Raw genomic sequence first — 72,089 nt, 5'->3', positions numbered from 1 at the left:
ATTCAAAGAGTGCTTCCTGCCAGGAATCTTCGTTGTATTTCTTCTTTACCTTCCATTGAGGTTTTGCAGTTGTGTGTGGCGGTCGTTTCAATAGGAACGCGAATTTAGAACCCAATCCTGCTTTGTTTCTACTAGGTTGTGAAGGAAGATCTATAGGTTCCGTGACTCCTTCCTTGCGCTTCCCAATAGGTCCTTTACCGTCATATCCCATTTGCTTCATGATTAAGTATTCTTTTCCATACAGGTGTGTTGGTAGAACAATGTCCAGAGCGGCTGCTCTATGATCTTCTTTCTCATCTTTGTATAACCAGCTAAGAACGTCTTTGTCTTCTGATTCATGTGCTAGAGTACCCAATTGGATGAAGGTACCATCAAATTTAGTGATGGGCTGAGTGGCCAGATGTGTTGATATAGTAGGCAAACCATGCGATCTAGGTGATGTTGGCAATTTGGCCAAACATAAAGGCTCCAAAGAGTATTCTCCCATGCCTTGGTCTTTGATTTGCATCTTCTGTTTGAAGTCTCCCCATAAGGAGTTGGATTTTGCTGTTGGTGGATCTGATGTTGAAGATTGTTGCTTTTCTCTATTATGAGGAACCAAACTATCTTGGGCTGCCCCCATTGCGTTGCAATGTTGAAATGGATTATGATCAGCTGAGATGGAGATTTCTTGTCCATCATAAGGAAATTTGACACACTGGTGATACGTAGAAGGTACTGTTTGCATTTCATGTATCCAGGGTCATCCTAACAAGATATTGTAGGTGAGATCAATATCTAAGACCTGACATATCGTATCCTTTTTCACTAGTCCCACTTGAATAGGTATTATCACAGTTCCTTTAGAGGACCTTTCCTCGTCATCATATGCTTTTATGGTAATCTTTTTACAAGGATCAATAGATTCTTCTGAGAAGCCTAGTGCACGAATAAGCTTTAAAGTACATATATTAAGTCTGGCTCCTCCATCTATTAAGACTCTTTTTACCCAGTGCTTGCAAACAATGACTTCAATATGGAGAGGAGTATTATGCGGATGACTCAATGAAGCATTATCATGCTCTGAGAAGGTGAGGTTATGAGGTCCTATCATATGGGCGACCATGGCTTGAAATCTGTCTGTATCCAGATTATGAGGTACATTTGTTTCCAATAGTGCTTGCTCCAATATGTCTTTGTGTTTTGGTGATAGTTTCAATAATTCCAGGATAGATATCTGAGCTGGAGTCTTGCGTAGTTGGCTAACCAAGTCATATTGGATTTTTGGTGTGGCAGTTAGAGGTGCCGTATGTCCCTTTAAGACATATTTATGAGTTCGGGTTGTTACATTGACAAATTCATGATCATGCCGATCTCGAATGGTGATGACATTGACTTGATGATCTTCAGCTGATATGTGGTTGATGGTGTTGTTGTAGATGTGATTAATACGAGCTCCATGTGTATCATCTGAAGTTGATGCTCCATCTTTGTTGTAATTTGGAAGAGGATTTTTGAAGGCTCCGTGATCACCATTTGTTTTGAGACCATCCACCGTTAAGTCACCTCGATCAATCATGTCCTGTACTATGTGTTTCAATCTCATGCATTCGTTTGTTCTATGACCCTTATTGCGATGAAAATCACAATAGTGTGAATCATTCCACCAAGGTGGTTTGATTGAGGGTTCATAGTTGGTTATTGGAGGCAAAGAAAGAATTTTATTTGCCAAAAGTTCTCGGAATGCGGATTCTAATGATTGTCCCAGTGGTGTAAAGATACGCTTTTGGAAATTGTTTGTGTTGTTGCGCAAATTGTTGTTAGGCCCTGGATTCATGTTTTTGCTTTGAGTATTGTTGGCGTTGCTTGTGTTGAGTTGTCCTTGATCAGTGTTTGGTGCATATGTGTTAGCACTGGGGGTAGTATTTTTAAGATTCTTCGGATTTTGAGGATTTCTGGATAATGCAAGCACTGGTTGTTTAGATTTGGGATCATATGATTCATTGTTGCCTTTGTTTTTGTTTTGGGTCCAAAATCGAGATTTGTCAAGGTTGGTGTTGTTCTGATTATTGTAGTTTGATGAGTTGGTTCCTTCCTTGTAGAACTTGAGTGTTCCCTTTTTGACACAAGCTTCCTCTACTTGAATGCCATTTTCAATCAATTTGGCGAAAGATGGTATGCATTGAAGTTTGAGTCTGTAACTCATTTCGCCATTCAAGTTATCGATGAAGATTTCCATTTTCTCCTTTTCAGGAATATCTCGAGGATATCGTGATACCATGCGTCACCAACGCTGAAGGAATATCATGAATGTTTCTGAAATGTTTTTGAAATTTCAAAATTTTTCTCGGTTTTGCTCTCTGTTTTTCTGTTTTTGATCACGCGCTAGAACAGGGTCTACATGCGCTACTGAAATTTCTCGATGCGCTAAAAGAATAATCACACGCGCTAAGCTGCCCCTAGACACGCGCTAAAGTTTGGACTTTCTGAAAATGGTGGTCTAACAGTTGAAAAGTTTATGTGCTATTCTGGGTCCGGAACGCGCTAACTGTTTGATTTTATGCGCTAATGTATTGTTCCTACGCGCTAAGCTGTTTCTTCCACGCGCTAAATTTTGGACCTTTGGAAAATTGATGTCTAACTGTTGAAAAAGCCATGCGCTACACTGGGCTTGTTAAGCACCAACTGTTGGACTTTATGCGCTAATGTTTTGTTTCTGAGCGCTAAGATGTTGCTTCTACGCGCTAAACTATTGTTGAGATGCGCTAAAGGACTTCACACTGTTTTGCTTTAAGATGAAAATGCTACTGTTTTGAATCAACGCGCTAATTAGAGGTTTGGATGCGCTAACAGAAGTATTCCACGCGCTAAGAGGTTGCTCTTATGCGCTAAACTGCCCTGATTGAATTTTTGTGTGAATTTTGAAACTTTGTTGTGAAATTTTTTAAGTGTGATGGATGATTTTTTGAAGTAATAAATGCAAGCACGACACAAAAAGTACAACCATTTTGCCTAATCTAACAAAAAGTGTATGTTCTGCGAGGATGTGTTCAAATCTCCAATGTTTTAACAGGTTTCGATACAAGTAATACACTTCAGAAAGACTCTTTAGTTAAGGGTCATAAATAACATCATAGCCCACTAGTCTCGATACTCCGTTAGCTCAAACAGCCGTGTCACCCCCTAGAGGGCGCCCGTTTTTTTTCCTTTTGCCAGAAATTAACCCAAAGTGAATTGCTTCACAGTTGAGTAGTTATCTTGGGAGATATATGGTGAGTAATCTTGGGGGCGGATTCTTCCCCACCCTTGCACTATGATGTTATAAATGTCTGGTTACTGACTCGGCTCAAAGTTTCTATTTCTAAGGTTCGTAATCAGGCTTCTCGTTCGGCCGTCAGTGATAAACTCCCTCAGGAGGCTTCCCAACCTTTAGAACAAAGGCTTTACGTATCTCAAGGATACTAGGGGAAGGCTAATCACTGCGCGCAACCGTTGAAAAGGACTTTCGTCGCTTTCCACATTTGATTATAGTGGGTTGGAATTCTTGGCGTCAAAGTCCTTCCCCACTTAGGTTGTTCCCTTCACACCGGCCATAAACGGCTTTAAGAGTTGATTGCAACTCCTCGGGAAGGCAGGCCTACTAAAGGATGTAAATGCTTGAATTTAAAGAAAGCTGTAAGAGTGGTCTGGATTTTTGATCACCCAGTTAAGAGGAGAGCATATTCCTTCCACTTTCGAGACAAAGCAATCAATTGGGTTTATTTTATCCTTTCAAATCAGTGATTTGCTAAAATCTATGCGGAGATGTTGCTCCACAAAAACATGGTGTTCATTTGACCTTAAAAGAATGATTTTCTGATCTATGAAAAGGAAATGGTCAACAAAGTAAATTTTTGATTTTGCGGTCAACAAAAGAAATCGGTTAAAAGAAAAAGGAGTCCGCTCCACCTATAAGAAATTTGTTAGAGTCCTGCAAGCAAACCAGAAAAGGAAAATGTTAGAGAATTTGGAGGACTTCCACAAGTCTAAAATTTCAATTCGGTTACAAAATCTTTTTTTTTTTTTTCTCTATCTGTGATGCGCTACAGAATGGACTGTACGCGCTACAATAAAAACCAGATGCGCTAAACTTGTGTTTCTTTGCGCTATACTGTTTCCTGGATGCGCTACTCTGTGCGTTGTAAGCGTTGCTCTGTTTTTTTTTCCGCGTTGAGACCTGCAAGAAAATTAAAAATTTGATGCGTTAACTTTTGAATTGCACGCGCTGGATGATGGACTATAAGCGCTGAACTGTGGATCTAATGCGTTATGCTATTTATTGTATGCGCTACTCTGTGTTTTGCCCGTGTCGAGACCTACAAGAAAATGTTAGAGAGAGTCACGCGCTGAGAAAAGTTCTTTACGCGCTAGAGTATAGCCCCCACGCGATAAACAGTAAGCGAGATGCACTAGACTGTTAATCAGATGCGCTAGGGAATGTTTCCCACGCGCTGATTCCTATTCCCGCGGACCTACAAAAGTGATTATTTTGAAAAACCGATTTGTTATTTGGGGTCGAGCCCCACGGTGGGCGCTAGAAATGTATGTGGGAAAAGTGGGCTTATAAAACTTAATATGTGAAAATATTATTATATACTAGTCCACACACACAGAGGACTTCTTGATGCAAGCTATGGAGTAATGAAGTGTTACTCAGCTTCCCAAGGTGGGTCCCATGGTTTTCTATCTCGCAATGTCCCTCAAACCAATGTTTTTACTTTCAGATCACTGAACAAAATGGTTTAGGGATGGCAAATGCAAGAACGAGGGATGCTTTGATAGATTTTAGTATGAGATGTATTTTAATCTATATATGATTCTAGAAATTAAATAAACTAGATGATAAGATGACAAGGTTAGTATGAATACTATCCTAACATACAATATTTAGTCTATGATTGAGTTAAATGATAACGAAAGTACTCTAAACATGCATATTTAGACTATTTTCTATTCTAAAAGAGGCTAAATGATAAACATAAAATGATATGAAAGTCTGAAAGTATTTGAGCATAAGTGTAATGCTTCAAATTTGGAGGATGATCTCTATGAAAATGGAGGGATGGGAGCTCTATTTATAGCAAAAATAGGGCAATGAATGGTTAAGATTGAATGATTTAACCAAGGGTTGAGTTTGAAAGTTGGGGATCCATGTTTGCAAATTGCACCAATGAAATGGTGACAAGTGTCAACATAAGATTGGGTTGAAAGAAGGGGTTGGAGACATTGAATGCCTGAGAAGACCTCATGGTTATCTAGAGGCTAAGGGTCAAGTCTAAGTTAGGATTACCCACTGGATTTAGGAGTTAATCCAAGGATAAACCTTTGTGCAAATGATTAAGAGATAATCATGGTCAAAGCATTAAAAGCCTGATGAGACCCTTGTGTTGGGTAGAGGTTGAGTCAAAACAAATGTTTTAACCATGTAGGAGGGTTTGGGTTAACCATTAATGGTTATTGGAGACTTTGTGGATTAAGTGGTTGAAGGTTGGAAGCTTTCAAAGGTTATCAAAGACTTTGAGACATTTAGTGGTTGAAGGTTGAAAGCCTTTAATGGTTATCAAAGACTTTGAGGCTTTGAGAAGTGACTTCCCTTTGCTTAGGGATGTGACAAAGTTTAAAGGAGGGGTTAGGTTAATTAGAAGTGATTAGAAGATTGTAGAAGGGATTAGAAAAGGGTTTGGGATTTTGCAAGTGGATGGGGGGATAATAGGATTTAATTGATTTAAATGATTTAATTCAATTTGGTTGCAATTTGGGGAAATTAAATAAATTAGATTTATTTAATTTAGGATAACCATTTAATTAAATTTGAATTTAATTAAAAGTGGATAGGGGGAATTTAATTGAATAAAATGATTTATTCATTAAATGGGTATAGTGAATTTTATTTAAATAAATTGAGTAATTTACTTAATAAAATAGAAGAATGTGGATAGTTTAATTAAATAGAGAAATGAACATAAAATATTCATTTAGGAATATGGTCACTTTTATACGTCTACAGATATATATCAGCCTTGAGATGAGAAAATGATGCCCTATAAGAGGATGGTTGATGATATCAAGCAATACTTTACTTTGTATCATTTCAGCAGATTCCTAGATCATCAAATAGAGCAGCAGATGTTATGGCCACCTTGGCGTCTATACCATAGCTACGAGAATCTAATTTTCTCTTTGAATTCCTGGTGGAAGAGTTACATTATCCTGCCTATGATTCTCCTGAGTCCCAGATGGTCTGTTCTATTATTGGACATGACTCGTCTCACCACAACCACATTTACTCTTACCTGCGAGACCAAATTATCCCTACTAATCTTACCCGTAATGAGAAAAGGAACCTAATCTGAAATGCTTCATGGTACGTCATCATCGCTAACGATCTATTTAGGCGAGATTTGGATAGTACTTTGCTTAGGTGTTTAGAAACTGAAGAGTCCTAGTGCGTAATATCTGAAGCCCATGAAGGTATTTGTGGATCTCATTCGAACGGTCTAACTTTAGCTCGGAAACTACTGAGGGCTACCTACTACTGGCCAGATATGGAGAAATATTCTATAAAACTTGTTCAGACTTGTGAGAAGTGTCAGCTACATGGGAATCTTATACACGCTCGAGCAAGGGATCTCATACACTTCATTACACATTGTCCTTTTCAACAATGGGTGTTTGATCTCATTGGCCAAATATATCCTTCATCATTTAACGAACACAAGTTTATTATAACTGCAACTGAGTACTTTACTAACTGGGTAGAAGCGGTTCCACTAATCAAAGCAACCGATAAACAAGTAGCTATGTTCATCCTTAACTATATCATCTGCAGATATGGGATACCTTATTCCATTGTGATTGATAATGGAGGACAGTTCAAAAACAAAGATTTAGATGAGCTCTGTGAAAAATTCAAAATCAAATAGCACTGGTCATCCATATACTACCCTCAAGGTAATGGACAAGTTGAAGCATCTAACAAAAATCTGGTGACTATCTTACATAGAATAGTAAATAAATCTGGAAAGGATTGGCATTTGCAACCCAATCCTGCACTATGGGCTTATAGAACAAATATCGGAACACCTATTGGGGCTACACCTATTGGGGCTACACCTTTTTCTTTGGTGCATGGGTCTAAAGTAGTCTTACCTATTAAGGTGGAAATATCGTCTTTGAGAGTTTCTTTGCAAGGTCTTGTTACTGATGAAGACTACAAAATATCTAGATCGCAAGAACTCGAGTTGCTGGATGAACGTCGGCAAGTGGTGTTTGATCATCTGAGAGCGTATCAAAAGAGAATGTCTAGAGATTATAACAAGAAAGCTCAACAACAAGAATTTCAGATTGGTGACCTTGTTCTGAGAAAAAATCCTAAAAATCAACAATTTTGCGAAAACAAAGGGAAGTTTGAACCCAACTGGCTGGGTCCCTACATCGTTACTGTAGTCTTTGGCTCTAGCGCCTATCAACTCTCAACATCAATAGGAGAACAAATCCATGAACCGATCAACACCATCCACTTGAATAAATTCTTCACTTAGTATTCTCTGCTTTAGCAACCTGTACAACTAAAATGTCCTGAAAAAAATCATAAAAATTATTAAATGTCTTGAAAACAAAAAAAAAAAAGAGAAAGGATCTTTGCCAAGCAGGTGAAAACCTGGTAAGCAGGTGCCTCTTGTACTCAAGCACTCCATCTATCAACGCAGATTTGGCATTTCCTATTCATTCTCGCTTTCCCGTATCTTTGCTTTCGCTTGTACATATCTTTTAGTCACTTTTGTGACATCCTAGTTCTTTTTAAACGCTCATGGCTTGAAACTAATCAATGTCCTAGTCTTAGGGTAATCGATTGATCGATTTACATGTCCTAAGCATTATCAACCAAGTCATCTCTCTGCCAGTGGTACCCGGTTATCCACTCAGAGTCAGTCACCTGTCTCTTAACTACTGAAGAGTTTTATCACTGAGTAAATGAGCAAAACAAGGCTATTGAAAACAATCACTAAACTGTTTGAGATATGCATGAATTTTTCTTTGTATGATGTATTTTATATTGGTCTTTGCTTATTATTCCTCCCGAGTAACTCAAGGAAGTCTATCTTGACTAAGAGGAGCAAGGATTGGGGGCATAATACTTTTCTTTGTTTTCTTCTTGTAGGAATGAATCTGATGATCTGGAAACATCTAATCAGCTGGGTGTCTGTGATAAGTGCCTCCACGTCAAGATGAAATCGCCACACATACCTCAACTCTGCTTATTTGTATACTACAGGGAGGTTGGAGTCATTTCTTTGTTTATTTGATGTAATTTCTTTAATGTGCAATCCAGATGCATGTGTAATTTGTCCAAAGATATGAACAAACAAAGGGGCATTGCGAACAAGATAATTAATATTGCATATGAAAAGAAAGGAACTCTATTTTGCCTATTATGTTTGTAAAATGCTCAATGATGAAAAGTAAGCACTTCAAATCCAATGACTAGGTTTAGGTTGCATTCATTCTAAATTTTATGAATTTTAAAGTGATTTCGGTGTGATAACAATGATCTCTTTATCTTTTGAATGGGAGTTTGAAGCATCGTCATTTCTCAGCTAAGTGGTCTCTTTTTCATCATTATTTCTTTGATCGAGTACTTGTGTATTGAGATGTTAGCTGCATACATAAGCATCTTATATAGATCCATACATTCCATTATTACTTATTTGCATTCATATTATTGCATAAAAAAATAAACATTTGCATTACTAGTTACTCATTTTCATCATTTATTGCATATAAAAAAGAAACAAAAATAAACATTCATATTCATTTGCATTACATACATCCATACTGAAAAGATATGCATACATATAGAATAAATCATATAGAAAGACATCTCATAATCAATAAACATAAGTACGATGAAATCAAATCAAGATCTCGTATATATCATCATAATCTCAATGTCTCAGAGTACAAATGTTGTCAACTAAAATGTCTCATCGGAGCAAGAATCGTATAGGCTACAAAAAAATGGGGTATATGACAAAATCTAAAAGAGACATGACAAAACTAACTCTCTACCTCTCCCTCATCGTCGGGTGGAGAAGGTGGTGCCTGTTGGTCGACGTCCTATCTAGGTGCCCTATCTCCCTCAGATGGAGCCATATACTGGGAATATGGAACAACCTGTTGCGCTATTGGAAACTCTACGCTATAAGTTGCAATGTAATAGGTTGCTCGACTCGTCTAATGTAGCACCTCTCGCTGGAGAGCATCATGCTCTGCTTTGACCTCAGCAAGTTGTCGATCTTGCTTTGCAAGTTATGTCTGCACCACTGTCAAGTGTGACTGCAAACCTGCCAACCTCGATCTCAGAGACCGTACTGCGTCTGGTGCCCCCTACTCTCTCCCAACAACCCCTCTGCCTCCCTCTTTGCCTCCCTCTCCACCTGCTCTCTGTTACCTAACCTGCCAAGGCGCTGCTCTCTCCTCCTCACCTCCACCCTTTGCTGCCTTGGCACCACCGGCCTCAACCCCAACAACCCCTAGAGATCCACCCTCCCCTCTTTGTCGTTGTCTGGCTGCAGCTGGTATCCTATTGCTACTAGCCCCGGGATCACCTCCTACCTGTCTAGGTGCATCTGCTCTTTGTCCCCGCACCTACCCTCTTCCCTGCACCTATCCTCGTCCCTGTACCTGACCAAGTACCTATGCCTGTGCTAGTGTCTCATCCTTGCCCTCCTCTATAAGCGATGCATGCTCATCGGGATTTGTAAACCTAAGAAACGGATGTCTCTGGAACCAATCTTTGTACTGGGGCAATACCCCTGTGTCTGCAACATCCTCCAAATAATCCCATCTTAGTCATTATAAACCGACTAACTCCTGCATTCTCAGCGCATGTGATAACCTTGAGGCCCATCCTCGTCTCTCCTCGTCTCCAAATCGGGCATAGGTCGTGAACTCCTGGGATATACCCTGTGGTCTCCCATATTGCCTCATCACCCTAGATACTACAAACCGCTCAATGATGGACACTAGTCTGTGAATGAGAGGACGAGTCATGAACATGTCCTTCCTTTGAGATCTCCAATCATCCCACAACTCCAGACCCCTATACGATCTCCATACTACCATGATCAAATCATCCAACTGTCTCCTCCAGTAATTTGTCTTGCCCAGATGGGGCTAAGTAAAATAACCTGAATAACAATAAACAATGGGCTGATGTGGCTCTCTTGAATCATCTACTACCGGCCTGCATACTGGGATGTGCTCCTAGGCCCATATCTGTAAAACTAAAACCCCTGTTGCCATGCTCTTCCCCTCCCGATACACAATCTCATGCATCTCATGATACATATGGGCAAGCAAACATGATCCCCACCCTAATCTCTTAGGACGAGTCAATAGCCTCTCAAGCATCCTAGCCCAACCACACAAAAAACCCTATTGTCCCCTATCCGACATAAAGAAACAACCAATGATACCTGCTAAAACGCAAGCCAGCAGATACTGCTCACTATACTTGTTCATCAGAACATCCCATGTGATGGCACGCTCAAGGATAGTCTCATCGTGGAATATCTGTCTCAATGCTAACACACCCGACCGCTAAGTAGAATCATAATTGACCTTGTCACCAACAAATGAAATCCTGAGAATCCGATATACATCCTCTAGGGTGATCGTCATCTCTCCTACGGTTAAATGCAATCAGCATCCCGTGATTCACACGGATATTCGACATCTGAAGAAGGTAGCCAAACCTGCACAAATCAATATGTGCCCTATTTCCATCTGATAATCCATGAACTAATCCCATCGTCGGTGGATAAACACTCTGAAACAGGATATCTAACGACCGAATTTGCAAAATCAAACATAAACACTATCAACACGTGATCCAAATGGCACTAAATTTATGCTAAACATGCTTGCAAATCCAAATATACAAAAATAAAAATAAAAAATTGACGCTAAGACCCTAAAAAATGCTTGTTGTTTTTCATACGAGTTTTCACAGATAGGCAACAACTCGTATGAATCAGGATTACACTCCGCACGATAAACTATCACCATACGATAAAAGATGATACATCGCACGATACAATGGTCTACCAAGCATACTTTCGTACGAGACATGGGAACACATCAGACAACAAACCCTACATGACCATACGACAAAACACTAAAGGGACAATTTATCGTACGAAAAACAATGTTCAACCACATGATAAACCAAGACACGCGACTTCAAATGAATTTAAAATGCAAAAAAATCAACCAAAATTTGAAATCTAAGAAATGAAACAGGTTTAAGTTTGATCACTTATTGTTGGGCCGTAGTTCCGTGGTCGATTATGTCGTCTTTGGCGCTCAAAATGATGCTCTTGGATCGGAATGGTCATTTTTCTTCGTAGAGGGCTTTTCAAATTTCAAACTTGGAGAGGTAAAAATGACTCGAAAATGACACATGGACCCCTTATATAGCCAAAACCCTAATTTTTCAACTTGCTTTGATGAACGTCAAAGTTGTACCCTAAGCTAAATCAACGGTCCTAAGTCCATTTTCGGGATTGAAATCGAAATCCGAGATCATCTTTCTAGTCAATTTTGCACAACTGTGACCACTTAGTGCTTTCATCAACTGCTCATTTTCTTCAATTTGCGCTCAATTTCTCATCAATCAATGCTAAATCTTCAAATGGCCCTCTGAATCATTCTTTGTGCTCAGATCATTAATCGCTTAATCTTTTTAATCAAATTGCTTAAAATCACTGCACAACCTACATATCTTTTGATTTCTCTCTCGAGGGGGCATGCTCATGACATCATCATCATCAGTGATTATCATCCTCAAAATTGAGAATTTCTTTCAAAATCTTCAAGTCGAGCATCTAATCTTTATCGAATATCAAACAACACCTCATCTCTAGAGGCATCTCAGCTTCATCGCTTCATATCAAGTTGAGATTTCTCGATCATTTGAATCAAATCAATCTCTAGGGACATATCAGTTTCGTCGCATCAAATCAAGCTGATATTGTCTTCATCTAAATTTTTCTCTTAACGTTAATCAATTTCATCGCTTTTCATCAAGCTGATTATTCATTTAAACCCAATCAAGGGTTTAAAGAGTATCTTTGATCGCACGCTCAATCTAAGAAGGTGTTCAGTTTCATCGCATCAAATCAAGCTGGACAGTTTATCTTCGCTCATTGTGTCTTGATCCATCAAGTTCAAGATCAGTTTTATCTTTGCTCACTGTGTCTAGTTCAATCAAGTTCTAGATCAGTAAGATCCACTTCTTGATCCATCAAGTTCAAGTTTGGTATCTTTTCTCTTCATCGGTCCTAGTTCAATCAAGTTCGGGATCGATATCGCTTTCAATCACTCTGTCCAGTTTCATCGCTTCAAATCAAACTGAAGACCTCGCTCTTCATCTGGTTCGTGATCAATCAAGTTCAGAACTGGTATCTCCTAGACATCATTTTTTCTTTGAACCAACGCGTTGCTCGCACATTAATTCAAAGAGGGGCAAATGTAATACCCTAAAAATTGTCATCTAAACCATGGGCCCCTAATCTCGACAACATCACCATGGTCCTAACCAAAGGCAATTAAATCAACCTTGAGCACCTAATTAATTAATTCTTCAATCATTAATGTCACATGGCAAATTAATCACTCAATATTAATTAAATATTTATTTAATTAATTGAATCATTTCAAGTAAATCATTTTAAAACAATTATCCCATTTATTTTATTAAATATCCTAGCATATTTAATTAAATAAATCAATTTGCCATTAAATCATCAGAAAAGGAATTAATTGAGGAAAAAATAATTAAAAATTCAGAAAAGGAATTAATTGAAAATCAAATTAAAAATTGAAGAAATATCTCAAAGAAAGCAATTAAAAAAATTAAATATCAAAATTGAATGAAATAGAGAATAAATCAGTTTTTTTTGATTTTATCTTAATTTTAGTTCAATTTCCTTTAAAATTGAGAAAAGCAATCAATCACATCAATTCACTTGGATTGTGCTTCTTCTTGGAAAATCTTGACCGCTCGTCAACATTTGATCTTGACCGTTGGTTTCTTTCTGAATTTTCTATAAATTCAGGCTCTCATCTCCTAATTAAGGATCCTGGAGAATATGTTGTTATCATGTTGTTTTTGCTCTAGGTTCATTGAGAGTTGTGCATTGAGATATTGCACATTAGTTATTGCATATTTGTTAAATTATCCAGCTTAATATTGCTTAAATCATGTTAGATTAATCTTGCATCCATCTAACATAATCTTGCATCCATTCAGCTCAATTTCATGCTCATTAGATTAAATCCTTCGTTTAGGTGTTGTCTAGTCACTGGTGTTGCATATGAAATCTGAGAGCAAGACTAAACTCACATCTACTAGGAGGCAATAAGTCGCTTTGTGATGGTTTATTGTTCATTGTTGATCGATTTACTAACCATGCATCTAATGATTGATTGAAGTGTTGGGTATTCCAGATACAGATACAGGTCCACTTTTCACACACACAAGAGTTATCATGTTGTGGCTAATAATTATTTATTTAATTATTAGTCTATTATACTCTACGCTTAAACTAATCTAGGGCATTTAATAATTTTGTATGTATTTAATAATTATTAAATACTCATTATCCCTTTAGGGTTTCTTTAGGGTTGCTAATCTCATTTTATAAGGATTGTATTGTATTTTTTAATTGATTCTCTCTCTGAATGATAATCTTTTTCTTCGGAGCCATTATTGCTTTTTTGCCTCCATTCTTCTTTTGTGACAAGTATTTTGCTTGCAGGTGTTCTTGGGATCTTTGCAGTTGTATTTCTCAACTTCTTCATTTATGATATAATATATAATGAATTCTATATAAAAATGTATTTGATATATACAATCATGATAATATTTATTTAATCTATTTAAAATATAGAAACATATTGATCTCAATAATTATTTTTTATATAATTTCTCTAATCTATTCATATAAGATTATATATAATAGAAAAAAATCTTCTATAGATTTTTAAAAATAATTACTTTGTTATTATATTTATATTTTTAAGTATAAAAATATATTTTTGATATAATCTTAATTTATTTTAAGTAATTAAATTATAGAAACATCATGAAATTGAGGATTCAATATAAAAAGATATTTAAAGAGAATAATTTTGTAATTATATTAAATTTTATAAATATGGAAAAATATTTTTGATATAATAATAATTTATTTGAAGTAGTTAAATTATAAAAACATCATGGAATTAAAAATTGAATTTAAAGACAACAAATAGATATTCCAAACATCTTTAATCTCATTAATTATTTTTTAATATTTTTTTTGGTTGGTAATTTTTTTTGCCCTGGTCCGAACAGGGGGACTACATCTAGGGAGCCACCTCCCCAAAAAAAGGACACACAAAGGTGTATGATTTGATAGAAATTCCTGACTTGATATCCTTCTCATGAGAGCGAAGGATCATACTTAATCCTTCATCCTTAACTCTCTTATCTTTCTTTTTTTCAACCTCTATCCATCCTCCCTCTTGCCCCATCTCTCCCTTCAATTTTAAACTGGGTTCACCCATCACATCCTTCCCCCTCACTACTACACTTGCCACACAAGATTTCCCATCAATTGTCTCCACTATGTTGTGGCACCCCATTTGAGACGAAGCCCTCAAATTTTGTGGGCTAATGTTGACAACTTGATCAACACAGAGGTCAGTATTAACACTGCTCTTCACCATAGCCTTTGGCCCATCATAATTACCTTTACAAACCTCCACACACTTATGAGGACCAGAGTTATCCATAGTCTTTTTCTCCTGTGTCTCCTCCTCACTATCTATGCCCTCTTCATTCCTTCTCTTCTCATCCCCTTTTTTCACTGATTTTAATAAAAATTTCAGATGAAAGACCGTTGGAAACATCCATTTCCACCAAAAGCCGAGCATAAGTAGTATGCAATAGATTTAAAGAGCCATCATCAACCATAAAAATATTACCTAACGAGTCCCAACAGATTCAAAACAAGAATCAAACTAGAATTGCATGGGGAGATTCGAGAGCCAATCCAATCAAAAGATTCAGAAAGGGGGTTGAAAGCCAGATGCCAAGGTTTCAGCATCAAGGGATGAATATCCTCCCAACACCATTGACTATCACAAAGAATCTTGCTTCTTTCCTGCACATTTTCGAAAACAACAACAAAGAAACCCTGGGTATGGGGGTAAATTTGAACACATCCAGCCAAAAAGGGTTCCCAATGAGTCGAGATCTACTTATGAAGGTCACTTAAGCTCGACCATAGCCCTCTGAAACACCCAATAAGCCCTAAACCTGAAAAAACCTCTTCATTATGAATCACTTCCTTTTCAATCTCCTTTACAGACACACCATGACGGGTTTAGCAATGGAGATCACATTGCAAACATATTCAACACCCATCGACCTAAGCCTCCTCGAAACCTGAGACCTTAAAGGCTGTGAGCCCACTTTTAGCCCATAATGACACCCCCTCCAATCCTACTTAAAACCCTTCTCATTCCTCTTGGAGCTCCCTTCACCAGCACTACCATTGTTTGAAGGAAAAAACTCCAAATTTTGTCGCCCTGCAATGCAGCCTCTATCCATAGCAAACCTCATCCGACTTCCCCAACACACAATAGAAGTCCATGAGTCGTGCCCACGAGGGGGAAGGCAAGTTGAGTGCCCCCCACCTTGCAAAACGCTATCTGCAAAAGCTTCATGCATCGACTTCATCCTCTTTTTCTTGTGCTCCTCAGAATCTCAAAAATTTGATGTTATCCCTGATTATTTTTCAATATTAAAGAAAGAAATCTTTTATAGATTTTTCAAAAAGAATAATTTTATTATTATATTGAAATTTGTAAATATAGAAGATATCTTGATTTATTTCAAGTATTTAAATTTATAGATTTTTCAAAAGGAATGATTTTGAATCCCTACATCGATTGTAACCATTGATCTAAGAAGTTAGGCATGATTATGCCTTCGATATTTTCAAAGATAAAATACAATTGTTTCTAATTTTTATAATATTTTTAATATGAAATTTTAGAATAGTTTCTAAAATGAATTTAGAAAGCTATGTTAATTTAATTTGTAAAACATTTTAAAGATTTTCTATATCATTTTATAATATTTATTATATACATGTATTTTCATAGTTTTAAAGATAATATAATTGTTCTAATTTTTATAATTTTTAAATATTAAGTTTTAGAATAGTTCTAAAATGAATTTAGAAAATTTAATTTTTTAAAGATTGTCTTAAATATTTTAAAATGTGAATTTAGGAACTTGTTGTAATGGATAAGATTATAGAAAGATTTATATTAGATTATTCTATTTTTTATTGATATTTAAAAAAATGAAAATTCCTATTACAAGATACTTAATTAATTATACATAATAATATTTTTAAAATAACCAATGAATTATTTAAATTATATTTTCTTTATGTGTAATTATTTTCATTGTTTTATTAAATAGAAGCCTGTATTTTTTTTTCATATTTAATATATGATTGATTAAAATTATTAAAAATATTTAAATATAAAAAAAATGATATAACTGTTTCATATTAAATGCTTTTTTGACGATTTATATTTTTCTTGTTTAAAATTTTGACGGTCAAATTCCAGGCCTGTTTGCATGCCCCTGCATCTGTCAAACATTGTGCGGAGTGATTGAATGTAAAAACTCTGTTCTACTACCTAATTTTGACACGGCTCCCTTCCGAAAGCCTCTAGAGGCTTCTGCTGTTTCTGGGTCTTTTCGGGCTTAGTCATTATATACCCTCCGAAGATCAGTTTTCTTTAATAAAAAGCCTCAGGAAGCAGGTTTTCTGTTCGGTTTTCTTTAATTTCTTGTAATCAATTTCCTGCCAAAAGGCTGCAACGATGAGTTCGCAGTATTGGTGCCATCAGTGCAACCAGACAATTGTGCCAATGCTTGGAGATGACATCTGTTGCCCGCGCTGTAATGGCGGATTTATTGAAGAATTGGAGGCTCCAGAACAGAGGCAGGCCGAGCAGCAGTCTCCGATTGGACAAATGGACCCGCGATTTTTGGCCCTTTTAAGCGGAGGAGGGCTTAGGGCACCAAGAATGGTGGTGATGGAGCAGCCGCCTGTAATGATGAGGGTGATGCATGCTTTAGGCTCTGCAATGGCGGAGCTGCATCTGAGCGAGGAGGCAGAGCAGGAAGAAAATGGCGGCGGCGGCGGCGGCGTGGTGGTGGTGGACCCCATGGGTGTTCCCCTGTTTATGCTTCAGGGGGCAAATACAGGGGCTTCAGTTTCACCGCTTGTTTCAGGGACCCTGGGGGACTATTTCTTAGGGCAGGGTATGGAGGCTCTGCTGCAGCGTTTGGCGGAGAATGACCCCAACCGTTACGGGACTCCCCCGGCGGCTAAAGAGGCTGTGGAAGCTCTGCCTGTGGTGAAAATTACAGAGGAGCATTTGAAGTGCGAGCTGTCTTCGGAGTGCGCGGTTTGTAAGGAGGAATTTACAGTTGGGGAAGAGACACGTCAGCTGCCATGTAAGCATTTGTATCATGGTGACTGTATCTTTCCCTGGTTGAAGATGCACAGTTCTTGCCCTGTGTGCAGGTTTCAGATGCCTTCAGAGGAGGGGTCAGGTAAGGCCCAATCTGAGGAGTCCACGTCGGAGGGAGAGAATGGGAACGGTGGAAGCAACGATGGGAATAACAGTAACAGATGGTTTAGAATATCTATGCCGTTTAATATCATTGGTAACCTTGTGTCTTATGTTCTCAGACATGGGAATGATAATAACAGCAACCAACAAGGTAACAATGGGAATAATTAGGCTTAGCAGGTGCAAGTCCTGGGGTGAAGGGTTTTCAGCGTTTTTTTTGGACTACCCAGTTGGGCTTTATTTGTAAATATCAGATATGGAATTGGAAAAAGAAAGGAAATTACAATTAATTGATTCAATTTGTTTAATGTAACATCTGTTGTGTACCTTTAGTAGATTAAATTTGTATTTGTGAATTCTCAATTCTCTGGTTTTCATATTCATTTTTCTTTCTGGTTTTCATATTTATTTATTTTGGATTTTGGCATTGAGATAATTGTGGTTCAGGGTCTGTTTTTATTTGCTCCATAAGCTGATGTTCCATTTGATTGTTCTGGAATACTCGATATGATTATTGAATATATGCATGGAAATCAAAGGCTGTAAAGGTTGACTGTAAAATTTCTCTTAAAAATATTTTGGCACCCATGTGAACTTCCCTTTTCAATTCACGTTCTTTTGCAGATTTCAAGGTGAAAGTGGAGTCGAGTTGAATGAAAAGCAAGTGTTAAACCCACACAATCTAATTTAATTCAGAAACATGCAAGATCAATAACTTCTATCTATTTTTTCCATCGTATCATGTTTTTCATTATATCAAATTTACAAAATCTATAATGTTTTCCATGATATTAAATCTACAAAATCTAAGCATATTGAATGTGAAGAATTCATGCTGTTAATATGGATCATAAAGAGTAAAATTTATTTTAATTTATTTAGTCAAATTTAAAAATTTATGAATGTCTGGATCTAGGATCTAAAATAAAGAGTAAATTTATTTAATTTATCTAAGATTTGTTGATTAGTTTGATAATTTTTCTATCTTTTTATGGTCAAGGTTATTACACTTACATTAATGTGTATGAAAAGTCCTCTCAATCAATTATGTCCATCTCCACGTTCAATCAGTTTTATACTTAAAATTCTATTAAAAAGTTAGGTAACAACTATGCAACTATTTTTTGATATTTTATTTTATTATTTTCTCTCACTTTGAATTCATTAGTTTAGAAATTTGTTCGCCTAATGATTCTATGTCATGGGAAACACAAATTAAGTACAATAATTTAATATAGATTTGCCAGCCTAGGCTAGATTTACATTTCCTATGAATCACTGATTAGTTGTAAAAGTGTCCAAAATTGATCTGGACAAATATTGATATTTATATATCCTAAGGCATTTGTTTATTGGTTTGGTTTTATTCAATTATTTCTTAAATAAATATGTATCTTTTATTTATTTAAATTTAATTTTTACATTGTATTAGTTTTTTTACTATTTAATTGAAGAGAATTGTTAAAATATTATTGTCTAATTATAGTATTCTTTTTCCTTGTAAAAGAAAATTCTCTTATATATTAGTAAGCTTGTTTTCACATTTTCATAAGTCTTGTATTTTAATACTTTTAATGTTGTTTATGAATTAATATATATTAAATTTAATGTTCACATATCTTATTAATAGACAATAAGTGTTGGGTGACATGATTTTAAAATCAAATTGACTAATTGATGAGATGAAATATTAAATAACAAGTGGGAAGTGTGTGATTTATATTTCCGTGTTACTCTCTATTTTTATTTCTTTAGGTTTTAGGGTTTGTTTAGGTCAAGAGTGCATTGAAACCCTCCTTTGCATTTTAGAAGTACTTGTTCAAATCTCCATGGCTTTCACTCAATTAATTAATAGATCAATAATAACAATCAAGAGCATTTGCATTTAATCATGATACTTATGTGAATAAGTAATATTTTTTTCTTAATTAGAAAAGTCGTTCTCAAGAGTTTGCTAATGCTACATCTTTATTTTACATTGTTGAAATTTTTCATAATGTATAGATTGATTAATGCACTATCTGATTTTAAAATTCTTCAAAGCTTTAGTGTTGAACTTAACCCTTCTAATTCTTTTTATAGTGCATCTTCTCCCCTTCTTTTCTCCTCTCCCATTGTTGTCACCCCTTCCCAAGAGCATCAAACTTCTACAAAAACTCCCCTTGCCTTATCCATCCATTTTAGCTTTTACATTTTTGTCATATTTTATTTTCTTATTAAGATTTTTTTTTAGTATAATTATATAATTTTTTACCACTTTGCTTACTTTTTTTTGTTTGTGCAAGTTTTGAATAGGTAACCATCAATTTTAGATCTCAAGTGATTTGAAAAACATTCCATCATATTAATAGCTTGGTCACATTCTATTGCAAGACCATCGATGTATCCATTATGACATTTTTGCACCCTAGGTGTAACCATCCTCACCCCTTTTGTTAGGGGACACCAATTGAAGTCTCCAGATTTATTTGGTAGTGCCTTAAAAAAATTAAAATATTTAATTCTTAGAGTTTCTATCTATTATTAGCATAGGCATTAGTTTTAGTCCTTCAAAATTTCTTCCTAGTTTAGTCCTTAATTGTGGTTTGATTTTGAAGTTTGTGTTTCCTAATTTTATCTTGTGCCTTATTATCAATAACAATTTTATAATTTAGTTTTAGACTAGGATTGTTCAATTAAATGTAGAAAGCTGTAATTTATTTTGCTGAAACATATACACTTTAAATGAAAGAATTTGTCTTTATTTTTTCTCTTTAAAGAAGAAAACACAAGATATAGGTCTTTGGAAGCTACTTTCCATTTTTTATTAGGGGTCCCATACCTAAATAAAGATAATGGCATCTTAAAACATTGTAAAAATGACTATTGACCAAAAATCAAATATTTTGGGACAACAATAATTGTGATACTACTACTAAAATGAAATGGACCAAGCTATGTAAGAATGCTTTCTCAATAAAACTTATAGGAGAGTGTTGAACAAATTTTAGATATTTACAATAACAAAAATGATAAGCACATATAAAATATAAATAAAAGTATACAACATCTAGGTGTACATGGGAAAAACATTTTTAGGAGAAGATTTTCACACTCCAAAATACAAAATATCAATAATAAAGGTTACAATATTGTCTTAGGGATGTTCTCTTATAAGAGTATCATCAACCAAATGTTTGATGTAAAGTTGGTAGCATAACAATATTTACTAAAATGCACTAGTAATGCCTTCATTTCAAACACTTCATATATAGGAGAAATAATATACAAAACCATCAAATAGTAATTACCAAATCATATGCTAAAACCACTTAAAAATGTAGTGCCTAAATGACTTGTTAGAAAACTAACATCCAAATTCCAAGATGAGTTCATAGGTTAAAAATAACATATTTCTTCCACCTATTGTAAGTGTAATATAATCCACTCATCAATATAGACATTTCATTTTGGATTCATTATTTACATTCAAGCATGCCTTATTTTGTGTCACACAATCACTTGGTTATAAGTTGGTCAAGAAGTGTAACTCCCTCTTTAAAAAAAAAAATGTGTATTTTAAATGTTTGACATTTTGAATGTAAGAGGTTCAACTTTTGGAGGTTGTAATTTTTATTTAAGAATTAGTTGGAACATTTTCTTTAAATTATAGAAATTGAAAATACATATCCCTAAAAATGATGTCAAACAACTTGAAATTTAATTTTGTCCAATAATAAAGTATAATCCAAAAATTATTGTTTTTTATTTTATAATTCAAAATGTATAAGATGAAACATAACACATCTAAATCCATCACATCATCATCTTAATAAAATATATTTATAAAATAAACATGATTTAATTAAATTGAATCCTTCGAAACTTTCAGTGAAGCAACTCCAAACCCTAGAAAAGTAGATGGTGAATCAAAGACGAGGGAAGTGAAACCTTTGAGTTCATAATAGGAGTACAATAAAGTGGGAGCCCCTCTTGTAATGGCATGTGGCCTAGAATGACCCTAACCATTGTAGGACTTGGTGGCAAAAGAGGTAATGGACACCATGTTGGTGGTGAAGATTACGGAAGAGCATCTTAAGTCTGAGTTGTCCTCTGAGTGTGCAATATGTAAGGAGGAATTTATAATTGTAGAGGAGACAATAGTTGCCATGTAAGCACTTGTATTATGTTGATTGTATCTTTCCCTGAGTAAAGATGCATAAATCTTGCCCTATATGCAGGTTCAAATGTCTTCAAAGGAGGCATCAAGTAAGACCCAATTTGAGGATTCGACCTTAGAGGGAGAGAGTGGAAGTGTGCAATATGTAAGGAGGAATTTATAATTGTAGAGGAGACATTAGTTGCCATGTAAGCACTTGTATTATGTTGATTGTATCTTTCCTTGAGTAAAGATGCATAAATCTTGCCCTGTATGCAGGTTCAAATGTCTTCAAAGGAGGCATCAAGTAAGACCCAATTTGAGGATTCGACCTTAGAGGGAGAGAGTGGAAGTGGTGGAAGCAATGATGGGACTAACAATAACAAATGGTTTAGAATATTTATGCCCTTTAATATCGTGGACAAGATAGTAAAAAAAATTAAATATTTTTAGAATAAATAACATCACGTCGATTACATAGTCTAGAAACAAAATTGATACAAAATTATAGTTATCTCATGGATTGTTTGCATGAGCTCCTGAATAACCTAAATGAATTTTTCCTTGAGATTGTGTCTATTCCAACATGGGTGCCCTTTTTGGTAAGTTTTGGAAAAAAAATTCGAAGCATGTGAAATAAGAGATATATGTGGGACAATTGCAAGCATCTACCATGGGCAATTTTATGCAAATATAGACCTATTGAAAAAGGCATTAAGGCACACCGATAGTCACATGTCAAGGAGATGGATGTATCTCTTCTTGAAACCACTACAAAATATTATATATCAACCAATGAATAGTTCAATACACCAAATATGAGAGAGGGGTTGATGGTGGTGTGGGCTTCTATCATGGAGACAAACTTGACAGTTTGAGTCCCACTTATTAACAAAATAAGATTTAATGTTAACTATAAAATAGCCCCAAGTTTTTTCAAATTTTGTTTATAATATGCTAACAAAAGTACTTAAGTTTTTTCAAATTTTGTTTATAGTATGCAAACAAAAGTACTTATTAATTCAAGTAGAGGTCCAATCAATATTGGCTAATTATTGTCCATTTTTCCAAATATAGGTGAACATGAATAGATATATTTCCACCAAAACCACTTTTATAAAAATAGTGATATGACATGCACAATTGGAGTTATTTGTCCACCTTACAAATAAATTTGGCAAGATTACAAATATAATTGTTCCACTTTTTGAGCTTGCTTGACCAACTTCTTGTTCCACCATGCCTAACTACTCCCTCATTTGCTCTATATAAACCTTGCAATCACTAATAAATTATTCTAGAATCACCATTAACTATTATTATATAAATAACAATGATAAAAAATATTTTAAACAATGAAATTGAATTCATAATGATACTTATTATTTATTTCACGACTTCTAAACAGTCAAATCCACCTCAATCTAAATATTCTTACACCACCTCTAGATGGTATGAGCTTTACACACTCTGTGAATTATTGCAAAGAGTGGATTAAAATGTGTGCATTTTTCAATCAATGTTTTGAATCACACTTAGATCCATCATTAGGAAGAGGAAAAATGAAATTGGAGTGCAAATAAACGTCCTTTCAAGATGTGAAGTTATTATGCAATTAATGCACATTTAGTGAGTACGGACTAGTGTAGCAAAAAACATGGAAGCAACGAACATACATCCATAGCCAATTTATGCTATGAAAATCAATATTAATGAGGTGTCTTCCAAAAGCATGCCACCGTGCAAAAAAATTGTGTGAAAGGGCCAATGGAGGAAGATTTATGGGTGGTTGACACCTAACAACAACATGGATATTTGTTTGATTTAGCTGCCACATCATCCAATAACATAAACAACCACTTCAAGAGAACCCACACCACTATTGACCCCTATCCCCTAATACATAAAGGACTTCGAGATGTTTGACCAACGTAAATATGTTTAACTATAGACCTTCAAACTATTTTTACTAATTTTAAAAATATTAAATCACAATTATCATCCATGCCTCCTTAAGGACACCAAAAGTGGCGCGGTCGGGTTAGTAATAATGTCTTTTGGGCAAGTGACCGTTGCAATCTCAATGCATTGTTCAATAAAAAACAATAATCGGGCTCATATCGAACACAACATTTGCGTGTAAAGTCATTTTCAACTTTAATTAATGAAAAATAATCCACAGAATAATTGCCACGTGGAAGTAGGTTGTTGCCACATTCACTAATTATCACTAATTATCAGAACTCCACCATCTGCGATAGGCTAATGAATGATAGAACTATTTAGGACTAAAAAGTAATTCTGCAGAATTCACGGGGCGGGTTAAAAGTAAAAATATGGTCATTTTTTCTTTATATATCTCTACTTTGCAACATAGATTAATTTATGGTATATAGATAAAGATTAGGTGTGAGCAATATTTTGTTAATTATTTTTTATGATATTGTTTAATATTTATTTATTATTATGATTTTATTTATTAGTTTATATAGTAATATTATAATATTTTAAATTTTTTTTTTAAAGGATTATGTTTGTATTATAAATTATTACTTTATTATATTGATGGATCATTAATATGATTTGAGGTATTTATATAAAAATATATAGTTAAATCTAAAAGCACTATGTATTATTAAAGTTATTATTTGTGTTCTTATTATTGCAGACAATGTTGGGACATCATATTGTTTTTTATTTTGTATTCACATGTTTATGGATGTTACTTGATATATCTATATGATTCTCACACAATATTATAATTATCATTTATTTAATATTTATAGTTTTATATAATATATTTCTTCTCTTTATGTCTAATTTTTTTTGTATATTTTGTATACAAATAATTGAAAAGGACATGCATCACTAGCATTTCTTGATTATATTTACATAATCAACACCCTTATCACTTTTTCTATAATTAAAATAATTTCCACATAAGAATCCTTTGACACATTTTCCACTAGATCATGATCCCTTCTAATGAGACTTCGCATTTCTCATTAGATAGAGTCCTTTCATATTTCCATTCAATCAAAGCCTTATTACTTTCTACAGGCATTATCTTAAATATTTAACTTTTGTGTTCCCCTTGATTTACTCCAACAAATATCCTCAAGATAGTTCACATGCTTTGGTCTTATTGGTTAGCTTTATGTATTGACTAATGTACAATTAATATATTTTTATATGAAAAATTAACAAATAATCTTATCTTAGCATGTTCCATCATCCCCATCTCCACAATCCAAATCTAATTTTAGCATGTTCCATTGTCCCCCATCTCTACAATCCAAATATAATTTTATATCTAGTTGCAATGGCCTAGTGTATAAATTGATGCATAATTAACTTGGCTTTTGTAAAAGTGGATCTAACCCCAAAACTTTTAAATTCAAATTTCTCGAATCAAGCCCATGTCTCTCTTACTAATCATAATTGAAGTGTGAATGTCCACACTAAAAATGATATATTTAAGAATCAGACTCATTCATTTGGACCATAACTTATTGATATCAAGATTGTATTAGTTGTTACCATAGACACTTTCAATGCATATGTCTAAAAAGGAGAGAGATACCATAAACAAATAATCCACCTTTAAATCATATTAAAAACAATTTCAACTTTAAATGACATATATATCTGAAAACAATATTTTATATATTAAAACATTTATCTAAAAAAGGTATCCAAAGTTATGGCTTTTGTAGCCCCAAACACACAATCCCAACCTTATTGTTTATGATGTCATCTTGCATTAAATAAGTCTTCCCATAATGAACTCATTCATAACCATTCAACTTCACTTGCCCACCAATAATATCTTTACTAAACCATTATTTTATTTTATTTATATTATTTGTTTTGAAGTTATTGACTACTCCGAATTATTTATTTATTTTCTTAATTAAATTATAGCTAGATAAACATATAATTTCCATGTAATATTTGCCAACCGCTCCCAAAATTCTGCTAGGGTTTCTATAGCTGTCTGCTTGGATCTCTCACCGAATGAAAACTCCTTGGAAGCAGCGGATTAGAATGGAATCAGAGCGTCGCAGAGATTTTCGGTTTTGCCCTAATTTCCATGGAATGTGTAATGAATCTTGCGGTGTTAATTATCCAAACATCACGACCTGATTTCACGATTTTTCAGAAATCGTCCCTTGATATGACCGCAAATGACTGTGGCTTTGATCTTGGAAGATCCGAACTTATGCCCTATTGCTGCGGATCCTCTGCTTCCTCCTCACAAATCATTTAGTGGTGTCTTATGCAAAAGAAGGGAATATTTTTATTGAGAATGATTATTGAAACGATAAAGCTCTTCAAGATGATCTGGATTTTTGGATGTTATCCCTTTAGCTATGGATTCCCACAGAAAGGGTTGCGAATCTCAAATATGCAGTGGAGGTATGGTTGCAAAAGAGACGAATCAAATTACTTATGTAGCTCTGGATTGTAATAAAGAAGTGGACTTTTGGAGAAAAAAACTTTACAACAAAATTCTTTAATGGGTTTTGACCACAAAATTAACAGCTTATGGGATAAGATCTGAGAGAAATAATTGAGATCTTTCACTGTGTTCGGGGATTCCTCAGTATGGAGTTTGTCTTTTGTTGAATGAATTGGAAAAGGAGATATCTGGGTTCCATTGAATGAATACGAAGGATTAGAAAAGTACAAAACCTTTCAGCAATAGGGTATCATAGTCTTAAGCAGTTTGTAGTCTGTTTCTGAGTTCTGTTTTTTGATGAAGAATTTTGATCAAGAAGTGTGTCAGTTTTCAAGATGTCCTCATAGCTGATGCAAATGTCATTATACACTGAGTGCTTTATGAGGAAATGTCATTCTATCTCTACCACTCTGGTGTTGTATAATAGGCATATTCTTTTCCCTCCCTCCTTTTTAGGTATCTTTCATCCCTTGTTTCATATCAACATTCTTATTGCTTTTATGTAAGTTTTTAATTCATGATCCCCTATGGAAAAATCTTTTTTTGCCCTTCTAAATTTTTCCCTCACAAACCTTTTTATTTCCTCATTATTAATTGGGTATTCTTTCATCTTAATGTCACATTTCTTGACCATTTGTTATTTTGTTTCATCCATGTGTTCTTCTTTCTAATTAACTCTTAATAATCATCTTAGGCCAACAATGTAATTCCATATTTTGAGTCTTCTTTAGATAACTTAGTAATCAAATCATTGTGGATGCTTCCAAAGGGAAAGTGTCTATTTCCACCAATAAGATCTCATACAGAACAACTATTTTAATTTTGAGGTTTCTTATGATTCAATGTTGTTAAATTCTTGCATAGGATCATTGAGGTGACCAACAAATCAAAAAGCATTTTCTTAGTTCTACATTCCTTCATCTATCTTTTAGAAAATATAATGCTTTCTATCGGTTGATAGAAAGACTAGAACAAACCTCAAACCGTGGATACTCAATGCTATTAGATTTCCACAATCCATGTGAAAATTGTTTGTAGTTTCTGGATTAGATTATGTAAGCAATTTTTTAACCATTAACGTTTCGGATCACACTTTGTGATCTATTATCAAGATGCAAGAGAATTCAAGAAAAGAAAGATAATGAGCTGCAAAGATAATTTGTTACTTCTTACTTCACTGTTGTCAAGTATTCATTGGGCAAATTCTTGGACATTGCTCAAGAAATTACATAGCATTCCAATATTATATATGCACAAATTTGTGTGGATATCGATTTAGAAAAGGGATTGTCTATGGAAAATATTTTAGAAGGAACAATTTTTTGGATGACATGAATATTCCTTTTTAATGTTGATTGATAATATAGTTTAAAAACTATTACATTAAATTAAATCGCTCTTCACTTGGGGTCGAGTACCAGATTCAACTATCCAAAAACTTAATATAATATTAAATTTAATATTATATTATATTAAATTTACTATTAAATCAAATCGCTCTTCCAATTTATTATATTATAATAAATTGGAATAGAAATATGTATCAGGTTCGACACTTAAAAATTAGAATTGGAGACCTCATTAAGCATGGAAAGGGAATGTGAAACCTCTCATTTTTAAAAAATAACAGGTGTAAAAATTTATTCAACATAAAGAGAATTACAAAGCAATAAGAGTCGGTAGCCTCGCAAAGAACAACACATTAAACAACACTGTCTGCAACAACAACCTACTCCAACATGTGAAACAATTTCAAAGTTAATTATCTCTTATACTCAATATGCCATCCATCCCTTAGATCAGAAGCCCATTTGGCTAGGCAGTCCGAGACTCCATTCTCCTCCCGAAGAATGTGAGTAAAAGTAACTAATTCCAAAGAACAAGACAATGATAAAATTTGTCCAACAACTTGGGCTAAGTGCCAATTAACATCAACAAATTGTTGCTCATTCAACAAAGTCACCACCACCTGTGAATTAGATTCACAAATAATCCTATTCCAGCCAAGAGCACAACCTCTCTCCATAACATACAAAATGGCGAGAGCCTCCATGTAATTATTTGTATAAAGGCCTCTTATAAATGAAAAAGATAAATTGGACAAGGGTAGAGCTATCACGCCCTACACCACCAATACTAGTGTTACCAAGGTTCCCCCTGCAAGAGCCACCAATATTTATCTTCAAAACTCCACAAGGAGGAAGGTGCCATCAACCCAAACAATTAATCTCATGCAAAGGTTGCCTTTCCCTGTTCCTCTGAGCCTATCGGTAGCTTGCTCCAAGAGAAGGATCAACTCGCTGAACAAGAAAATTGAGTCGATGATAAATATCAAACATCTCCAGGATCCACCTCTCCAACAAGATCACAATTTGTCGAGACAATCTAATCAAGAGTGTGAACAATTCTCCCCCACAAATTTTGGACCACCATTCTAGCAACTTGAAGAAAAGAAGTCTTGACTAGAAGCTTACCCAAAAATCCCAAAACTCAACCAAAGAGGAGACATGATAGCAAGCTTGTGGCCAAACTCCCCACCAAAGGTGCCAAATTGTCCTAGAGAAAGAGCAATAAAAGAAAAGATGAGATATACACTCTTCACTCCTACAAAACAACACATACATAAGACCATGGAATCCCCGCTTGCATAAGTTATTCCAAGTAAGACCACTATTCTGAACTACCAACCGCATTAAAAATTGCATTTGGACCAAAAAAAATTGTTCTACACCTATTTCAACCAGTCAACCCCTAAACTACCAAACAAATGCCTATCAAGCACCAAGTATCCCACAACTACAGAAAACTTACCAGTCCTCACCCCAAGCCAAGGTGTGAAACTTCTCTCATGGTAGCAAATGATAATGTCAATAAGAAAAAATGTGACTAGGGCTCTTCTCATGTTGTCGCAAGAACTCCCTCCACTCCTTTGTAAGTGTTAAGAAAGCATCTTTCAAGATCAATAGACCAAAGTTACTCAAAATAAGTCACATTCAAAAAAATGATGTGTTGGCTATAGAGGGGTCAATAGCTTAGTTGGTTGAGTACTCTTATAATAGATGGAAGGTTCTATGTTTGAACCTTAGATGGTCTAGATTAACAATAGATCAATAAAAAGTTCCATGTTTGAGTTTTAGATTCTCCATATGAACAATAGATCAATGGAAGGTTCTATGTTTAAGCCTTACATGGTCCAAATGAACAATAGATCAGCATGTGCTATTAGAGTCAATCTAGGAACCTCGAGCCCTTACAGTGTTGGAAATAAACCACAACCAAACCAACTATGGGTAGGCCATAGAAAGGGTTATGGGTTATATAGATCAGCATGTGCTATTAGAGTCAATCTAGGAACCTCTGCCCTTACAGTGTTGGAAATAAACCACAACCAAACCAACTATGGGTAGGCCATAGAAAGGGTTATGGGTTATAGTTTAATTGGCAGAGCAATCCAACAATCCAACAACAAACGTAGAAGTCCAAGGTTCCAATCCTAGCTTATTCTTATTAATTGTACATCAACAAAAATGAACAACAATGAAAAAAAAAAATTGTGAGAAAAAGATCAACCATCAAATGATTCTTACAACTACAACAAAATAATAATAATAATAATTGATTTTATCTCCCTTTTCTAAGAAGGATTGTTGGTATGTGCCCACGATGTTTGCATATGCCCAAGACATTTGTTAAACATTTCATTTCACGTATTTTTCATTACCTCTCAAAAGCCTATTATATCATACCCTTTTCCAACCCTTGGGCAATTCAAATTATCATTTTTTAATTTAATTAAAACTTACTATTTTAAAAAAAAACACTTGTTATTTATTATTTTCTAGGATTGTTAGTATGTGCCCAAGATGGTTGTTAAGCATCTTTTCAAACCCTGTGATGCATAATCCAATTTTTTTTAATTTACTTAAAACTTACTTTATTTTATTTATGATTATATTATTTATATATTTTTTTTAAAATGCTTTGTTTGTTATTATTTTTTTTTTGGTTGACTTCGAAATTTGACTGTCTTTACGTAATAATGCTTTCCTATTTGTTTAGATCCAAATGCTCTCTTTTGTTACCACTTTAAGTAACATTTTCTTGCAGGTGTAAGAGAGAAGACCCCATAATTGAGCACCATAATTTCATACTTATCAAAATCTTACATAAATATTTCAAATCACTCCCAATTATTTACAGCAGCTTTACATAGTAATACTTTCCTCTGTTGTTTAAATCGGAGAAAACTCCTCTGTTGTTTAAATCAGACAGTTTTCTCCTTTGTTGCCACTTTAAGTAATGTTTTCTTATAAGTATAGGGTAGAGAACCCAATAGTTGAACACCCTAAAATCATGCTTTCCATAATTTTACATGATTTTTTTAAATCAGTCTCAATGTCGCGCTTCCCAAAATCTTACATGAATTAAACATATGAATGAGATTAGATACTATGAATGCTATTGGTAAGTTATCTGCCTGAAAAAAGCATTGACTCAGATGTTAGACATATTATTATTTTCAAGTTCCTTTTATATATTACAATAAGCAGAGAGGAATTACAATAATCCTATTCTACGAGTGTATTATATAAACAATTTCCCAAAAATTGTCTTCATATACCAATATCGAAGCAGTAAAGCTATAACACAGGGAGATGAATAGACACGTTGAATAGACACGTTGACCATTGGCCAAACTCGTGCTTTGTACATCAACTGAAGACACTACATCCTTGGCCAGATTTATTGAATTCTTACTCTAAATATATTGGGAGACAGAAAGTAAGGATTTTATTAGTAGTAACTAAAAGATGATTTTTTTCTAATAGCTTCTTAACTCCAAAAGTAGTCCATGAACAGCATACAAGTTACTATGCATAAGTTTCAAACCGTCGGTAGCATTATCATACTAGACAAAAGGGGATATTTCTTAATAGTTTTTGAGAATTTCAGTTGCTTGTGACATATATAACAAAATTCACTCACCAATGAAAACCATGGAATCAAAAACTAACATAACGAAAAAATTTAAACATTCAAGTTTCTGGAAAACTTCTTCAAAAGTTATTATAGTTTTTTGTAGCTCCAAAATAGAAACTTCCCAATTGACAGACATAATTTCCATTGTTTAATCACATTGACAAAAAACAAACTGTTGCGCCGAACCAATGAAAGCTTCTTCCGAAAATTAATGAGCTATTTCTTCTTCTTGCTGGTTTTTGAAACAAACAATCGAATACTAGAAAATTCATATTGTCAGGAACATGCCTGACAAATGATAACTGCACCATGATCTAAAAGTACTATATCAAACAGCTTTTTTTTTCTTTTTGTCATAAAGTCCTTTGTGCCTTGATTTATTCAACTTGATTAACAAATACCGGCCCAAAACTAACCAATTTAAGAAAAACTCGATCTCAGACGTTGTACCATTGGCTAAATACAAGAAAGCACTTGTCTCAGTCATTAACCTACTTAATATACTGAGATACCCACTTAAAACCTTCACCATAGCCCATTTTTCTAACAATGCTGCACATGAAGACTTCAATAGGACGAACATTAGAGTCCGCCAAGTTTACCTTACCTTTACCAGTTGTGTAATTTGCTAACCCAAGATAGTAGCGTAGTTCTTCCTCTGATGCTGCATATGGTATGTCAATCTTATTTCCCAATATCAAGAAAGGCACAGTTGTTAATGAATCGTCTGAAAGTAGAGCATCAAGCTCCTTTTTGGATTCGGCAAACCTTTCTTTATCAGCCGCATCAACCAAGTAAACAACAGCATCAACCTGCAAGTAAATACATACCATCAAGAATGATGCCATTTAGTTATTTCTACTACAGTTCCCCATAATGAAACCTTTACAGGTCAATAAATGATAACATAGCTAAACCTGTTAAATCTTCTAGAACAATAATAAATTCAATAGCACACCTTCAGATACAAAAGAAAGTGAATCAAAGAAGAAATTCTGGAACACTAGCAATTGATAATAAGATTTATATACCCATAAAATCATTCCGGATAATAATAAGTCTACCAAAGACCTTGTCAGACAGTCAATCTCTATTCCTCTTTAAATAGTACCGTCTAATTGACTAGAAAGTGGGGTATGCATATAATCATAATCTCACATGATTGTAGCAAGGGTAGGTTTAAAAAAGGCAGCGCTACAAAAGAACAGTCCAGAAAACCTTTACAATGTAAGAAATGTGTACAAAAAAGCAGCAAAATCAAAATCATACCAGTGTTCTGCAGAGTTTCCTGACTGGGGGACGGGGGTGTGCGGGGATAGGAGACCAAGGGCCTAAATTTGAGGACAGTGAGGGGATGGTGGGAGGACAGAGGTAGAGAGGAGGTGGCCAGTTGCTGATATAAAAATAGAGGTGAATTGAAATCTTCAAGGCAAAATCTGTAATATAACATCTCTGCGAGCGCCTCATGAAAGGCCAACTAGTTTTCACGAATTGCAATCAGTATATAATGGTATGTGGCATATAGCAAGCAACTCAGTGCCGTCCCCGCCAAAGGTAGCGGAGGTGGTGCTGTGGGAGGATGTTTCCCCTAAATACCTAGTCTCGAAAATGTCCCCCTACAGGGGATGCGAGTTTTTTTAGGGGGGAAACGTCCACGTGGAACACTGAGATCATTACAAAAAACACTTACAATGTAAGAAATGCATAAAATTTGACCCGTTAATGGGTTTTTTTGGGTTAATCCTAGCAATTCTCAGGGAAATATATCTACTTGGCGTCCTCCAGATCCTGGTTGGATCAAACTCAACTTTGAGGGCGCAGCTCGAGGAAACCCAGACCCCTCTAGTGCGGGTTGTGTGGCTAAGGACTGTAACAGTGCAGTCATTGCTAGAGGCAAACAACGTTTACCCCCGGGAACAAACAATGAAGTTGAAGCAAAAGCAGCTTCGATGGCAGTCCAATTGGAAGAGGATTGGTGTAGCGAAAATTCATCTGGAAGGGGACTCTCAAATCATTACCCATGCCATTATCAGGGATGAAGCACAAACTGGAAGATAGAGAAATTCAAGACATTAAAGAGCTCCTAACGTCTTTTCAAAGCTTCAAAATCTCCCATGTTCTCAGAGATGGAAATAAGGAAGCTGTGTGCCAATCAGGCCTTCAATTTACAAGTAGGAGAAGTCAGAATTGGTGTACTATTTACCCGATACTTTGAGAGGTGTAATAAGGTGAAAAGGGACAAACTTGGGCTGTAAATGCATGTCAGACTGTGTACGGCGACACAGCTCATTGGTCGCACACTTCTAAGAAATCATTCCCCGTATCTTGGGCAAGCATGTGGAGGAAGGTGGAATGTTGCGTAGAGTGGAGAAGGTGGCAGCACCTTGCTAATGCATTGTACTTTGTGCATGTGAATTAATGGTTGGGCTATTAACTGCACATGTTGCCGTTTCTGTATGGTGAGGCTCATTTATGATTTAAGGCGAGCTGTCTCTTTGAGACTTGCCTTATAGCTTGCACTACAAGCTTAAAGCTCAAGGTGACCCGAGGCAGAGGGAGTGAATGGTGAGTCTAGAAATTGAGGAGCATGTCAACTCAGGCTACATTTGGAGCTTCATGACACCCATAGATCAACTTTTCGCTGCAAGCTTCCAGACCGATGGTGGCCTTTTGGGGCCAAATTTCTGACGAGAGGCTATGTAATGTGTTCAGGTTTGAGGAGATGGAATTTCTCACCCAGGTGAAGATAGTTCTGGGCGATGAATACCTACGAGCACAGTATAAGTATCGCACGAATGCTGATATAGCATCAATGTTTATGTTGGTGTTTTGAATTGGAGAGCAAGGAAAAGGTTCGGTGGATTGATATGAGTTGTGTTAGAGACGAATGGCGCACAGAATTTCAGAGTTTCATGAAGATGTCAGGAGATAGGATGGGCTTCATTTGCCGGGATGGTGCTTTGGCTCCACGTGAGCGAATTTCGCCCTCCCCTATGCCCTTATCTACTCTGGAGTGCGAATTGCAATAAGGAGGTGTGTTGTGTATCGGCTCAAGTGGGTATGCATGGGATAAAAGAATACCTAAAGGCATGGGAAAGGCAGGAGATCAGACGTGAACTGGAGGAATAAGGTTCCAGGGATCAGAAGTTCATAGACGCAGGCAATGCTTCCTCTTCCAAACGGAAGCAAGGTCGACCAAGGGGCTCAAAGAAGAGGCAGACAAAATGCACCCTGTTGATTGGCTTCCCTCCGGAGGACAATGATGACCTGTATGAGCCCAAGGAACTGCAGGATGGCAACTGGGATGATGATGGAAAAGGCAATGAACTCATAACCGCAAGTTGATTAGTAGTGGTTTTTTTATTAAATTTATTTCATGGATGCTCTCTTATTTTGTATTGAAATGCAAACTCTGTAAAGACACCTTTTCTTGTAGATGTTCAGGGGGTGGTTGGTATCTCGGCCATGTGCTCACTTTTATCTCTTTTTGGGGTTTTGGTGGCAGAGATTTTTCGATTACGAACTATGATATGATGGAGATGTAATGTTGCTTTTTATTAATAAAAATAGTACTATTAACCGATAAAAAAATTAAAAAAATGCATACAACTTTCTTTTGAATGATTAAAATTGCAGTGACAATCACATTCATATCTGTCTCAGACACCAACACTTAAATAACATGCAAGTTGAATGAAAAGAACTAGGACGTCTTACAATGTAAGATATGCATAAAACTTTCTTTCGAATGATTAAAAAATGCAGTGACTATCACATTCATGTCTATCTCAGGCACCAACACTTAAATAACACGCGAGTTGAATGAAAAGAACTAGGACGTCAATCCCCCAGTGAGTTACATGTCTATCATATTTCCACCACTTTTCAGTATGGCCAGGTTTTTGAGCTGCTATTTCCACCACATTTCAATGTGGCCAGTTTTTGAGGTGCTGCCCAATTGAGGTCAGATTGACTCGAACAACATTCTTCCTAGGACTAGTAATTTCCTCTCCTTTTCTTGGCTGGAGCTTTTGTTGCCATGCACATATATGATATATCTACACAATTTGTTATGTACTGCATACTTTTTATCCCCACTTTCTTGTAATTTTTTTACTTTGTCTGTGCAATTCACAGTTTATACCTACTTCCTATAGTGAAATAATAATTATATCGAATATTATATATATATATATATATATATATATATATTTGATTGAAATATAGAAATAATATATAAATATAATATGTATTCATAGTACTTAAACATTCCTATTCTAATTAAGCTTGTCTTAAATTGTTTTATTAAAATTATTAATAATCACAATTTTACTTGCCATGGTTAAACATTATAATATAGAGATATATAAATTAATAATATAATATATAAAGATTAAATATCAATAATATAAATCTTATCATCATATCATATTAAATAATACTATATATTAATATTACTATTAGACATCATATTTAAATATAAAATATTACAATTTAGATATGATTGTATTAAATAGAAAACATTACAGTTCAAAAATAAAAGGGCCGGATTGGGTACCAATAAGTGGTGAGACAGTCCCTGACGTTCGTGGACATACTCCAAACCAGCCCGTTTGGATTGAGCAGCAAGCAGAACCATTGACAAAGTCCCCACACTCAACAAAACATAACAAAAAAAGTTAAAAAATCCCCCAGGTCCATTGTAGTCTTGAGAAAAATGTTTCAAAATTCGTTCCAGGTTTGTCCAACTCGTTCCAGGTTTGTCCAACTCGTTCCAGGTTTGTCCGACCTCATTCAAGATGAACCCATGGTCGTTTTTTGGTGCCCTGGACGACCCATAGACGTACTGAGCCCAAATCCAAACCCAGTTCAAACTGCTGGACTCAAACGTGGGGCTTCCGGCCGCTGAGCTGGTACCATTGGTACAAAGTCATACAGTAAAAGAGTGAAAAGAAAAAATTTGTTTTATATATAGTCAAATCGATATGTGGCCAGGGTGTTTGTCCACACAGAAAGTTAACAAGAGGTATCATTTGCAACACAATCATACACGATGAAATTTGATGTCCAGGAGACAAATATCCTTTCATCCAAAAACTTTAATGGCATCTAGAAGTCTTTATTCTCTTGCTTGGCACTATTAATGCAGTGTGCTCAGAATGGGCAATGCCACCATTGACCGATTGGATAGAAGCCACATACATCGCATATACACTGATTAATACAGATCACCAACGGATATAATGGGCATTGAAGTCACATTTCCTGGTACAGGCACAGGGAAGAAAGGCTTCTTACATTGTACACAAAACAATTATCATTTCAATGCAGCGCTTTGTGGATTGTGGTATTTGACTAAGTTACCAAATCAGCAGAAAAACAAGACGTTCCCTAGTTTGATCCATCCCAAAATCAGAATCCAATTTGAACTGCATTCAATATCTTTGCATCAGAATAGTCTGGATTCAGCAAGGAACAAACCTGGGCAATTCCAGATCAGATTAGGCAATTGGAAGGTGTTTCCATCTCAATTCCAGCAGCAGGCAAAGAGTTGGACAAGTTTTCTTGACTTATTGACCACTAGAAAACCCTAAACGATATCATTCTACTCATTTCATGAGTTCAACAAGCCATGACAACAAGAAAAGAGCCATGAATGCTAGAGGAATAGCAGTGAAGAGCAAACAAAAAACAAACACCACCCCTTTGCTGCTAACACTTCCAAACAAAACCCACCCTCTGCTGTTCAGTTGAGTAAGCAATAAATTTCCACCCTCTAGCTGCTCGCACTAGCCTCAACAAGCAGTCTCAAATAGCATTTATCATTTTATGCTGCTCAGTTTGACTTTACTCAACCAAAGGTCCACAACCCAGACAAATAAGTCAAATTAGCCTGCATTGAAAAATTGTTGAAAATTTCCTCTGACTCAAATAAATATAGGATATTTATTCGATAGCACACAAGAATGTCATCATCTAAAACCTAGAAAACTGCCTGTTCTGCCAAATCAGTAACCTAAAACTGTAAATCAAGTATTTCATTAAAATTAAAAATATGACTCAGAAGTATTCCACTAATATATTAAAATATTTCATTTGGATATAAACAAATAATCGTATCATTTTACTATTGAACAATGAATATCTATCGTGACATTCAAGTATTGTATTGTAATAGATATTGAATTAATGTATTGTATTTCAAATTTGTAAATCTATGGTAAATTTATTTAGCATGTGCATGTTATTGGGTACTCTGAACTTAATTCATGCTTTTGGATTGCAAATATGTACATATTTATGATTTCTAAAATTTATATGTTTCATGTACAGTTCCCAGAACATAACCACCGGCCCATTCTGCACCCCAACCTTTCTCTCCAAGAAATCGACCATGCTGGCATACTGTACCCACATACCCATACCCATGCCCAATTCCATTTTGGCTACTTGAGCATGTCATCTCTAATTCTGTGAATTTGGTCTCTTTGTGGTCTTGTCTCATTTCAAGTCAAGGGCTGCTCTCATTGAGGTCTTGTCTCATTTCAAGTCAAGGGCTGTCATTAATATAAAGCTCTCAAATGCCCTTAACTATAAATATGGAATTATTGTTAACATTATTTAATAATTATTAATTAGTGATTTATTAGTTTGATGGGCTTGCTTGGTTGTAAATATCAGTCTGTAGGCTCTATTTGTGCTTACTTGGTCCATATGATGATGATTTCATATAGCTTGTACTACTGATGAACTCGCTACCAATTTTTATGTTTTTATTTTTCATTATATATATAATTTTTGCAGTCATCCTGATTATTAAAAATAATATAAGAATTCTCATTTCAAGTCAAGGGCTGCTCTCATTGAGGTCTTGTCTCATTTCAAGTCAAGGGCTGTCATTAATATAAAGCTCTCAAATGCCCTTAACTATAAATATGGAATTATTGTTAACATTATTTAATAATTAATAATTAGTGATTTATTAGTTTGATGGGCTTGCTTGGTTGTAAATATCAGTCTGTAGGCTCTATTTGTGCTTACTTGGTCCATATGATGATGATTTCATATAGCTTGTACTACTGATGAACTCGCTACCAATTTTTATGTTTTTATTTTTCATTATATATATAATTTTTGCAGTCATCCTGATTATTAAAAATAATATAAGAATTCTCATTTCAAGTCAAGGGCTGCTCTCATTGAGGTCTTGTCTCATTTCAAGTCAAGGGCTGTCATTAATATAAAGCTCTCAAATGCCCTTAACTATAAATATGGAATTATTGTTAACATTATTTAATAATTATTAATTAGTGATTTATTAGTTTGATGGGCTTGCTTGGTTGTAAATATCAGTCTGTAGGCTCTATTTGTGCTTACTTGGTCCATATGATGATGATTTCATATAGCTTGTACTACTGATGAACTCGTTACCCATTTTTATGTTTTAATTTTTCATTATATATATAATTTTTGCAGTCATCCTGATTATTAAAAATAATATAAGAATATTCAGTAAGCATGGGATGCTGAACCATTCACATGAAATAAACGTTGATAACTTGAAATTAACTTATTTTAGATTTTCCTTGAGGTTTGACCCTTCAGGCTCTGCTTGTTATGGCTTAAAGATGCTTGAAACAGAGTATCATGAAAACCTTACTAAGATACATTTCTGTCTCTAGATAGTTTTAGGCTGTCTGAAAGTTACTCAGTAGCACCAGAAATGTTGTGGACAGGCCCAAAAACCAGAAAGGAGACAGGAACTGCATGATAAAAAGAAAAACCTAAAATATTTAGATTAGACATGGATAATCACAAAAGTAGTTGCTAGCTGAACTTGCTCACACATCAAGAATAGTAGAGATTCAAACTAATGCGTTCTTATGTATTTACCAGTTTCCTACAATTCTTATGTAGTTTGTTTGTAAGTTTGTATCCAAACTAAAGAGGTTGTTGCACAGAACACTAACAAAGATTGAGTGCAGGGTCTCACAACTCCTAAAATGGCATAATATTGTGCTGACATGCCAAGCCAAATGCATATGCATCAACCTCTGCGTAATTGCCAGATTTGTAACAATGACAAGGTGGAGTCTATGCATTGACTGTAGGAATAGTTGCCAAAGGAACAAAAATCAGAAGTAATAAACCATCTCTGTAACAGTGCAAAGAACATAAACCAAGACCACTCTTACTTTAAGATGTTGCACAGGTCATGTGCATGACATATTGCTAGAGATTGAGTATCTAAAAGTTTGATCAAAAATGAGAAAAAGGAAAGGATGACACCATTCATTTACAAATACAACATTGAAAAAAAGAAATGTAAATCTAGTGGGTCGTGAAATGATTAGCTCTGACAAATTTCCACAGCAATGGAGAATACAACAGTGCAAAGAAGTTATATTTATAACCAAGAATGCAAATGACAAAACATTGATATAGACACAAAACATTCTCACCATTTGCATACCAGAAGTATAGAACAGAAAACCCGTTGACAGAAGAAGCACACAGGTAACAGTTAGAGAAAACAAATTTAAAATAAAGAGAAAATCTCAGATATTTCACAAGGAAAATCAAGTTATATAATAAAATAACTTCCCATTTAGACACATGAACATCGCAATCAAATCTATTAAATTATTTTGTAATAAATAAATGAACAAAAGCACACTTAATTTTGCAAGATGAACAAAGCTCTTAGGATGCGAATGCATACTCAATTACATTGTAAACTACCTATTACCTTTGCATAATAGTCTTTCCAGACTCTCCGTGCGATTTGATGACCACCAAGATCAAAAGCCTTAAACTTGATCTTACCAATACTCAATTCCTCAGATGTAGGATACTGAGTAGGCTGATGTTGGACCAATCTCTGTCACATAAGAAAAAAAAAAGTAATTAAAGTGCAGAGAACAATATTACATTCTAAAATATTTTCACATAACATTTAAATGCATAAGCAGCTAAGATGTGTATAGCAAGATCAAAATAAAGTTAAACCAAAGGGCATTATAGGAATGTTATTGGGAATCAAGTTATATAATATCATACCACATATAATTGAGCCCAAGGTCAAAATGTTGCATGATATTTTAGGAAGCCATAACAAGGCGTGCCTAACCGAAAAATTACTTAATACCATGTGAATCCAACATTAGGTGTGCAAGTTCCAGAAACTCTCTGTAGATATCCAGAATTGAACATTTACAATAGTTTAATTTCTTGATGGAAGAACCAGAATCCAAAAAACCCAGTTGTTTCCACCCATGTTAAAGGATTAAACTTGAAGCTCTACAAGGATGTATGCCATTTCTGCTCCAAAAAAATTATATAGTCCGTGCATTGACCCAAAAGGCAAGGTCAGGGGCCAACAGAGTTGCCTGAAGCCACTGCAATCGCTGATGAAATGACCAACTCTGTTTTACTCATCGGCACTCCTAACAGTCAAGGTCTAAAAGAAGTTTCTAATTATATATTCCCAAAATCATGAATATAGCCTGCATGATATATCATATACTATATCACCAAAGTTATTATCCATTAAGAAAAAGTCTTGTCAAACAAAACTACTTTGACGATTGTTTAGAAAAAAGCAGACATAAAAATATGGGGTTTTAATAAACTATAAATATTTTAAAGACTACTACGGATTACCAGCTAAAACATTATACACAATGTATCACCATGTAATTCAGGAATTTAAAAATACCCAAAACACCACACCATAAAATGAAAAGTCTCTGATAATAAGCTTACAATATTTAGCACGAAATGAAGTAACAAGTGCCAAACTAAATCTGTAATTAGAACAAGGTGGCTAAAAAAGGTAGCAAACTTACACCAACCAACAAGAACATGAAAATACTTCTACATGACTAATTGTAGAAGTGTCTGAGATACACTACCAACTTCCTCCAACTCACTCAGAGACAACGAAATATGGTACTATATAGGAGTGCAAACCCACAACTAACACAAACAAACAATCAATACAATGTCTTTCATTCTACTTATGGTAACAAAATGCATAACTATAGCGAAGAGCATGAATCCACTAATCAATGCCATATTGTCCCAAGTCTCAACAAAAGAAAAGCTAAATGGCCCAGATTAATGATTGAGAAATTGGAGCCTTATGATGTCCACATGGTATTAGAGGGCTCTACACAGAAATAGCACTTTCATACTAGACCTAACAAAATATATCTAATGTACTGTCATTCATTGAAGGAGTAGGCATGCCTAACATAATATCCGGATGTATTATGTAGTGGACGGATGAGTTGGATTGTGATATTTTTTTAAACTCTCCAGTCTTAGCTTACCTTACTCTTCCTTGCCCTTTCTTCTACTGTTTCCAACATCATAAATTTTATTTAAATAGCAAGTCAATATCATCAAGTTTTCCTGGCTTAAGCAATCTAAAATTCCTGTACCTTTATTTTGACAACGAACTTCCACAACAAGGTGAGAAATAATTTCACCCCATATCAGTTTAAATTTTCCAAACGGCCCCAAGGGCCAAAATACACAAAAATGAGAAAGTTTGCTGATAACTACAACTGATAATCATATATGCGCATTGTCAATGTAACCTAGAATACATAAGCCGGATGCACGTTCTCAGATACAGTATTGGAATCTAATTCGATATGCAGTTGGAACATGTGGCAAAATTCCATTACGCTTAAGAATCATCCTGTTTCAAATTTGTCTGTGTTATTTGTAACCTAAATTTGATTCTAAGAAGCAGTCAGTAAGATTGCTTCATACTTTGGAATATCCAATGGCATTGCTGCGTTTGCACCACTCAAACGGTATTCGTGATCTGACACGGAGTGGTTCAGCCAGCAAGGTTTGACCAAACGGACCACAAGGCAACCTGAAACTAAACAAACCAGCCTCACATAGGACAGGCAAAATTTTATACAAAAATGCAACTCCACAAATAAAATGACCAACGTCATAATCTAAGGTCTAGTGTTGTATGCATGCTCCTCCCCTCAACATTGAGACTCTGTCCAGCTTATAGATTTGGCAGCCACACTGCGCTCTGACTCCGCCTGAACAAAAAGAATTGAAAAAATCTACGCAAAACTCAAAAAATCAACTCAGGATAAGCTCAATTCAAAAGTGTCATAAATTGGCCCAAGAGAACAAATAAAACAATTCTGAGTTTTCTCTTGTCACTGTCACAAAAAATAAGTGTAGTTATTACGAACTTTCAAACAAAGAAACTAGATATTACGAACTTTAAAATGAAGAATCAATGGCAGTTTGTCACTTTTCAGTTTCTTTTATGTTATTTTGTGTTTTCAAAAGTCACTTTGACCAGGACTAGAAGAGCTTCGCCAACTATGGTCCTCCTTCACACGACCATATACGTTCCTTGTCCAACCACAGTAAGAACCTATTAATTCATTGGTCACATTGCCTTAGCAATGAGAATACTTAAGGGCTTGGGTCATTGAAGTTGTGGATTGAATCTTAATAAATAATAACCTGCCAAAGGCTCCGTACAAAACTATAGACCCAAGATCCGACCCACTATTCTAGGCCCTTGTAATTACAATGGAAAATCTAGATGCCCAGGGCTACTGAATTGAGGAATAGGATTTTTATTCTAACTGGAAATTATTCAGCACAGACATCATAAGACCCAGCTCAATTTATTCTGAAGAAGCGTATGAGCATGATCCAAAAACTCAAAACAAGATCTCCTATCTGGTTTTCGTTGACTATGTGTCGAAAGTCGAACTGAAGGGTAGAATTCTAAGATCCTATTGAACAATAGATAAAAAAATAACAAGTTAAGAATTACCTAAACTCCGATCATTTTACCTGCTCCAGATTTATGTAGTAATCAGAATTATATTTAAAATTTTCCTCAGCGTTATCAGACACTATGAAAAGATTAAAAATCACATATGACTCACCTCATCTTTCAGCATGTGCAACAACGTAGTCTTTCCAGCATTGTCCAGTCCCAGAAATAAAATCTTTGCCTCCTTCTGCCAGAGGCCTAGGGAAGCCAAAATGCCATAAAACCAATCGAACAGAAACATTATCTGAATATATTAAATTTTTCTAACCCTAAACCTCGAAATTCTCAAGAACACCCAGATGGGAAATCCTATCGAAATCAATATTTACGGCAACGACCCACTTGATATTTCACCCTGCGGAACAAAACCCAGATGCAGATTTGTTCTAAACCATCCGCAACAAAACCAAATCCAAGCCCATAACTAAGGGAAAAAACTCAAAATAAATAGCGCGACTGCCCAAACGAACTACTCAGAGCCGATCTGCAAATCATGAAAAATTTTCGTCTCTCTTAATGAAAAATGGTCTTCAGATTGATGTAAATAAATATATAAAACTTTGAAAAAGGACAAAAAGAAGACGACGTGTATAACACCAAAGAGCAGAGAGTTTTACCCTCCTATAAAGGCTGAACAGCTGTCTAGGTGCTGGTCTACGACTGTCTATCACCGGTTACCGGTTTTATTGTGTTCATTTCGTGTGAAGGAAAGCAAGGTGACCGGCTGTGGCTGTAAACTGTATTTGGTCTGTGACGACGGCTTGGTATTGACCACAACGTGGTTAAGGACAAAATAAGGGTTGAAGGGTCGATGTGCTCGGTTTAGTCAAATGTTTGGTGTTAAAATTAAGTGCCATCTACCAAAGTCTTTCTTTCTTTTATGGTTTGTATTTAAGTTAAATGTGAAGGTCGGGGTCAATGAGCTTTTGGTTTTCTTAAAGGATTTGAATGAGTTCATCTTATAAGAAATGAGGCTTCTGATATCATAAGGGATGAGGTTATGATTGTGTCCTGAATGATTTTGATGAAATGAAGATCCCTTAATCCTTGTCTTTTAGTCAAACAGGTTCAATATATGCTTCCTACTCCAATATCTAGTAGCTAAATGAATTTGGACTTCATATGAAAACTCTCCAAGAAACAAAACAAAAAAAGGTGGAGGTGGAAGGATTGTGAAAATATTTACAAATGATAATAGTATATGAAATAAATTATTTTATCTATTTTAGTATAATTGTGAGATTTATTTATTTATGTAAAAAAACTATTTAGTTTTGTATTTTTAATGTAATATTTTAATATAATTTATATATTAATAAATAGTAAATGTTTATGTAAAGTCAAGCTCGTGATTTATATTTTTATTTATTTTGGGTCATTTACATATTCAATTTTTTCCATCGATAAATACTTATAAGTTTATAAATAATAGATATAAAAGATACAAAATTTTGAGATCAGGCCACTCTTTGACCGAATAAACAATCAAACCCCCAAGACACCTTTTAGTGTTAGATTCAACAATGAATAGTCCCCAAAGCAATGTACAAAAAATTAAAGCAAACCTGTGGCACAAACTGCCAATAAACCCCTACACTAAGGTCATATACATACAAAATCTACAGTGTTTATACACTGTCCAAATCAAAACCAAAAAAGATCAAAACGAACAAGAAATTATCTTCAGTTAAAGAAAATGGGGACAACAACATCCCAAGCAACTTGGTACAGTCACACACCCACCAATCACTCAAGTTGCGGCTGGAGCCATCCACCCTCACGACAACTCCCTTACCCTTGCCTTATTGTGCACTAGAGTCCACCTCATCCCTCCTCCTTTTGACATTCTTCAAACCTCAGGGATGCCCTAGCCAACGGGATGAAACAACAAATGTCCTCTTGCTTCCTTTCAACCTAGTTTGAGACCCCCACACTGCAATGAGCCCTTGCCTCTCGCATTTTGATGAGGTCCTTGATTCTCTCCATACTAATATGGGCAACCACAATCTTGATTCCCTTGTTGTCTGATGCACCCTAGATGAAAAAGGGTCACAATGGATGAAGATATTGGCCCACATCCAACCAGCTTCCACCTAGAGCATGAATGCCAACTCTAAGACGTGCAATGGTCGTAATGGAAGCAAGTACCAAGCACCATTCTTCCCAGACACGCTAGTTCATAATCTAGTGTCATCCTCCACAAATTCCAACTCAAGACACCAAGTAAGAAATAAGGACACAATATCAATTTTCATCTTATAAAAGTACTCCGGCTTCAGGAACTCCTCACCAAGCACCACCATCACCCAGTGAAAGAACTCTAGCTCTTTAAATTTGAAGGCATTCCTAAGCCATCATTGATTTTAGCCCAAAAGGCGACCATCGGTGTGAGAGTCTATAGTGAGAAATTTGCCTGCATCCTGAATAACATCTCATTGACTTCTTTGAAAAGTAGCACAATTCAATGTGTTATGCAACAAAAAGAATGATATTTTCCTTCATGGGAAAGAAAAATATAAACATCACTTCACACACACCCAAATAACATCATTTATTGTTGATTAAATGCAAAGCTCCATTGTTATTCTCTCGTAACATCCTCCCCAATTGCCACCTACATTGTGTTATCTCCTCATAGATCCTCCCAGATGTATTCATCATGACCCTGTATTAACTCCACTACCAACTTGGAATACTTGTCCATCAACTCATTTCCCTCTCTTTTGACAAGGGAAATTTTTTTTAAAAAAGAACATTAATAGGCAACTTTTGGTGGTTTTTACTATCTTGTCAAGAAACCAATTCTTGACTTCACCTTTAATCAAGGCGTTAGTGATTATTTGAGAATCTTCTTCTAAGTGGAGTGTTTGGACAAATAATGTTTTTGCCAATTTCACAGCTAATAGAGCATCTTTGGCCTCTGCTACATTGTTCGAACCCAGCCCAAGCTTTTTGCATACCCCATGCCCACACACTTCTCTTCCAATCCCTAACCACACATCCTGCACCCGACTAGCCTAGGTAACCTTTGGAGACTCCATCATAATTAATTTTGATCCAGCCCATTTCGGGGGCAATCCATTCCATTGCCAAATCCCTTTCTTGGATCAGATTAGCCCAATTAGGCTCATTAGTAGGCCTAAATTTAATAAGTAGCCAATTTCTCTAGATAATATTATCTGACAAACTGAAATGGAACTTATTTGGGTTGAGTTTGGAAGCAACTACGCTTACTAGTTCTTAAATGAAAATTTCCATTCCATTACAAATTCTTACCAGGTTTTCCTTTTTTCCTACAAAAATCTCTGATTCATCTCCTTCCAAAGTTCTCAAATTACTACAGATGGCACAATCTACCAAATGTAAGAGAATAAGGTTTTTGGTTGATTCTGCCACCAACCTTGAAACAACTCTATGAACATGGCAGACAAAAAGGGAAATGCCAATTTAGTTTCCTAGTCACAAATAACCAACATTCTCTTGCAAAATCACAATGAAGTAAAAGATGATCAATCATTTCTTCACTATTTCTACACAACATGTATTTGAAAGGGCTTGTGAATCCAATTTTATTAAGACATTCCCTTATAAGGATTCTACCTCTTTGAGTCAACCAAGTGAATGCCTCGACCTTGGGTAAACAATGCTTTCCCTAACACAGTTGAAAAGGTCATCCCTCCACCCTATGCTCTTCTTCCAATAATTTGTATTCAATATTAACCACATGCTTTCCATTTTTAGCACCAAACCACACAATTGAATCCAAAGTGTTTGAGAGGAAAATAATTCTTTCCCTAAAAATACCACAATCTTTCTTCTTGGTGCCACGATAAGTTCAAGTCAGGTTTAGGTCTTTCCATTTCCATACCTCCATGTCAAGCTCCCTATACCTTTCCATATAATCTGAGACCTTGAGCTACCCCATCTCTCCTAGGCAATACTCTTCACTTCCAAATTAGAATTATTCTTACTTATATCATAAAGACCTTCCCAAGAGTTGTCCCAAAATAAGGCTAATTTCTCACCTCTAATTTCCCAAGATAAGTGATCTGTAATGGTAGGTCTACAAGAAAGCATAAAGTTTAAAATTGTTGATCCTTTTATTGGATTACTGATAGTGAGGATTCTATCCCTGTTATCCAGATATTTTACTTAAAGTATTTTAACCCACGTTTCATTTGGGTTGGAATACATGCTCCAAATGAGTTTGGCTCCAAGTGCTTCATTCATGACATTCCATTTTTTGATACCCACACCTCTAGAGCTTTTTGGTTTGCAAACCTTGTCCCAAGCTAACAGCAAGTATTTTTCCTGATCTTGACTCTTTCTCCACATAAATTTTCTCATTTTCTATTCCACAAGGTGTAAGATTTTCTCAAGAATTTTGAGGTACGACATTGAGTATATAGGAATAGTGGATATAGAAAATTTCAACTTGAGGATCCTCTGTGTGATGATAGCCACTTGCTCTTCCATCCAACCATACAACCAATGTGTAGTTTTCCAAGAGTTTGTTCCACAAAATGGTCTGAATGGCCCCAACAAAAAGTGGAATGCCCAAAAATTTGCTCAACAATTTCCCTGGCTTGAACCCCAATGTTCTAGAGATTTTGTGTTGATTTGAAGGAGGCATATTGAAATTAAGATTTTTTTACTTATGCCTGTAGCGTCCTAAAATTGCGACACTTGCAATTTCGACTGCATTTCGGTCTTCACGATGGCGACGCAACACGCAACCTGAATGGAGACCCCGAAACTTGCTCACAACACTAAAAACTGCATTTTTCAAGCACCCTGGCCTGAACCTCCTTACACCCTGCTGTCTTGGGAGGTGGGACCAGAGCGCCCAGCGCCCTGGTCCCTGGGCCTATTTTGGGCCCGGTCTCCTAAGGGGACTTCGGGTCTTTTCGTTTGCAAATTGGAAATTATTGTTTCCTGGTCGGCTTAAGGTCGGGAAAATCAGTCTTTTAACCCTAATTGGCAAGTATATAAACAACATTTTCCTCTCTCATTTGGATAGATGGAATATATGTGGAAACTATACTCAAGCATTCAAGCATTCAAGCATTCAAGCATTCAAGCATTCCTTCCAAGTCTCCATTCAAGGCTAAGTGTTGCATTCAAGACAAGGATTCAACCATTGAAGAGGAGATCACTTACTACATGCTACATACAACAATACAACAACATACAACATCTATACCTTCGCACATAAGGATAAAAACATCCTTACAACAAGGTATTAGTACTTGTTTTACATTACATACATTTACATTTACAACATTTCTCATTTCTTGGTTAATTCCAAAACCGGGGTTTGACCTAAAGGCAAACCCCTAATCCCTAACCCCCCAATCGTCTCCGCTTTTCTGTGTGTAGGTTGCAGGTACGCGGCTGAAATTGAAGATCTGGAATCCTTGTGCAGAGACGAACAGATCCCCCTTCGTTTTGCGGATTTTGCGGTCTCGACAACTTTTGCTCAAATTTGCAAGACAACGCCGTATCGACATTTTACTGCTAATTCCAAGTCCGCAGCTTCATCCTATATCCCTATCTCAGTTTATAAGCGAATCTTTGTCACTTTCTATGCATTCCTAGCTTAATTCTTCTATGCACATTCTTTACAAAAGAGGGTAGCCTTGCTTTCTTAACCCTTGAAACTCATTTAGCATCCAATCTTGCATTGTGTGGGATTGGATCTTGTGAGTTTCAACCCCTCTTTTGAATGTAAAGTCTCTCTCTTAAGTGAAAACCATCAACCCTAGCGAACCTCCCTTCTCTCTCCTCGGAGTTGGAAGAGGGGAGTGCAACTAGGGTTCGATTGCGATTTTCTGCTTTACAATGCCAATTTACCTCCTGCTCATAGACCTCACAGTCTCTGTTTAAAGTGGACTTAATGATTCTAGACTCTCTGAGGGTGGAATCTGAAGAGGATAAAATGGAGCAAGGTGGATTTGTTAGTAAACATGCAAATCAAACATAGAAGCATATGAAATCAAAGACATAACTCAAAAACATGGAAAACATGAATGACATGCATATAACCACATAAAAAACATGAAGATATACTTTGCAAACCTTTTACCTTCTCCTTCGGATTGAGCCTTTGGTGAAGTTGAATAGCGCCTCTCTTCAACTTGATTGGATGGGCTCCTTCTTGATGGATGTGGAATGCTCTCCAAATGCTCAACAAGATAGATTGATGGATTATTGGATTGGAATGATGGATTTGGATTTTGGATTTGAAGAAGATGGGAGGAGAATAGAGCAGCATGAGGATGCATGAGAAGTGGATATTTTTGTGAGGATAATAGGCTCCAATAGATTGGAGGAGGCCAATGGAGGACCAAGATTGATTTGATTATGAAGGGTTGAGATTGATTTGAGATAGAAGGCATGGATCAAGGGTGCCTTGGGAAAATAAACAGGAATATAAAATTCCTTTGGAAAAGGGGGGAGAAATTTGAATTTCAAATTTCAAACTCGAGGAATTAAAAATTCCAAAATAAGGATGCATTGAGGGATTCAAAGAAATTTGAATTTCTTTGAGAGATTCAAAGTTGATGTGACATGAGTGGGAATTAAAAATTGAGGAATAATGATAAGTATGATTATGAGAGATTTTAGAAGGATTAATTAGGCTAAGTGGGATTGGGAAAAGTGATTTGTAGGAATCACATGACTAGGTTAATTAATTAGAATTAATTAACTGAGTGGGGATTAGAGGAAATGATTATTGAGATGACGTTATAAGAATAGGGGAATAATTTATTTATTTGATGACAGGATTAATTAAATTAGATTTAATTGATTCTGAGAGGAATAAGGATAACACAATTAAGTTAATTAATTATGTTGATAGGCTTAAATTAATTAAATATTAATTTTAGGTGTCTACAGAATCCCCCATCAACAAGGTGTCATTTGAAATTGGAGGTGGGAAGAGGCTTTAAGACCTTGAGCAATTTTGACTCCAATCCATCGATCAACTCTTTTAGATTTAGTTATAAGTCTCCATAGGGATTTTGCCATGATAATAAAAAGAAATGGGGAAAGGGGGTCTCCCTACACCAGTTCCCTTTTTTAATCCAAAAAATCTTGAGGGTTGTCTTTGACAATGACTGATAATTTAGGAGTGTTGATCAAATTTTTATCCAGGCAATCCATTATGGAGAAAACCAAAAAATTTCTAGTACCTTTAGGAGGAAATCTCTCTCCACATGATCATAGGCCTTTTGAATGTCCAACTTTACTAGCATTTTCTCGATTTTGGACTTCCTTATTGAATGAATGGCTTCATGAGCAATAATAATACCTTCCACAATTGATTTGTTTGGGACAGAACGAGACTGTTCTTATGAGATGATAACATGAAGAACCCATTCAAGCCTATACACCATCAATTTAGAAATAATCTTAAAGTTGTGTTGCAAAGGGAGATCGCTCTGAGATCCTCAAAGGATTGAACAACTTCCTTTTTGGAAATAAAAGAAAGCAGAGTGCAGTTTAAGGTTGAAGACATATGAATGGACACGAGATTCCTCCACTACTTCCCAATGGTCAATTTTAACCAGTTCCCAAAATTTCTACAATAAAGAGGGAGGAAAACAATCAAGACTAGGTGCTTTGTCTCCCTCCATGGAAAAAAGTGCACACTTCACCTCTTCAATTGTGACTAGGCTTGAAATCCTCTGATTAAGTTGTGTGGAGATGCAATTTGGGATAACCTCCAAAATCTAGAGCATCCATCACCTCCCTAGCTCTATCTAAAGCTAATAATTTCTTTAAAAAGTTGACTACCTCCTCATTAATCTCCTTTCTACTAGACAATATGACTCCATCTGAGTTCTTAACCTTGAATATCCTATTGTTGGATCTTCTTGCCTTAACTGAATATGGAAAATTTTTGTGTTGTGGTCACCTTCTTTAAGCCAACATTCCTGAGACTTTTGTCACTTGAATATTTCTTCCCTATAGAGGGTTTTAGAGAGAAACTATTTCAATTTCTTCTCCTTGAGAAAGTCTTGCTCCATCATACTTCTGACAATAATGTTTGAGTTCATCGCCTCAAGCTCTTGCTCAATTCTAAGCTTCTCGATAAAAAAGTTCTTGAAATAAACTTTGTTCCACTCTTTGAGTTTATTCTTTAAGTATTGAAGTTTCTTACAAAGGCAAAAGGATTTAGTTCGCACTATCGGTGGGGCATAAATCCACCATTGAGAAATTAAATCCCTAACTTCAATATTTCACAACCTCATTTTTTCAAATTTGAAAGGGTAGCGAATGGGAACCATATCATCTTGCACGATAAGAGAAATAGGGTAGTGATCTAAACTAGAGAAGGGAAGGATTGAGGCTTTGAAAACAGTTTGATTTTTTGCCCATTAGTTTCTCTACTATGCTAGTAGATCCCATTCTCTTATTGGTCCATGTGTATGTCCCATTTTTAAAATTGGCTTCCAAGAGTCCATTCATAGAGATGAAGTTTTGAAAGTCCACTTGAACTACACTCGACCCTCCAACTCCTCCCAACTTATTAGAGGAGCTAATAGTCGCATTGAAGTCCCCCCCCTCATTATGATAGTTTCTTGATTGATAAAGTGAATTAGAGTAGAAAGTTGATTCCATAATGCTCTTTTTGAGCCTATATTCGAGGGGCCATAGACATTAATGAAAATGAATTCCTTACCGCTTGAAAATAACCAAATCTTCATCACTTGCCAATAATTGTTCTGTGTTATCTCTTCCACCTTAGCATTTTGAGCCTAGATTCATAAGATAAGAAAAATCTAAAGGAGTTGGTGATGGTCAAATGAGTTTGTCAATTATTTCAAGATCAAGCACAAATTGAAGGAAGAGAAATAAGTCTTCCTCAAAGTAAAGTTGGGCAGAGTTCCAACTTGTCAGGAAAGTGCTCAAACCGGTATCATGTTACTATGGAACTCTTTGAAATTCTTGAGCTACATGCATCTGTCACCCATATTTTAGATTTGCATTTTACCTAAGTATGAAACATATATTTGTTACGTCTCTTAGAATAAAAAATGTGGTAATAAAACTCCTAACATGATTAATTGGTCCTCCATCAAGGTGAAATTGAAAAAATTGTAAAGTTGAATCAATCAAATATTGACATGGTGCAAACTAAGTAAAACCAAGTGATTTCCCTAACAAAGATTCAACGGAGACACAATGGATCAAATGAAGCCACCTAGGAGCTTAATATGAAAATGTTGCTGCATTTTGTAAAATTGTTTCAATGAGCCTTCTGATACCATGATGTACATAAACACCATTATGTTCAAAAGGATATTAACTGTGAAGACCATAATAAGCCATAGAGCTCATGATGCCACAAATATTATGCTTAATAAATTAGAGACATAATAGATTGAAAATTTATCGCTTGAGACATTGACCAATATTTTGTTTTGGAGACAATAGTATGCAATAATTCATGGAGGCAACCAACAACTTGAACCTCTTAAGCCTCAAAATGACACCCTTTTTCTATCTTATCAAAACTGGAAAAATGATATGATCATATCTTTAAGTAAGACTAGAGGCCCTAGACCTATTCCTCCTCCTCATGATGGACCTAGTATCCTTCCTAGACCTTCTATTCCTCCCATATATGTTGCAATTCGGCCTCCTATGTCTTACAAAGGAAAGTGCTTGGCATCTCCTATTTCTCAACCTAATAGGGTTTCTCTTGTTCCTCCTCCTTCAAAGGAAGACAAGAAGCCTATGTCCATTGATCCTCAACCTTCACAACCCTTAGCCAAAACTAAAAGGAACTATTGTGCAAGAGAACGTCGACGATGATGTCATGCCAAGGTTCGTGAACTAGCTTCCCAAACCCGAAGACACTAAATGATATGCCATGGAGGATGATTTTGGAAGAAAATATTCCAAATCAAAGTCTTAGAGAATGCACATGTAATAGTGAACCAAGAAATGTGGATGAAAAGGCAATAGTTCACCAAGTACTATAATTGGCATGGCATACATGGTTTCCACTAGGTGGTCAAATGATTGTAGGACCATAGAGAAATGTTCCCAAGTAAAAGTCTTAAAAGGACTGATTCAATTTGAAAATAGAAGTAGAAACTGATATACAGGAACACACATTTTGTTAGTCTTTGGAACAACAAAATAAAGAATATGAAAAATGACTAAATCCAAAAAAAAATGGAATATGACAATCAACACAAAAAGAAAAAGAAAAAAATTACAGAATTTGCAGATTTGAAGGATGCAAGATGTAGAATTGGAGAAATGCACTGGAACTCAATTGCATAAAATGACACGAGATGATGAGTACAACAATACATGTCTACCCTTATAAGGTAAGTTGTGTAATCAACCAATATTTTTGGGGAGCAACCAAATAAGGTGCACAAAACTCGATACATCGAAGATAAAATTAATGTATAGGATTATTCATTTGGGAACTAGTATAAGGCAATTGGGGAAGGTAAATTGCAATGGGAAGAGATACTAATAAAAATTATTTGATTTTTATCAAAACGTAGTAATCCAAGAATGGCAAGGCTAAAATCAAATATTAAAGCCTATATTGATGAATCCACTATGATGAAAGGTTAGCTAATAGACATTGCAAATTTGCAACCACAACAAAAGTAGCTAAAGTGAAGTTGTCGCCCCGAAAGGGAGGGTTAGGGATTAAAGTAGGTTCACAAAGGTAAGATATAAGAAAATAAACCATATTGAAGTATGGAATAGAAAGAAAAAAAAAAAAAATGAATCGTGAGGAAGTGTTGAAGAGATGGCATTGTAGGGAAGGCAAAAAATCAAGAATTTAGACCTACATTGATGAATCCAATATAAAGAAACTTAGTTGATAAATTTTGCAACCACAATAGAAGTAGCTAAAGGGAAGCTGCCAACACAAATAAAAAAAGGAAAGGTTAAGGACTAAAGCTTGACGTTACACCATTAATGTTTCACATGCTTTGGTTATGACAATCAATATCATTGGAGTTGTGAAGAAGGTTAATGGCAACGGTTAAAGCTAACACAACAAACTTAAAGAGATTGCAAGCGATGAATACATCTTTCAAGTGACAAGTCTTAAACCACACACACTAAGCAACATATTAAGTCTAGAGGATTTTAGTCAACTCTGAGTGTTCAACATTTTTAAGTCTAGAAATGTATTCTTAGTGTGACAACATACATTAAGCAACATATTGCTCAAAAAATGTCAGTAAACTCTGAGTATTTAACACTTTTAAGCTTAGAAATATAAACTTAGAGTCTGTGATGTAAGTCGTTCCCCTCAAAACTACACTCGGCAATCAAGAACTTAAATCCCAACCAATACATAAAGAGGATATATAAGAAACCGATTGGACAGTTATTAGTTATGAAACAATCATCCCATGATGTCGGAGTAAGGAGATTATAATAGGATGCCATCTAATCATCAATTAGTTAGTCAAGGAGATGCAATGAAGATACAATAAAGAGACGCAATGAAGAGTTTCCATTATTCTATTCTACCCATATGATATTAAAGAGGCGTCAATAATTCAGAGGAGTCTTCAATCAGTTTTACAGATAGAAGGGAGGATTCCATATGATATTAAAGAAAATTAAGGACAAGAGTGTGACTTTGTTATTAATTTATCAAAGAACAATTAGCGAATAAAGGAGATAGTGATTACCGCTTGTAGACAGTGATCAGATGACAAAGACCAAATCAACGATCTTCTAATAGCAAAGATGAAGGATGCAGTCGACACTCATAATATGATTGATATATTAAAAGTGACGATAGCAAAAGGGAAATCGAATCATGTAGGGGAGGGTGATAACTCAAGCGAAGACGTCAGTGTTTGCACTAAACTATGGGTAAGACATATCATTCGATTTATATAAAGTCTAAATAAACATTGGCTGTATTTCCCAATGGTGCGATACACAAGTTATTAGCAATGATTAATGAAGAGGTGTGAAGAAAAGAATTAGTCAAACAAATTGGTCATTGATTTGCCAAGGGGCTCGATTAATACAGAGCATCAATTAAGAAAATCGTATGACTAAAAATAAATAAGTTTCTAAAGGTTGTGCAATCTATGGAAATTAGTATTAAAGATTTAATAAAGGGGCACAATTAAATTGAAAGGATATGATTATTTGATGAAACATCTTTTGGAAGAGACGTGATCTTTTAATGTAAAGATATATTAGCAATCGCACCTTGGTGTGCAATGGGTACGTCGAAAAAAGATGTGGAAGGTTGGTCAAGGAAAATGTCTATTTTTGTAGTACATGAGGTCAATTTGTAGGCCACTTAGCAATTGATATTTTGAATCCACCTATAAGGATCCAAACACAATTGAAATAGAACTTATTAATTAGGAAGATAATCAAAATCACTTACCGACAAACCCATGTAATGTTTGCAACAGGGAGAGAGGGTGAGAGAAGTGGGGTGTGTGTGTGTGTGTGTGTGTGTGTGTGTGTGTGTGAGAGAGAGAGAGAGAGAGAGAGGTGCAGGAGCACCCAAAGACACAAATGAAGCCTAAAAGAGCCAAATATCATCCATGAGGTGGAAATGATCATATGTAATAGGTTGATAGGTTTGTGAGTCAATAAGACCCAATTGATGTAAGGCATTGTCATGGTTGCGTTTTATAAGCCACCATGGACAAATGACCATGTGGGTCAGTAGGAGTCTAGGCATTAGTCAGGCAAATAAATATTGGTCTTAGAAACGTCAGACCAATCCTTGGAATAGGTCGAATACACCTTGGAGTCACCAAATTTGAAAAAGTGCAAGTTGACAACTTTTGTTGTCATTGCAAAATGTTGTAAAAAGAGATAACTAATCCTCCAATAGTTCCAAAGTTTGAAAAGTGGTTGGAAACTGTTAGGGAGGCTATATTATTCCCACTTGGATTGATTCCAGGGTTATTGTTGGAGTAGTTGTTGAAGTTGTTGAAATTGATGATGTTTTGGAGTTTGGAGCAATACAATATATTTGGACTTTTATGAAATTTTGCGTTTTTGTTGTTCATTTCTGACTAGTATGGATTAGTGGATGCCTAAAACCAATTGAATGAGTTAGGTAAGTATCTTTTCTTTCATTTGAATCAATTTTGAAGTCTTGTAACAAACAAGTTGTAGAGATCCATCAAAAGCTAACCGGACTAGTCACAAACCTTGTCGACACCTAGGGTTTCACTATAAAGATGCCCTTAATCTGACAATTTCACTAGAGGACCAAACAACCTATGGTAAAATTTTAGAGGGGCCATTTTACAATAAGATTTTGGTGTTTGTTTGTAGGGAGACTCCAAGCTCGAAGAGATAGAATTGACCCTAGGCGGACATCTCTATGTGACCGCCTAAATTGAAGAAGTGGAAATCACTTGCAAAAGACAAAGAAGATGGGATCAAGTTCTGGAACCTTGGATTTGGTGGTTTGACACCTTACCCCACCTTGCAAAAGTGTTGGTTTAGTTGGGGGACTAATACAAGGGGTACTTGCTTTGTAAATTAGGCCTAATTGGCTTAATTAGGTCTGGAAAGACAGTAAGGTTATAGACCTTTCAACTTGTGGTTAGAGTCTAAGCCTTTGGAGAATTGTGTAACTTTATAAAGGGCATCTGAATCCGCCCTTAGTTTGTCTTGTCCCTTGGAATTTTGTTAAGTTGTGTTTGGAGAACTCAACCGGTAGGGCTACTAGGCTACCGGTAGGGCTACAAAACAAATAGGACAGTTGTGAGACAAGTATCCCCTAACACCTTTGATAGTAAGATCTTATGGGTGTTTTGTGTCGGTTGGACCACCAATTAGACAAAATACAATAGGTTTCCATCCCACCGATATCGGAAGATTGTTTGCCATTCACACAAGGGTGGAGTGTTTTCATCCTACCGTTACTAGAAGATACTAAATTGGTATGGATCCGGTCACACATATTGTTGTGTGAGTTAAGTATTTGGTAGGTGTGTTGTTTACACCTTGAAAAAACAAAATATCTAGTTTTGGATATAGTAGTTGCGGGTGAGAGAAGGTTTTCACCTAGTTTGTTGCCTGGCTCTGCATCAAAGAGAGAGAGAGAGAGAGATAAAAATACGAGATAAAGAGGTATGAGGGAGAGGGGCATATAGATACATAGTGATGTGGAGATAGAGATATAAGGAGATATAGAGGGGAAGAGGGATACAGAGACAAAGAGATAGATAAAGAGACAAACAAATAAATATAAGTAGAGACAAATATATAGAGATGGAAACAAGGAGAGATGGATAATAATAGGGAGATATAGAGAAAGGGTAAGATAAAGAGGAAGATAGAGGTAGAGACAGAGAGATGGATGGGGGATAGGGAGGGAGCAAGGGAGGGATAGATGTGGAGATGTGATAGAGGGAGAAATATAGGTAGAAGAGGAAGATGGAGAGAGAAAATATGGTGGAGGTGGACCGGGTGAACTCACAATACTGGTTCCCACTTTTTGACCAACTTTGACACTTAGATGAATATTTTGAAAAAAACTTTCACTTTCTGACACCTATAAATTTTAAACCGTTAAGAATTTGAAGATGATATAAACTAGTGATTTTTAACATCTTGTTTGTAGATTCTAAATATATTTTTTGTAAATTTGTTTGAATAAAATTTTATTGATTTTTCCATCTCCCTCAAAAAGTAGTTGTTTACAACAAACAACATTTTTTAAGAGTGACGTGTATCCCGAAACGCATAATTATTTTTCTATAAATGATAAAAACTTAATTCTTTTGAATTTTGGTTTGTAACATCAATACCCAGGGCATGCACTTGGTTTGATAGTGATATGTTGAATATTTTCTATTTTATTAAGTTTTGAAGTTTGACTAATTATAATTTGGATATAGGTGTACGTTTGAACACATAACTTGTTCTATATATATCAAAATTCAATTTTATTTTTTTTGTTAGAAAGAAAACACCAATACCTAGTGCATGGATATTTTTCAGATTTTTTTTGAATTAGTTTACTATTTTTCCCAATGCATTGAACAAAGAAGTTCATGTTCGGTGAAAAACCTACATTCATAAGAAATAAAATAAAAATATACTAATGAAATTAAATATATTAAAAGTTATACTATTTGGAAAGCTTATAATAAGGACTAAATACTTTAAAAAAATAAAAATTTAAATGAATTAATTTGATCCCCCAAAAGCTAATGTAAAATTGATTTTTTATAAGCATTTGATAGATGCAAAGGAGACTCCATTGCAAGTATGATTTAGAAGTAGATAGGTTCTATCCAAGAAATTTTGATCTAAGAGCCTTTGATTTAACTCTCTTCAATTAATTACTTCAAATGGGACCTCTTAAAGCTTAAATCATTGTATTTTAAAAAAAATGTATGATTTCAGCAAAATCAGGACGTACCAAAAAGTGGGAACCAACTTTGTGAGTTCAACTGGGAAGAGAAGGAGAGAGAGAAGAAGAGGGAAAAAAGAGGGAGAGAACACAATATATAGAGATAAAGAGGTAGGGATATAGACAAAGAGTGATATAGAAATATAAAGAATAATAGGGAAATAGATTAGAGATATATATCAAAATCTTAAATAAGAGAGACAATGGAAAGCACAAATAAGAGAGACAAAATATATGATAGAAATAAACTGTATTCTATCCATATGAAAATACTGATCAACTAGATTATCAATCGATATATACAATGAATATGAGCCTGCTTATATAGGCAAGGCTATATGGATATGTGAGCACACAAACATGACATGTGGCTCAATAAGAAACAAGGGTAGGTAGGAAATAGGTGTGGGTAGGTAGGAGAAACAATATAATATTCCACATGAGGTGGATCACCCACAGAATGTGGAATGTAACAACAAGATCAACACCATAAAAGGTAGAAATTCTCCTACACACACTATCCCAATGTGACACAAACACCCAAGTGTCTCATACCCAAACTACTATGAAATGCATGTACTTAAGTAAACTTAAGTAAAGTGTAATAATATCCATGATCAATAATTATTTACACCAACACCCCCCCTTAAGTGCAACTTAGGGGAATGCACTTAAGTCTACAATGCAACTAAGCAATGCAAGATGGGTCCCGGCTACGAGGCCATGTTAGGTACCCATGTACAAATGCAAATGCATGAAAACCAATGCAATGAAATCTCTCACAAAGTGGGGAAAGAGAGAAAAACCCAATGGGAAAAAACCCTCCCCCAAAAGAGAGATGAAAACTAGATACAAAGAACTCTCATAGAAGTATGTGAAGGACAAAACCCCATGTGAGGAAAAAGTCCCCCCCATATGAGAGAAGAAGAAGAGAGACTAGGAAGCCCCCCCTCAATTTGGAATCTGCACCAATGATAGAAGCTCGAAGATGAATGAAGAAACTACTCCATGAATGTCGAACAACATTCCTCCCCTTAGGAAGAAACAAAACCAAAGGTGTATCCATGAAGTCTCCCCAACCATGAAGGGAAGATGAAGCAAAAACACTCATGATGAAAGGAATCTCTGAAAACTGCTCAAGTGTCCCCATGTCGATGCTGAAGGGTACCCCCTCCAAAGGTGGTAAACTGTGCCACACTGTTGAAAAAGGCACTCCAAGATATAGTGGAGATGAATGTAGAACAATATCCAAAGACTCATATGTCTCCTCAAAAGATAAAGAGACCTCCTCCAAGTGTTGTACAAAAGTATCCACAATCATGTCAACCTCTAAAGATTGATCATGTAGAGAATGCACAAGAGGGTTAGAGTTATCCCTCGCAACAATCAAAGAAGGATCATCTTTATCAAAGAGAAGATGAATATCATCAATGGTGTCTCCCAAATCTGCAATGTAGGAGTCCACAAACAAACCTGCAATGTCTGTCAAGTAGGCATCACAAACAACTGAAACTGGAAGACATGAAATATCCTGTTGCACTGAATCACAAGAAGGCAACACTGTCGCACTAGCTACATCATCAGGTGCAATAGGTGGTGTGATATCAATAGAAGGAGATGATATGCAAGGCTCAAGAATGGGGTCACATGTGAGAATCCCCAAGTTCAAATGCCCAAAGTTCTCCTCAAAATCTAAATCATTAACATAGGAAGAACCAACCTTATCAATAGGACCAAAATCTGAAAAAGAGTACAACAGAGATGCATGATCAACCACCCCAGTCGCAATGATAGCTCCACTCTCCAAGTCTCTAATGATAACCGAATCAGGTGTGAACTCCACAGTTTTCCTAGTTGCCCCATGTGTGATTTGATAGATGGAAAGAAGATTATTTGTCAAGTGGGGTACACACAACACATCATTGAAGGAGTTATCCCCAATGGCAATGGATCCTTTCCCAATCACATCCATGTATGTATGATTTCCCATCAAAATCTGCAGAATGTGGCAAGGCTCAAATGTAGAAAATATAGATTGCGAAGATGCCATATGATGAGAAGCCCCTGAATCTAGAAGCCATCTCCCTGAATCATGACTTGTAGTAGCACAAAGAGCTTGTCCCTTTCCTTTATCTGTCCCAAAAGAGTGATCCTTTCCTTTATCCTTGGAAGAAGAAGCCGATGTAGACATTCTAGAAGGTAGGTTGATTCTATTTTTCTCAAGAAGATTCTTCAACTCATCAATATCCTTCTTATAACAATGATGTTCATCATGTCCTGACTTCTTGCAATATCCACAAAAAAGATTGTCCTTATATGATTTTCTCTTAGGTGAGAATGGTGAATCACCTTGTTGTGGAGAGGGAGATTGTGCTCCATCTTGTTGTGGTTTAGACTTAGGTTGCTTTTGATTCTTGCCTTTTCCTTGATTACTTTGATTCCCTTTGTTAGCCACCAAAGCTTGTGAATTTGAAGATTTGAGAATCCCCATCGTGGTCAACTTAGATTGCTCAAGTATCAACATCTCCGTGAATGAATCAAATGAGGGAGAAGTGTATGAGGAACCTTGAGCTAACCTATGGGTGTGAAAGCTAGATACAAAGGCTACATACTCTGAAGGAAGCTTGTCCAACAAGTTATAAACTAATTGAGCATCCTTTCTGTCAATTCCACAATCCTTTAGCTTTGCTCTTAACCCAGTTGCTTTTGTGACATAGTCTTGGATTGTATCAAAATCCTTGGGATCCAAAGTTGTGAGTTTACTATCAAGCTTGTAGCCCTTAATCTCATCAACTTGACCATACAATTTCTTAAAAATATCCCAAGCCTCTTTAATTGTTGTACATTTATCAATGTAAAAAATGAGGTCATCTGATACATACTTTCTAAGTGTTCCAAGTGCCATAGCATTTTTAGTAAGCCATTCAATTTGAGCATTAGGATCAGCCTTAGGATTAGGTGGTGCTGTTATAGTTTCATTTACATAATGAATGAGTCCTTTTTCCATTAGCTTACTCCATGCCTTAATTTTCCATGATGCATAATTATGAGGAGTTAAAAATGGAAATTTAGGAGAACCCATAGCACCAAAATGAAAAAACACAAGATAGAGAGAGGCACAATCACACAAGACACCCCCCCAAAATACTCAATCAAGAAATCCCCCCAAAATGGTGATTTTGGCACTTTATACTTAGTGTATATACAATGGGCCACTTGCAAAACAAGGCAAAGTGGACTTTTGATTTCAATTTACAATTTCTCAAAATGAGATCTAAGAGACTTCAACAAATACTGCTAGTGATCTAAACTGAGATCCAAGCAAAATGCAAGTACCAAATATGCCAAAAAAGGCCAAATACTAAAAGTACAATTTCTACTTAAAATCACTACAAACAAATGGCAAATTATGAAAGTAGATTAAAAAATATGCACTTTCAAAAAAAATGGCACCTAAAAAGGAGTCCATATGAGCGCAAATGAAGCCTCCAAAGTTGTAGAAATCAAGATTTCATGATTTCCAAAAAACTTGTATTTGAAAATAAGAAAAATTCTATACCACTATACAGATCATGAAATTCTACCCCAAAACAAAAAAAATTGCTCATAAAAACGAGTCCGGATGAGTGAGATATCGCTATTTGAAAATTGCCTGCAAAATTATAATTTTTGGAAAGTTTCCGCCGCAGCGTCAAACTTCAAATGCCTCTAGATTTGGCCTCTGAAGTCCGATTTTGATGAAACAAAAGACAAAACTAACTTTCTTGGACCTCTTTAATCCAATGGTAACCTTAGATTTGAACCATCAAGCTTCAATAATAACTTGCAATAGAAATCTCCAAAATGCAAACCCTAAATAACATCAAATTTCTCTCAATTGGCAAACCAATGACACTCTAATAGCTCTAATACCATGTGAGACATGTACCAACTCTGATACCATGTGAGATTTTTCCAAGATCAAGAGGCAATGGAAAACACAAATAAGAGAGACACAATATATGATAGGAATAAACTGTATTCTATCAATATGAAAATACTGATCAACTGGATCATCAATCGATATATACAATGAATATGAGCCTGCTTATATATGCAAGGCTATATGGATATGTGAGCACACAAACATGACATGCGGCTCAATAAGAAACAAGGGTAGGTAGGAAATAGGTGTGGGTAGGTAGGAGAAACAATATAATATTCCACATGAGATGGATCACCCACTGAATGTGGAGTGTAACAACAAGATCAACACCATAAAAGGTGGAAATTCTCCTACACACACTATCCCAATGTGGCACAAACACCCAAGTGTCTCATACCCAAACTACTATGAAATGCATGTACCTAAGTAAACTTAAGTAAAGTGTAATAATATCCATGATGAATAATTATTTACACCAACAATATTTAATATACTCTTATTAAAAATATTTTAACATTCATATTAAATATTTTAAAAATAAAAAATAATCATACCCTCTTTTATTCATATATATTACTTACCACTTTCTAGTAATTTAAAATATTTTAAAAAAAGAAAAACATGACAATTCATATGAACAAGTATAAAAGAGGTCACATAGACCATCAAATACCAACTTCATTTTACCATAGTGGACGTTAAAAAATCTTCTATTCAGACAAAATCAGAAAACCCACTTGGAGCGATATCATGTTGGTGACAATTATTGTTGTACAAACCAGGGTATGTGCACAAAGATGTTGGTCCGAAAAGTGGACACCACCCAAAAAAATATGGAAAAACAAGCAGCGCGTACGCGGTTCTAAAATTTGAAATTCTCAAGTACGTGCTTAGGTTTGTTCTTCCCAAGCCTAGAGAAGGTAGTGCGTACGCGCCGCTTTTAGGAAAATGAGTGCGTACATGATACGCCTAGGAAAATGAGCACGCACATGCTAATAATCCAAATATAACCGCATACGCGGTGCCTGGTAAAAAATGTTTTTAAAAAAAAATTAGGTATCATTTACCTGTGAATAGCGCGTTTTTACTTCATTTTTTTTTCATTTCCTCTCCTAAACCGTGAATGGGGTGCTATATTAGTCCTCTAGGCTATGGATCAAGGTTAGTTTTTGTTTATTTTTGTCTTTCTTTCCCGTTTGTTCAATTTATTTTACATTTTGAATTTAATTACATTAATTTTGATTAGGTTTTTTCATTTTTTGTTTCAAAAATCAGATTCTTCTAATCCACAACAAGAACAACCAAATGCACCTCCTAAAAACCCACAAGAACAACCAAATGCACCTCCTGAAAACCCACAAGTACAACCCCCAATTCCTCCTTTTGACCACACACCCGAAACACAGGAGCCATTAATTAATCAATTAGGACAAAATACGTCTAAAATCAATAGATTGATTGTTAAATTGAAAACTTTTGAACTTGAGAATCATCAATCCCTTGCCACTAGCCTAGAAACATTAGCTAGTGGTGTCATAGCTGTTTCCACACAAATTACCAAATGGGGAAGCTTTAGGGATAGGTGTCGTCAATTCTATGCCGATGGGCTATCATACGATGGAGTAAAAAACAAAAATATTACTAAACAACAAATATGTGCCCTTTTTGTTGATCCCAAAACTGATCAGTCATTACCTCTTAATGCAAAGAGGTTTCCCATACATTGGTGTACCAATGTGCAGATGAAGAATCTTTTTTGGCAAAAGTTGTGGATGGTCTTTGATGATCCACCTTGTAGTAATTATGAGGTGCCATTATATTTTTTGAGAAAAGTATATTGTGAGTTTGTGCTCAATGTGTGCCCAAACTATTTTGACATGAGAGAGTTCCATGGTAGAGGTGGTGGCTCTGCCCAAGATAGACTTGGAGCCCATAGGCGATTACCCGCGGAGAGTCACCGCCCCCTAGCACCCAAACCAAAGGTGCATCAAGTTGTCCCAGTAGAGCTGAAAGAGTCGATGGAGCTACAGACTCTTCAAGTGGCCACAACATTGACTGGTGCCATCACTCAGCATGGGACGTCATTAGCACACCCTATTGTATTGGATGATGAGCCATTAGGTGGCGACATAGAGCCCATCCAACATATGTGTGTCAGTTGCTCGAGGATATGCTCGGGGATAGATGATGCAGTCAGTGCAGATGGATCCTCGCCTCATCTGTGCACAATTTGTGGGACTAGATGTCAGGCCCGCATGACTGAGGATTTCGCGCTGATATATGAGTTGATGGACATGGTGTTTGCCCATGAGCAACAGACACAGGTGTGTTTATTTGAATTCATAGCATTTTATTTATCAGTCACTTTAAATTTGTAATTACATAAATCAATTTTCATTTCTACATCAATTTAAATTGAGACAAATAATATGCATTTCAGGATGCAGCAGCAGTATCCCATACTTCTCCCCCAGTTACTATAGCTGCAACTTCGATGCCTGAGGTATAAATTTTGTAACATGTTAAAATAGAATAATACACTTTGAATTCAAAAAAATACAAGATATACTAACTATCTTCAATGCTTGGTCCAATTTTTGGTTTTTAGGTGTTGACAGGGGATGAAATGTCCCAGATTGATGACATCACACTCTCAGCGATCAATTTTGGCCTACAAGGCTATACGGTATCATATTTTGTACAACCCTTTTTATGTATTGTTTTGATGGAATATGCAAGTTATTTCATTTTAGATTTTTAAAATTATGTTTAATTTATTATCTGTACTAATATCTCATGTTAATTTTGTTTTTTTAGGGTAGCCCCTCCGCATCTAGGGCTCGTCCTAAGAAAAAGAATTCCTTGAAGATGCCAAAACGTGGGAAGAAGGTAATTGAACACATTTTTAGTTGTACAATTGTTTGAAAATGTTGAAATCAAGTATTAGTTGGGGTTTGTAGATTGAATAGTGTTTTTTGTCTATTTTACATGTACAACGGCCATTGAGCTATGTGGATTTGTTGAATGCACCTGATTTGCCCATGGATCAAGAGAGGGCAAAGGTATGTATCTCTACTTTATTTTCTTGATTTCATGATTATATGCACGCGTACATGTGAACTTGTGATATATTATAATCTTATAATTTTTTCATACATGAAATATCCATACCTATTTCATCAATGGCGAACCCTCCTCCGTGCACTGGAGAAGCATCTCAGGATTCAATACTTATCATTATATTAATTGTATTTAATCTTTGAACATTTATTGTATAGGTAATAATGACACAATCTACATCGATGGTGAGCCATCCTCGGTCCATTGGATAAGCATCTCAGGCACAGGTACGTCATTGTTCTCTAAATTATAGCTTTTAAGTGTTTTTGATATATTTATGTCAGTACATTTAATTAATTATACATTTAATCTACAATAGACCCCTTCATGATACGACCATAACGTGGATCCATTTAAGTATGTCTTCAGAAAAACTCCTAAGAGTGACAAGAAGAGGAGAGCGAAGACATTAGCTCCTAGATCAGTCGATGAGGTAATCTACATTTCAATTGCAAAGGAATTATAGTTAAATGCATAGTTATGTTGTTAATTGTGAACTATTTTCTACAAAAGAATTCTAACTTGGCTTTTGAATTGTGATTTTGCAGCCATCTACAGAGCCGCGTACTGGATCGAAGAGGCTTGATTTTGATGATCCACCACAAGTTTAGGATCATATAGTATTATTTTTGGTCATAGAATGACCAATACATGTAGATATATTCTACATTTTTATTGTATATCGATTTGGACATGGCATATGCCACATTTTTGTAATACTTGTATTGACTTGGCAAACATGCCTTTTTTATATATATAAATATTGATATTCGATCCAATAAATGTGTACTGAGTTTATTATTTTGTATTCATTGTATTTTGTGGTTGTCCTTTTATAAATTTAAATGAATATTTGCATATGTAATCAACAATATGAATATAAACAACAAAAATATATGATATAAAACATTGCAATCGTGGAATATGATTTGATAAAATGTCTAAAATATTGAATTAACCCTACAAAACTCCTTGAATTCACTTCATTATTGTGTATTCACTGTATTTGGTGGCCGCCCTTTTATAAATTTAAATGAATATTTGCATTTGTATTCAACAATATGAATATAAACAACAAAAATCGACAATATGAATATAAACAACAATATGTGTTTGGTGCGATAGCACCCTCATACTCGCAATGGTCAAACTTTGTTCGTCGTGTGCACAAACCAACATCGCGAGCGCGTCCAGGTGGACAGGTTTATGCTAGGCATACCCCTGTTGTGCATCTCAAAGCATCAGAACGTCGACAGTCATACCATACCAATGCGATCTCTCAAGTGCCTTGAGTCTAAAAAATTATCAAAATTTGACGAACCATTTCTTCAAATCCAGGATACATATGGTTGATCCATTTGAACCCACAGGGTCGCGTGAGGCTCCTTTACAATGGTCTATCTCGGTTTTTGATGACTCAAAGCCATTTTCAATTGGTAGCATTTTTTTGCCTACTGCAAAAACCGTCAATTGCATGCAATGCAAAGTTGCAAGATTGGCTAGAATTGATTCGGTTCTTCATGTGCATAAAATGATGTTGCAAGCACATCCAGGTGGGTAGGTTTATGCTAGGCATGCTCCTGTCATGCATCTCAAAGCACCTGAACATCGAGAGTCATACCATACCGGTGCGATCTCTCAAGTGCCTTGAGTCCAAAAAGTTGTCAAAATTTGACGGACTGTTTCTTCAAATTATGGTCGATCCGTTTGAACTCGTGGGGTCGCGTGAGGCTCCTCTACAATGGCCTATCTCAGGTTTTTATGACTCGGAGCCATTTTCAATTGGTAGCATTTTTTTGCCTTTTGCAAAAACCATCAGTTGCATGCAATGCAAAGTTGCAAGATTGGCTAGAATTGATTCGGTTCATCGTGTGCACAAAATGACATCGCGAGCGCGTCTGGGTGGGCAGGTTTACGCTAGGCATGCCCCTGTTGTGCATCCCAAAGCACCGAAACATCAAGAGTCATACCGTATCAGTGCGATCTCTCAAGTGCCCCAAATCCAAAAAAATGTCAAAATTTGACAAACTGTTTCTTCAAATCTAGGACACATATGGTCAATCCGTTTGAACCCATGGGGTTGCGTGAGGCTCCTCTACAATGGCGTATCTCAATCTTTGATGAATTAGAGTCATTTTCAATTGGTATCATTTTGACGACACAGTTTCAGTGGGGCCTTCAACGACCTCAAAACTTCTTTTGAGGTCGTTGAGGCTCTTGGGCAACTAAAACTATGTCTATGTACCGCACACGCACTACATTAATAATCGTGTATGCATTGTTAGTCCATAAAATGTTGGCAAGCCCAACAGTATTCTTTTTTCCCATTCTGTACTAATAAGTAGCTTGTACGCACTCCTAAGCCTAAACAATGTTATCGCAGGGTAGTGAATAATGGGCTCAGTACCCCATACACGCTTACAATTAATAAGTACCACGTACGTGCTCCTACGCCTTAAAAAAGTTATGGCAAGGTAGTGAACTAATAGTTTCGGTACCCCGTATGCACTATTGGTAGTAGAAAAAATGTGAATTAAAAGGGAGGGAGGGAGAGAGAGAGATAGGGAGAGGGGGGAGGGTAGGGGGAGGGAGAGAGGAGGGGGGTGGATGGGAAGGAGGGAGGGAGAGAGGGAGAGGAGAGGGGGGAGGGTGGGAGAGAAGAAGGGGTATGGAGGAAGGGAGATGAAGAGTAGGGGGAGGAAGGGGGAAGGGGAGAGAGAGAGAGAGAGAGAGAGAGAGAGAGAGAGAGAGGGAGGGAAGAAGGGAGAGAGAGAGAGAGGGGCAGAGAGAGAGAGGATGGAGGGAAGGTAGAGAGAGGGAGAGAGGTAGAGGGAGGGAGAGAGGGAGATAAGAGGGGGGAGGGTGGGAGAGAAGAAGGGGTATGGAGGAAGGGAGAGGGAGAGTAGGGTGGAGGGAGAGAGGAGGGAGGGAGAGAGAGAGAGGGAGAGAGAGGGAGAGAAAGAGAGAGAGAGAGGGGGGAGGGAGGGACCTATAACGACACCAAATGGTGTCCTAAGGGGTCATAGGATGCCATATGACCCCTTAGGACACCATATGGTGTTGTTATGTGTCGTACGGTGTCTTAAGGGGTCATATGGCGTCTTAAGGGGTCACAAGACACTATATGATCTCTTAGGAAACAATACGACCTCTAATGACACCTAAGGGGTCATATGGTGGGCTAATAAAATGATATATTAAATTTAAATTTTGAATAGAACATCATACAACGAGACTCCAAGCGAACAAACAACGAGGCTTCGCTAAAAAGCAAGTGTAAGAGCTTGACCTAACCTTAAGAGTACTGCCTAAGTTCTAAAACATATGATGCTATTAAATTTGCAAGGCTATAAGACTGATCTCGATTGTGACTATAAGAATTACACACTTGATTTCTTTCATGGGTATGTACCGTTCCAAGTCGTTTGACAAGTGATGATCATCATATACTACCACTGCCATGCATACAATAAATTTTAATTTCTTTAGGTGACAGGCATTGTGTAACAACATGGGAACTCTCGCATACCCACCACTATCATTCTCCAGGACATCATCTGTGTTACTCTCCCTCTTTCTCTTCCTACCTGTTGTTTCCTTCTGAAAAACATATTGCAGGTACTTTGAATCATCATGTTGCTTTGTTGACACTATTTTCCACATCTGCTTTGCTCATTAAAAACACATTCGAGAAGATTATTGTTACAGGTTTCCTTGTTTGTCATGGTAATACACCTGTGGTTCAATTTCAAACCCTATTCCTCTTATTCAATATACACACACAAATCCATCATAAAATTTTCTTAGGAGAGAATACATGATAAAAATCAAAGAGGAAGTTGTAGATAAGAAATAAATTCACTTACTTCTATAGAAGTGTAGACACAGTTGCAGTGGGGTATGGAGAGAGGGAGGGAGAGAAGAAGAGAAAGAGGGATGGGGTATGAAGGAAGGGAGAAGGAGAGAGAGAGAGAGAGAGGGGGGGGGTGGGGTAAGGAGGAAGGGAGAAGGACACCATATGACCCCTAACAGCATCTAAAGGGTCATAGGGTGTCCTAAGGGGTCATATGTGATGAATACTAAGAGGGGGGGGGGTGAATTAGTATGCCAAAAATCTTTGCACTTAAACACTTTTCTAGACTAACACTAAACTGGTAAAACAGTTTAGTAGACAAACCGGTTAGTACACATGCAAACCAAATAGCAAATAATGCATTTACCCACAGAAGCACAAACACCATAACACAAGGGATTTTGATGTGGAAACCCAAATGGGAAAAACCACGGTGAGATGGAAATCACAAGTAACTATCTACAAAATAGGAACCAGACCGGTTAAGGTCTTACAATGTTCTTTACCAGAACAGATCTTGTTAGGAATCTCAATCTCTGTTAGGAGATAAGTCCGATTAAAGACTACCTTGCTAGAGGATTTTAGATCCATAGATGTGAACCACCTTGTTAGAGGATTTACAAAAGGCTTTTGGGCCTACTCGGTTAAGGGCTACAGACTTATCAAAGATGTGAGTAATCAACAAGTGTTTGATCTAGCCAATAGCACAGACTGCTCGGTTAGATCCTTGATAGCTCATTCCTAATGCTTTCCAGCATTACTTCAGTCTTCTACACATTCAAACTCTCTCTATATCATCAACCACCTGAAACCTTAGCAACAACATTGACCACAACAACAACCTAAAACCCTAGACATGATGTCCTTGTAAAGGAATCCGATTTCATGTCGGTCTAATAGGATTACAATACAATTTCCTAGGTTCAATGTATCTAGGCATATTCTGGTAACACGACACAAAAAGTACCGTAAAAGTGTCGGCACCGTCAAACAATCGGTGGATGGTAACTCATCACAAAATGTCAATTGGTAACTCATCACAGAGTTTTACCAGTTCATACAAAATATCGGTTGTCGGTTTGTCAAAAATAAAGACTGGTAAAAATGTGTTATGCCGCTTTGATCCCTCGTACCGCTTGAGATCCATGAACCGCTTGGGGTCGACATGCCGCTTCAGACTGGGAAACACAATCTACAAAACACCAATAGTCTAAAGACTATAATACAACATACCAGTTGGAACAAATGTCGGTTGTGCACTAACTCATACATATAAAGGAGATCTCAAATGCAAGTGTGTGTCCATCAATGACAATCACAACATAAACATAAAAAATGCCAACAATCTCCCCCTTTGGCATTGATGGCAACACTTAGGAAAATGAAATTTTGACATCTAAGTGTTTTACAACAAAATCATGCCATTAGCAAAATTGCTTCCCCTGAGCATATACACTATCCCTTTGTCAATACAATGTATAACAATTTTGCATAAAGAGCATAAACATTTGAGATATTCAGAGCATATATCAAAATTTTGATTACCAGATACTTCTCCCAAATAGAATACTTCTCCCCCTTTGCCAACAATGACAAAGTACAACTAAACAACCCTATTCTCATTTGATATTAAAATAATAAAAGTTTATGAAAATAAGGAATAATACTTGTCAAAAATAGTTTTGAAGTCCTGCAAGAATTGTTTCATCGATAAAGACCAGGACTCAAGTAGGGAGGTGGCTACTTCTTTCTTTGTCTGCATCTGGGAGACCTGTTCTTCCATGGCGCTCATCTCCTCTGTCACTGTTAAGGTATCCAGATTTAGATAGCACTTCTGAAGAATTTGTAGATGTGGGAGTAGAACCAGTTGTAACTCCTGCAAATCTCGAGACTGGGTGGTGATCTCATGCTCTAGTTTAGCTGACTGGATGTGAAACCGGTGAACGGTTTGCCCATAAGTTGTGAAGGAGTCATAAGGCGGCTTGAACGTGCTCATGTAGGGCTGTAGGTTTGTTTGAAGCTTTTGCTTCTGAGCTAGCACATCATCATGGAACAGATGGGGTTGCCAGATCTTGCTTAGTAGCAGATTCCCTTCATCCATAGCATCCCTTATATTCTTTTGTTCTTTTTGTAGTTCAGACCAAAGCTCATTCAACTTCTTCACCAAAGCTATATTAAGAGCTTTTTGATGCTCTTTCTTGACATTTGCCTCTGCTACCTCTTATAGGCTCTGCACCTGATCATCCACTACTGTGCATAGGAGCTTGAGTTTAGCCAGTGATGATTCAGTGTTGGGAAGGTTTGTACCGGGTATCAAACCGTTAAGAGTGTCCACGACAACTTGGATCACGTCTTCCTCCTTCTTCCTCCTTATTGCTTTGAGGCGATCTTTAGCAATCTTAATGCTCTGTAGCAGTTCTATTTCACTTGCAGACTGGAGGTCAATAGGACTGGTGAGGTCAGCCGGTTTGGCTAGACTACCGGTTGCCTTTGGAGTCTCCATCTGTGTATTCTTTTCTGCTTCTGCTTTCTTGTCCTCCTCTGCTTTCTTCTTTTCTACTTTTTTTCTCTTTTCCTCTTCCTTATCCTCCTCTGCCTTCTTCTTTGCCACTTCTTTTCTCTTTTCCTCTTCCTTATCC

General features: G+C 36.0%; 2 protein-coding genes across 2 annotated transcripts; one reads left to right on the top strand and one right to left on the bottom strand.

Moving 5' to 3' along the window:
• Positions 1-16,713: 16,713 nt before the first annotated feature.
• On the top strand, positions 16,714-18,043 carry LOC131026727 (E3 ubiquitin-protein ligase RING1-like). Its single transcript, XM_057956665.2, has one exon. It carries the CDS (start codon positions 16,972-16,974, stop codon positions 17,899-17,901), a length of 930 nt encoding a protein of 309 aa, XP_057812648.1. The 5' UTR covers positions 16,714-16,971; the 3' UTR covers positions 17,902-18,043.
• Positions 18,044-31,341: 13,298 nt separating this feature from the next.
• Positions 31,342-43,736, bottom strand: LOC131026726 (GTP-binding protein SAR1A). Its single transcript, XM_057956664.2, has 3 exons — positions 43,256-43,736; positions 40,060-40,191; positions 31,342-32,122 (listed from the first exon to the last, which is right to left on the bottom strand). The coding sequence occupies exons 1-3, from the start codon at positions 43,382-43,384 to the stop codon at positions 31,802-31,804; spliced, it is 582 nt and encodes a 193-aa protein (XP_057812647.1). The 5' UTR covers positions 43,385-43,736; the 3' UTR covers positions 31,342-31,801.
• Between the last annotated feature and the right edge of the window lie 28,353 nt (positions 43,737-72,089).

Source organism: Cryptomeria japonica, chromosome 10 (assembly GCF_030272615.1).
Source record: "Cryptomeria japonica chromosome 10, Sugi_1.0, whole genome shotgun sequence".
Classification (NCBI taxonomy): Eukaryota; Viridiplantae; Streptophyta; class Pinopsida; order Cupressales; family Cupressaceae; genus Cryptomeria; species Cryptomeria japonica.
Note: the sequence above shows the minus strand (reverse complement) of the source record. Positions and strands in the feature narration are given on the sequence as shown.

Coding starts and splice junctions, on each gene's coding strand:
- LOC131026727 (XM_057956665.2), top strand. CDS start 16,972: ATGAGTTCGCAGTATTGGTGCCATCAGTGCAACCAGACAATTGTGCCA.
- LOC131026726 (XM_057956664.2), bottom strand. CDS start 43,384: ATGTTTCTGTTCGATTGGTTTTATGGCATTTTGGCTTCCCTAGGCCTC. Junction 40,192..43,255: donor TGCACATGCTGAAAGATGAG/GTGAGTCATATG, acceptor CTTATGTGACAG/AGATTGGTCCAACATCAGCC. Junction 32,123..40,059: donor GGAAAGACTATTATGCAAAG/GTAATAGGTAGT, acceptor ATTTACTTGCAG/GTTGATGCTGTTGTTTACTT.